The sequence below is a fragment of the Ornithorhynchus anatinus genome, chromosome 2, assembly GCF_004115215.2.
Source record: "Ornithorhynchus anatinus isolate Pmale09 chromosome 2, mOrnAna1.pri.v4, whole genome shotgun sequence".
Taxonomy (NCBI): Eukaryota; Metazoa; Chordata; class Mammalia; order Monotremata; family Ornithorhynchidae; genus Ornithorhynchus; species Ornithorhynchus anatinus.
The window spans coordinates 68,641,925-68,714,013 of NC_041729.1; the positions used below are offsets into that span (position 1 = coordinate 68,641,925).

Here is a 72,089-nt window from a genome sequence, read left to right on the forward strand (position 1 = left end):
AAGGGTAAGTCAAGTGACATGCCCAATGTCACACAGCAGACAAGTGGCAGAGCCAGAATTAGAACCTAGCTCCTCCTGACTCCCAGGCCAGTGCCCTATCCATTAGGCCATGCTGCTTCTATGTCTCTTTTCCTTGTACTTTCTTCCTTCACTGTTGTCAACCACTTTCTCCTTATGAGGTACCTGACTCTTCTCTGTCCGGATATACTTTCTTTCAGTGTTTTTATTTCAGTAGCTGCATTATCTCATGAGCACTGCCTAATTTTATCAAATGTCTGTTGATCAGGGATCTGGCATGTGTCAATTCAATTCAGAGAAGACATTTCCAGTAAATACTGTTTACTTTACACTTATGAATAGATGTCAAGATGACTTGAAAAACATCATGGTAAATTGCTCGTGAACTTTGCATATTGGATTTGGCAAGGACATGGCAGATTCAGAGAAGACGTCCCCTACTCCATGCCCGAGTCAGCAATTGGAAATGATTAAAGGAAGAAAATGTCAGGGAATAGAGAGCTCCTTATATTAATAATAATAATGTTGGTATTTATTAAGCGCTTCCTATGTGCAGAGCACTGTTTTAAGCACTGGGGTAGATACAGGGTAATCAGGTTGTCCCACATGAGGCTCAGTCTTAATTCCCATTTTACAGATGAGGTAACTAAAGCACAAAGAAGTTAAGTGACTTGCCCACAGTCACACAACTGACAAGTTAATGTCTTGGTACAGCGTGGTATAGAATGTGTTGGATCTAATAGAGGATGTCTTTTCATTTTTACCGTAGGAGAAAAAAACCCACAGTAATAGGAACCTCAGGGCACTGTTATGTCATTTGTTAAGCACTTACTATGTGCCAAGAACTATACTAAGAGCTATGGTAGATAAGAACTAATTGAGTTGGATACAGTCACTGCCCGACATGGGACTCACAGTCTTAATCCCAATTTTACAGATGAGGTAACTGAGGCACAGTGAAGTTGAGTGACTTGCCTAAGGTTACACAGCAGACAAGTGGCAGAGCTAGAATTTGAACCCAGGACCTTCTGACTCCTGGGCCAATACTTTTTCCACTAGGCTATGCTACTCTTCTAAATTAAAATTGCATTGATTAACTTATATCTACCACAGTGCTTACAACAGTGCTAGTGGAATGTGTCTTCCATGACTGTCACCAAGTGAGAAGAATGATTCCCTAAGGATCTTGAGAGACTCATCACAGCACAACTTAGAAATTTCATTGCACATTTGGCAGCGATGGAGAGATGTGGAGAATAATCAATGACCAACATGAGACATGAAATACAAGAAAATACATGTAAAATCATTGGTCTGCTTCTGCTCCATGAATATTCTAAGCATCCAATCCTAATCAGAATTTTTCAGTTACTAAATATCAGAATGACATCAATCGTATATATTGAGCACTTACTTGTTTAAAGTAATGTGAGCTGCATGTGGCCAGGGACTGTGTCCAACCTGGCTATCTTCTATCTACTCCAGTGCTTAGTACAGTGCCTGGCACATATTAAGCACTTAACAAATACATACAAAAAAACCCTGTTGATTGATTGATTTGTGAAGCAGCATAGCCCAGTGGATAAAGCACGAGTCCGGGAGTCAGAGGATCTGGGTTCTAATTGCAGCTCTGCCACTTGTCTGCTGTGTGACCTTAAGCAAATCACTCAACATCTCTGTGCCTCAGTTACCTCATCTGTGAAAGGGGAATTAAGACTCTGAGCCCAATGTGGGACTGAACTGTGCCCAACCCAATGAGCTTATGTCTACCCCAGTGCTTAGTACAGTGCCTGGCACATAGTAAGCTCTTAACAGATATCACAGTTGCCCCTGGATTTGCTCCCTTTATTGATCCCTACCTCAGCCCCACAACACTTATGTACATACCCATCATTTATTTATATTATTATCTCCCTCTCTAGACCTTAAGCTCATTGTGTGCAAGGAATATGTCTACCATCTTTGCTGCACTGTGTTCTCCCAAGTGCTTAGTACAATACCCTGCACAAAGTAAGCACTCAATAATTATGATTTATTAATTTATAGTGTAATTTTTACTTCCCTAAAGGACCCAGTCATCATGATGGGGTTGGTCCCAGAGCAGAACCTAAGAAATCACATGTAAATCTATGGGAAAATGTACTCCATGATACTCCATTCAGTGTAGGGAAGCAGCATGGCTTAGTGAATCAAGCATGGACTTGGGAGTCGAAAGGACCTGGGTTCTAACCCTGGCTCCGCCTCTTGCCTGTTGTGTGACTGGGCAAGTCACTTAACTCTCTGTGCCTCAGTTATCTCATCTGTAAAATGGGGATTAAAACTGTGAGCCCCATCTCGGACAGAGACTGTTTCCAACCCAGTTACCTTGTATCTACCCCAGCAGTTAGTATAGGTACATGCACATAGTAAGCACTTAACAAATATCACAGTTAGTTATCATTATTATTATTATTTTTATACATCAACTCACCATGCATCCAGGAATAATACATTTCTCACGCTACATCTCTCCTTGACTCATCCACATTTTCAAGGTATACACCATGGCTGCATTTGGGGGGAAGCCTGTAGTTGGGGGTGCTCATTTAGAGTTCATTTAGCATTCTCTTGTAGCAAAAATAATTCCTTTTGTGACTCATCTCCAGGCGACAGGAGAGGAGTGTCTTTTAAGAACATGCAACTCCCAATCTCCCAAAGGGTTCGTAGCTGTGATATGGTACATTCTGTTGTCTGCTGAGAAGAAAGAGAGAAACCAAACAAGATTATAAAACAAATCTTCTGGGTCACATATGGTTCTACTGACATTGGGATCCATTTTTTTTTTCAATCTAGATAAGAGAGGGTTTGGGTAGAAAGAGAGAATTTTTGTGAATCGTGACTAAGTCTCTAACTAGCAGAATTACTTTACTTGCAATTACCTGTTCTGGCTTTCTTTGTGCCAAAAGACCTGGTTTCTAATTCTGGCTCCACACCTTGTCTTCTGGGTGACCCTGGGCAAGTCACTTCACTTTTCTAGGGCTCAGTTCCTCATCTGTAAAACATGGATTAAGACTATGAGTTCATGCGGGACAGGGATTGCATCCAACTTGATTAACTCGTATCTAAGCTGGTGCTTAGAACAGTTCTTGACACTTTACAAGTGTAAGGTAAGCACTTTACAAATACCATCATTATTATTATATTACTGGGACAACCTGCATTTGCTGCAACGAAAAAAAAGTCTCTGTCATTGCAAGGGAGAAAAGTGACCACCAAGATAGACGTATATGTTTGCCACCGGCTCTGTTGTATTGTATTCTCCCAAGTGCTTAGTACAGTGCTCTGCACTTAATAAAAACCACTGATTGGTTGATTGAATGATCCTAGGCCTGAAATGGGCCAAGGCACTGGGTTTCCTCTGGGAACATCAGAGCATTAAAACATAACTGCCCCTCAGATTTCATAGAATCAGGAAAAGAGTAGGTAAGGGACAGGAAAATTGGACTTGAAATAGTTTCTGGCAGACTATTTCAACAAAGTGACATTTTTGATAAAATTGGGAGAGTCAAAATTTTTAAGACAGGTCTAAATGAAATGGGCCTATTAATCTAGACTAGGCCTAGACTGAACAACACAGTTGTTGTGACTGGTGCTGGGGGGAAGGGGATCTGCTAATGTTACAACCATTCATCAATCCTGCCTGATTTGTTTGGAAATAAAAGCTCTATTTTCACTTCTTCCCATTGATTTGGTTAGGTCACTTTCAGGAATCAGAGGGACGTATATACAGTGAAGTGGTATTCTAGAAAATATTCTTGATCCCATTGTAATGTCTCCACAAATCTGCCACAAGAAGTTTTGAATTAGTCTCCCAGAAATTGTATAGAATAGCAGGACATAATATATGGTCCTAATGGAGTTTTGGCAAAATTTGATTTTTTGAAGAAAATGAAATAAGCCTCTACTTTTTTTTTCAGGAATAAAGGATAAGAGGAATTGCCTTTACCAGTTGCCAAACCATGATAGCTGTTAGATCTGGCTCCATTTATTCTTTCAGCCCCTATTTGAGTCTGTGGTTTCTCATCCCTGAAGTTAGAGGCTGTCACAATACGACAAATCTTTTAAAAAGGAAAATCTTCTGTTTGTTTTCTTCACTCTGTCAGGAGTGACAAATCTTCAGGGCCCTGTTGGCTAAGATCTTCCAAAACAACAGCGCAGGAAAGATCACCCTCTAGTGTACAGACTGGTGTCTGGCAAATTGCTAGCCAGCCTATGTCACACTTTGAACTAGGTAGGTTTTTTTCCTGTAATATATATGATATTTGCTAATAATAATAATGTTGGCATTTGCTAAGTGCTTACTATGTGCCAAGCACTGTTCTAAGCACTGGGGTAGATACAAGGTAATCAGGTTGTCCCACACGGGGCTCATAGTCTTCATCCACAATTTACAGATGAGGTAACTGAGTTCCCAGAGAAGTTAAGTGAGTTGCTCAAGGTGACACAGCTGACAAGTGGAGGATCCAGGATTAGAACCCACGACCTCTGACTCCCAAGCCCGTGCTCCTTCCACTAAGCCCCCCGCTTAAATGCTTATTATATGCCAAGCACAGTATTAAGTACTGGGGTAGATTCAAGATAATCATGTCCCACATGAGGCTTACATTCTAAGTAGGAGGAGCACAGGTATTGAATCCCCATTCTGCAGAGGAGAGGTGAGGTCCAGAAAAGTTAAGTGCCTTTTCCAAGATCACAGAGCAGATAGGTGGCAGAACCAGAATTAGAACCCATTTCCTCTGTATTCCAGGCCTGTGCCCTTTCCACTAGGCCATGCTATTTCTCTATGAAATTGCAGTGATCTGAGATAGTATTATATTATACCCTCCTAAGCGCTTAGTGCAGAACTTTGCATGTAGTAAGTACTCAATAAATATGAATGAATGGTTAAATGAATGCTTAAAATATCCATTTTTCCTTTGAGTATATTTTCGGACACCCACGTCTTAGAAGCCTACTATATTCGAGTCCTACATAAGAAGTCCAAATAATGATTTCAAGACTCTACAGCTATTCTTTGTAGAAGACAGCACTGACAGTGAAGTTATGTCATGAGTGCATGTTTGGCTGAAAGGCCAATGTGGCATCCACAATCCAGGCTACAAAGTGCAAACAAAACTGCCCTTCCTTGTTGTCTGGTTGTGTTTAATGTTTTCACTTGCTGGCACTCTTTTTTATTTTCTTTTAATGGCATTTGTTCATTCATTCAATTATATTTATTGAGCGCTTACTGTGTGCACAGCACTGTAGTAAGCACTTGGAACTTACTATGTGCCAGGCAGTATACTAAGTACTAGGATAGATATAACTTAATCAGGTTATATACTATATACTATATAACTTAATCAGTATATATACTATACTAAGCACGACGGAGGCTGCAAGCAAATGGAGTTGGACACAGTCCCTGTCCCACATAGGGTTCACAGTCTTAATCCCCATTTTACACTTGAGGGAACTGAGGCACAGAGAAGTGAAGTGACTTACCCAAGGTCACCCAGGAAACAAGTGGTGGAGGTGGGACTAGAACCCAGGTCCTTCTGACTCCCAGTTCTGTACTCTGTACACTAGGCTACACTGCTTCTCAAGCTTCCTTGTCTCTCTTTCTCAGAGATCCACTCCCTTCTATGTGCTCTGCACATAGTAAGCACTCAGTAAATACCATTGAATGAATGGCGGCAGGGGGCCATACAGGTTCAGTCTCAGCAACTGATTTCTGGTTTGCAGCTGGGGTGCAGCTCATCTGAGGCTTTATTTCACTATGTCCTTAAAAAGTTTCCTTTGCCCTCCTTGCTTTTTGTTTTCCAATTTCGGATCTCCATATAGCAGCTTTCTCGTTCTTCTCACAACTGGCATTGGTATGCCAAGGTGAGCATAGCTTTGATGTTAGAAGACTGTGTTCCAGAGCTAGAGAAGCCAGGGTGGCCTTGTGGATAGCATATGGCCTGGAAGTCAGAAGGACCTGTGTTCTAATCCTGACTCTGTCACTTGTTTGCTGGGTGACCTTGGGAAAGTCACTTCACTTCTCTGTGCATTAGTTATCTCATTTGTAAAATGGGGATTAAGGCTTGTGAGCCATTTGGGACAGAAACTGTGTCCAACCTGCTTGGCTTGTATCTACCTCAGTGCTTAATACAGTGTCTGGCACATCGTCAGTGCTTAATACAAACAAAAAGCTTTGTTTAATTTCATTTCTCAGCAATTGATCTCAAATAAATATCATATCAAGACAGGGTTTTAAAAATTATTTTTATATTGAAAAGTGTGTTCAAACTGAAATACTATTCAAGAGCAAAGCAGTTCTCCTTCATTATCTAACGCTGAACTCATGAAAATACTGAGATTTCATATGCAGTAAAACAACATTCTGCCTTTCACCGCTTTTCAGTTCACGGCCTTTGGTTCTTTCATTCAATTCTTTCAGTTGTATTTATTGAGCACTTACTATGTGCAGAGCACTGTACTAAGCACTGAATCATGGGAAACTTTCAATCAATCAAGCAATCAATGATATTTTAGAGAACTTACTGTGTGCAGAGCACTTAACTAAGTGCTTGGGAGAGTAAAATACAACAGAGTTGATAGATACATTCCCTGCGCACAATAAACTTACAGTCCAGAGGGGGAGATAAACTTTAATATAGATAATTGCTAAATATGGACATAAGTGCTGTGGGGCTGAAAGTGGGGTGCTGCATGGCCAAGTAGACCCCTGGCCTGGGAGTCAGAAGGTCATGGATTCTAATTTTAGGAAACAATTGATGCTTACTTCCTTGTTCAAAAGAAAGTGTTTTTTACCAAATATGAACAGTAATAATGGGTGTAACTATGGATTTTGCTATTCTTTCAACCTCTAGATTTCTGTACAGATCAAATAAACTGGGGCTTTTTAAAAGCTGAAAATGAAGGCAATCAGAATCGCTAAAATATATTTTCTTAAAACTTTCATTCATTCATTCAATCATATTTATTGAGGGCTTACTTTGTGCAGAGCTCTGTACTAATCATTTGGAAAATACAATTTGGCAACAAATAGAGACAATCCCTACCCAGTGGGCTCACAGTCTAGAAACGGGGCAACAACAACAAAATAAAACAAACTAAGTGGACAGGCATCAACTTCATCATTGTAAATAAACAGAATTAAAGATATATACACATCATTAATAAAATAAATAGAATAATAAATATGTACATATATACACAAGTGCTGTGGGGCGGGGAGCGGAGTGGAGCAGAGGGAGGGAGTAGGGGCGAGGGGGAGGGAAGGAGGAGCAGAGGAAAAGGGGGCCTCAGTCTGGGAAAGCCTCCTGAAGGAGGTGAGCTTTCAGTACGGCTTCCCGATTGCCAACATTTCAGATTAAATGAAAATGAATATGTTGCTTTTTTTTTCTAATTTTGGTGTTCTGTAATTCAGTGATTAACACAGAAAACATTTATATCAAATCGCTACATACTATCCCTAAAGGGAAAGTTGCATCCTGTAGATGGCACTCTGATTCCACTTAGAAGTCCAGGTTTAACTTCACCGGGGCTCAGCAAACAGTGATTCTTTAGTCTACCTCAAAGTTGTGTAGCTTCGTCTAGATAGAAATGATATGGAATTTCTTCACTTTTTCTTCATTCTAGCTTTATCATTTGATATATGTTATATATTATTTGATATGTATGTGTATATATGTCTGCTCCTCCTCCCCCGGCATTGTCCCTACTCCTTCCGTCTGCTCTACCCCCTTCCCCTCCCCACATCACTTGTACATATTTGTACATATTTATTGCTCTATTTATTTTATTAATGATGTGCATTTATCTATGGTTCTACTTATCTATTTTGATGGTAGTGATGCCTGTCTACTTGTTTTGTTTTGTTGTCTGTCTCCCTCTTCTAGACTGTGAGCCCGCTGTTGTGTAGGGATTGTCTCTATTGCAGAATTGTACTTCCCAAGCTCTTAGTACAGTGCTGTGCACACAGTAAGCGCTCAATAAATACGATTGAATGAATGAATGAATGGATGAATGAATGATCAACATAAGGTTATATTGAATCAGCACATTTACCCCTAAAAATCTTTAAGGTACATTTTTTTCCTTTCTTTCAATTATTTTAGCCTTGTCTCATCCTTCCATTTTATCTGGAGGCCAGCAATTGTGAACCAACTAAAATCTAACATTGACTTTTCATAAATAAATCCATTTCCCTAAATGTCGGCTGGTGAATAGATAATTACCAGACAACCATCCGATGAGAAGTACTTTGTAGTAAAGTAAAACATGTTTCCTGGAATGAGGCCACCACAGGAACTCTGGTTTGAGTCAGAGCTGTCAACTGGGAAACAAATTTCCAGACATTTTGAAATTTAATTCACTTAATTTTTCGTGCAATTCGATCAGACAAATGTGATTAAGAATGGCAGAATATTCCCTGCTGGCCTTAGAATGCTAGGGACAGAAGAAATAGAAGATAACTTCATAGCCATCTTTCAGGCATATACAAGCTAGATGTGGAGAGATGCAATTAGAAGAAATCACTATTATAGGTGGAAAATCAAAGTTGACTTAACTGGGCAAAAAGCTATAGCTGGATGTATTTTTATGTAAACTTAGACTAGGGTTGATACAACAGAAAGTAGTTTTCAAAACCTCATTCTAATAGCCTTCTTTTGCATTCATTCAATAGTATTTATTGAGTGCTTACTATGTGCAGAACACTGTACCAAGCGCTTGGAATGTACAAATCGGTAACAGATAGAGACAGTCCCTGCCCTGTGTCAGGCTTACAGTCTAATCGGGGGAGATGGACAGACAAGAAAATAGAAAAAAATAGATCCCACAGCCATGGCTCAATTTGTTCTATAGGTTTCAAAGCCCTTTCTCACGACCATCATCATGAGACAAGGAGTTTAACGGTCAATTAAAATCTAAGGATCAGCCATATACAAAAATCACATTTTTTTCCATTTAAAATGAATGGCAAGATTTTAGAAATCCACCTTATGGTGTTTGTCAATAAGAAATAATATTTAAATGAAAGTTTTAGGAAAAAATGGAACTAAATAAACCACACCCTCTACACAACTGCCAGACCTAAGAGTGACTGTGTGTGCAATTTGTTACACTAGAGAAACAGATGGCCTCAGAACATGTTTGCTTGCTGTAACCATAATCCCCTCAGACATACCTGTGGTTATGTTGTCCTGGGAAGATGTAATAACCCATTCCTGGGATTTGGAGATGAAATAGTGAACAAAAGAGATATAACTAGACAGTAGGAAAATTCAGTCTAAGAAGCTTTAAAGATAACAACAGGGTTTAAATCAAGTAGAAAAAAATGACCAAATTCTTGTGTGTCACACGGACTTGGAAAGTTAGAGAATTGTATATGTTTGTAAATATATCTACATATTTATATATGCCAATATACATGCACACATTCTGCCTGACCCCAAAATGGCACTGCTACTTTTATTCATAGAGATGTCCTACTTCCTATTCCTAGGAGAGAATTTTAGATAAAAGCTCTACTGAGAAAGAGTTCTGGGCAACTAGGCAAGTCAACATAGTAACCATTCTATTATTTCATTCCCATTCAATTGAAGAATGAAAGACTTTCCGTAAAGTGCAGGATGACTGGCTTTTTAAGGAAGTCCAGTTTGGCCCTGCGTTCCTTGGACCTTGAAATTACTCATCGTAAGTTAATATAAATCAACAATAATAAAAGCATTGCATCTCCTAGAAGATTACATAGGAACTTCCACATGACGAGGCAATGAAGTCTTTCATTCATCCCTGTGGGAGTACTACTGTGACGTCTCAAACAGATAGCAACGTGATTGCTTTTTCTGGCCCATAAACTTGGTCCTATGTATTAGCCCTATAAAATGAGCCAGTTTGAAGAGCTGGTCAGAGTATACTGAAAGAGAGGGAAGGAGTCAGCTCCAGAAGGAGAAGCCGTAGCAATCCCAGTAACCAACCTCCAAGAACTGAATTAGCACCAAGGACAGAGAACAAGTGTAGGTCTTTGTGACTACACAGGAATCCAGTTCCTAGGACAGCTGGAGGCATCCACCCGAACCTGCCTCAATCGCTAGGAGCAGCTCAACCGCTGTGCAACAGAAAGAACATTTCTTGGCTGGGTGAGTTGAAACTCTACTCATCTTTTTCCTTTCCCAGGAACTTTTCACCGACTATGATAAATTCCCTCTCTCTGGCAAGCAGTCTCTTTGTATCCTTCTCTGGATAGCTAGATGATTAAACTAAGTTGCTCTGGGTTTGCTTGAGAATGAAGTATAGAGATGCATGTACAATCTGGTATTATTTTCTTTTCCATAATCCTTCTAAAGTATAGATAGTTCAGGCTGCCTGCTACTGAATGTCCTTTCTTTTTCCACTGATTACAAATGAACATAACTGCATGTCGCATGTTAGAATGCTGATTTTCTACTTATGCGATAGAAATTCTCATTTTTGTCTCTGAAATTTTCAAATTTGTCTTTTTTAATCAAGAAATTCCCTTTTCCATTTCGTTCATTGATTTGTTGATTCACCAAAACAAACCAATATCTATTTTCCCTATTTACTTGCAGATTTTTTAAAAACTTTGTGGAATAGAGGAGAAACTCATTTTTCCATTTAGAAAGCTTTACATAAGTGAACATTTTTCATTAATGAATACAACCCATTAAAAAGAAAATATCTAGATCTAAATCTAGTTTGAAATGAAATGGCAGGATTGTTTTTGATACAGAAAATCTGCTTTAATACCTTGCTTTTAAATCAGTATCATTTATATATTTCAGAAAAGTGCATGAAACATCCTTTTTTAATCATAATACCACTTGCTGGAGCTCGAAAGCAATTGCTTGCAAAATGTTTGATCATCTAATAACATTTTGGTTTATGTCAAATATTGAAAATTCCAATTTTTAATTTATATGGGTTGTTTACTCATCTGCTAGAAAGGATCCTAAGTTTTACACATTGATTTGTCTAAAACTATAGAAGACAGCCTTTTCAGAATTCAGCGGACTAACCAATTGCAGCTTTAAAACTGAACACACATAAATCATCTGTTCTATCCAGAGGCTACTAGTTCTTCCTGAAAGTATCAAAGAAGATGTCTTATTAAGGTTATGCTTTGGGCTTCAGAAATTGCTTTCATTTGCCTCTTCTTCACAATTTTAGGTCCAGAGAGATGGAACACAGAGGCAGCTTCCAGCTCCTGATGACCCTGACCCTCTTAGGGGTTCTTTACTCACAAACCTTGGCATTGCCTCTCCTGGGGACATATTCCACTATGAGGTAAATTCTCTTCTGTTTGGGGAAGGGAGATCTTCCCTTTTATATCAGCTAAGGGCATTTTGCAATTTCTTCAACATAACTTTCCATTCAATACCCTCCCTACCTCTATTCCTAAATTGTATTCTGACATTGGTAGAAGTCTATGCTATTATGACACCAGTGCTGGAATACAATTTGGGAATAGATATAGGGAAGGTATTGGATAATAGTATAGATTGTGAGCCCCATGTGGGACAGGGACTCTGTCCAGTCAGATTATTTTGTACCCACCGCAGCGCTTAGTACATAGTAAGTGCTTAACAAATACCATTGTTATTATTATCATTATTACCATTATCATTTAATTACATTTGTTACCTAGATTCATTTACAGGGCTCCAAGTAAGGTAAAAGTAATTTAAACTTTTGCATATATTAAATTTTATAAAATTTGGGACTAGAGAAGGTTTTACATTTCAAACCCCTCTTCTTTAGGACCTTAATGAGAACTGAAATACAGCAGCAATGAAGCAGTTTAAAATATTGTCAGATTAAGCCCTCGTTGATGAGACCCATTTAGCTAGGAGTTGTTCTTTATTTCAAAGACCATACTGCAGTGATGAGCCTGCATCCATGAAGGTGAGGTTTTTGGGGTTTTTTTTTGGAGAAAGTCACTTGGACAGTAGTTTACCTTGTCATTTGGTGATTATTTCTCAAGCACCAAAGGTTAAGAGCAGGAAGGTATGTCCTATTATCAGTATGAAATATGCTTGCCCTGTTTTTGCAGTTGGGGTGGTGGTTTGTGCTGTTATCCAAATTCTTTTATCCAGTAACATATCAGGAGATGGTTGGTAGGGTGAAAGTGTGCAGCCAATTGTCATAGAATAGAACATTTCTGAGAGTTCAAAAGCAACAGAACCAGTATGCTAACACCCATTTTGTAAACCACCATTGAGTACAATACTCAGTGGCTTAGTAAGGATTGAGGGGTGAGGGGAAAATAGAGGGTGTTTTCCACTTTCTTGAGAAAACAAGGGGAAAAGAAGTTTGACTAGGAGTTAATGTTGTAGGGTACGATACCATTTTCGTTCCAGCTACTTACTTTGAGGAAGAGGGTGTTTTTTTTTTAAATGCATTTCATGAAAGAGATATTTGAGTAATCAAAAATGTATGAGAAACTAAATTTAATGTTCAGAGGAAAATTCGTACTTCATATTAGTACTGTTAAATTTATTTCAGTTTTGCCTATTTTAATGGTAATAACTTGAGTTTTAAAGTCTTTTAATTGCCTAGATTAAAGGAAGATCAAACACATAAAATGAACTATTCACACTTACCTTAAATAATTTTATTTGAAAAGAAAAAAAGAAAATATATCCTTCCAGAAAAATCTATTCTTTGCCATTTATTTTAAACAGATTAATCTATCCTACATAGTCTGATTTCACCTACTGGCTTCTCAACTCAACCTTAGAAAATGGCTATGTAAAATAGTATATGATACCATTTACTGCTTAACTACTTCAGACAAGGCACTGTATAAGGTGCTGAGGAGAATTACAAAATGGAGAATTCATGAAGACTTTACACTTTAATGGGTGAAGTCAGATAAAAAGCCTGAGCATAAAATTACAGGAAAAGTGAGGCAACTCATTTCAGAACTGAATACATAAATTTATAGATGTGTGTATGGTATGATTAGGGCAGGGCCGAAATGGTATAGTATATATACTAAATACATGTTCAAAATCATGTATTTAAGGGACAATTACTTGTATTATCTCTTGCCTACTTTGTTATTGTATAACAACGTAAGAAAGCTAACACTGAGTAATCCAAGAGTAACAAACTCCAAGATTTCTATAAAATGGAGTGGCTACTAAAATGACTTTTTAAATGACTTTAAATATATTTCCTTTATTCCAGTAACTCATGTCCCCATGTAGGTTGATGCCTTTTTTGTGGACTGTATATGCATAAAATTTAATTCATGAGTTTATATAAATTAATGGGATGATACTTATATAAATGTAAATATGTATAGCTAACATATACACAGTCCTAATTCCAAGATAAATCTGTAAGTATTTAGTTGGTAAACCGATGAAAAAAGAATGTTCCTGACTCATCTTTGAATTGATTTTGAGTAAAATGAATAAAATATATTTTCATATGGAAGGCAAATGTTCTCCTTACAGAACTAAAATATCTTCCTGGTAGCTAAAAAGTGTACCTGAAGAGAAAAATTACTTCATACTAGAGATGTTTTACTTCCAAGTGAAGATTTTTACTCACTTCTTCCCAAGATAAGATTAGATTTCTTAGGTGTTTTTTTTCATCCAAACATGACAAGATTAGCAGCCTGGTTTCCAGTCTCAAAATTTCTGTGATATTTGTATTATAAACCACAAAGCATCTAGTCTCTATCTCAGGAAAAGTGCATTAAAAAGGCCAACTGGATTATAAACACCTTTCTCAAAAGTCTATTTCTCAGTATGTACATTTAGAGTGCTTAGCAGAGTCACATTTACAAAACATTGGAAAACCCATGTTTTTTATACTGCCGCACATAGTTATGAATCTCAAGAAGAGTGAAGGAATTATATTTTTGTCAAACAGGACTTGTCAATACTTTTAAAGTATTTTGTCCTCCTACAGGCTTGGCCACACACTGCCATTTGATGGGGCAAATGAGCCTGATCAAACTCAAGATTCTTTAAAGTCTGACACTGACATTTTGCAGAGCTCATTGCCAGAAAATGACAAATCCTATATCGATGCATCCAGAACGATGGACAGGTGGGTTCTTTTATATGTTTTCCAAGTAAGGAATGCTACTATATTAATGACTAACTGCCACAATGAAAAAACCATTTGAAATTGTCAATCAATCAATTAATTGTATTTATTGAGTGCTTACTATGTGCAGAGCACTGTACTAAGTGCTTGGAAGGGTACAATACAACAGAATTAGCAGACCTGTCCCCTGTCCATAATGAGTTTATAGTCTAGTGGGGAGATTAAAGGAATATATATGGAAGAATGGCATATGTTTGAATATTAAAAAGAGATGTTTTTTTTCCAGAACTTGGGTGAAATGAATTTTTGCTCTAGGGAAAAACCAGCAAAATGATATGTAAAGGAGCTATGAGTCCATCATTTCAAACATAGAAATTTTTGAATTTTTTAAATCAGTTGCAATAATCTATACATTTTATCATGAAATATTTTTTAGAAACACCAGGCATGCTGATGGACTTTTCACCAGTGGCTTTAGCAGACTCTTAGGTCAGCTTTCAGCAAAAAAGTATTTGGAATCCCTTATTGGAAAAAGAGTAAGGTAAATATAGTTTTCATTTTCATTAACTAGATCTACATGGTCTAGTAATTAAGTTATTTATGAATGTCACCAATCACTAAGTGAGTTGTGTGGATATGATCAGCTGCAAAAGGATAAAACCCTTTTACAAATCCAAATTTAATAGCATCAGACTATGCCTGAGCCTATGTATGATACCTGGATAATTCAAGCAAGCAGTGGTATTTACTGAGCACTTACTGTGTGCAGAGCACTGGTCTAAGCATTTGAGAGAGTACAGTGCAAGAGTTGGTCAGCAATATCAATGGTATTTCTTGAATGCTTAGTGTGTGCAGAGCATGGTACTAAAAAGCTTGGGAGAGTCTAATATAACAGAGTTTGTAGACCCGTTTGCTGTCCACAGCAAACTTCCAGTGTAGGGACAAGCTTACGCTCAAGGGACAAAGCAACATTCTAAGGGCCACAAAGCAGCACGGCTTAGTGGAAAGAGCATGGGCTTGGGAGTGAGAGGATATGGATTCTAATCCTAGATCCACCACTTGTCTGCCGTGTGACCTAGGGCAAGTCACTTAACTTCTGTGCCTCAGGTACCTCATATGTCAAATGTGGATTAAAAATGAGAGCACCACATGGGACAACCTGATTGCCCTGTATCTATGCCAGCACTTAGAACAGTGCTTGGAATATAGTAAGCACTTAACCAATACCATAATTATTATTCAAAATATCATTAAGTGACTCAGAGCCTACACCCAGGACTCTGTCATTACCCACCATCTCTCTCTATCCAAAACCACATCAACTCCTGGAGGCATTAGGGTAATTCTCAGAACCTAGAGAAGCAACGTGGCCTAGTGGTGAAAAGATCTGGGTTCTAATCCCAGCTCTCCCACTTGCCTGCTGTGTGAATCTTGGGCAAGTCATATCACTTCTCTGTGCGTCAGTTACCTCACTTTAAAGGGGATTAGGACTGTGAGCCCCATGTGGGACATAGACTGTGTCCAATCTGATTATCTTGCATCTACCCTGTACTTAGAAAAATAATAGTAATAATAATGTTGGTATTTGTTAAGCGCTTACTATGTGCAGACCACTGTTCTAAGCGCTGGGGTAGATACAGGGTAATCAGGTTGTCCCACGTGAGGCTCACAGTTAATCCCCATTTTACAGATGAGGTAACTGAGATACAGACAAGTTAAGTGACTTGCCCACAGTCACACAGCTGACAAGTGGCAGATCTGGGATTCAAACCCATGACCTCTGACTCTCAAGCTCGGGCTCTTGCCACTGAGCCACACTGCTCCTCGCCTGGCACATAGTAAGTGCTTAAGAAATACCATAAAAATACCACCTATAACATGTACCTGTTAGTGCACCAAGAAAATAACTGTACCAGGTCTCCACAAGAACAATTTAGGATTTTACAGCCCTATGTGGGGCAGACACATTCAGAGACCAATAGACTTTGTCTTCAATTTAAAGCACTTATACATGGCCCATTAAAAGTCAAATCTGTGGTACTTACAAAGGGAAATCATTTAGGTTAACAGCTCAATAATAATTATTATTATGACATTTGTTAAGCACTTACTAGGTGCAAGACACTATACTAAACACTGCGGTGAATACAAGCAAATTAGGTTGCATATAATCCCTTTTCCAAGTGGGACTCACATTCTCAATCCCCATTTTACAGATGAGGCAAAGAGAAGTGAAGTGACTTGCCCAAGGTTAAACAGCAGACAAGTGGTAGAGCTGGGATTAGAACCCATGACCTTCTGATTCCCAGGCCCCTGCTCTATGCAATACACCTTGCTTCTTCTAGGTAAACCTAAGAACTAGCACACTCCCCTCTTTGGTGATCAAAAATTTCAATCACATTTTTACTAGGTGGACCTGACTGTCCCAAATGAATCCTGATCCAAGACACAGGCTAAAACCCTCTGGTTTATTCCTAGCTAAAACAAGCAGTTTGCTGTAGATTGATGGATCTCAGAGATTGTTTCCTTTCTGTCTTCCTCACTTAAGCCAAATCCATCATGGCTTCAAGGTCGAAACTAGCCAGTGATTTCTAATGAACATTGTGTTCGTAAAACTGCTCTCTTTGGAACCTTTCACTTTAGTGAAATGTGAGAGCCATTCAAAGGAGGCTGGCTGATGGGGAAGTCAATGTAAATATCCCCTATACTGTAAGCTTATTATGGGCAGGGAACATGTCCACCAACTTGTTGTATGCTGCTCTCCTAAGCACTTAGTACAGTGCTCTGCACAAAGTAAATGCTCAGTAAAAACCATTGCTGACAATGACATGAAGATGATTTTCCCCCAAGGAAATGCAGTATCTCTAGATGCCTAAGCATCACCCAACTGTGCAGAAGTTACCAGACAGAGCAGAAATAGGTAGAGCCAGAGGAGGGTCTAACTAGAAATTCTCCATTCGTTCTGTGGCTGCCATGTGGCTCTGTTAATTCAGCTTTCAAGGTGCATTGTGGAAGTGACACCACAAGCTTCCTTGTGGGCCACTCTCATGACCAACGATTCCTAGAAGAATTTAGACAGGCAGCAGAGGAGATATTTTGTCTCCACTATGCCTGGAAAAATGGTTTGGTCATGCCTCCTGGATACAATGGTTCAAATCTGAAACAAGGAATATTGAAACACTCACTTCACTTACTACGGTGTTTGCTTCCTTTATCATAGTTTTCACATTAGGGATTACACTTGATATAATAATTCAGCAAATGCCATTTTCAGGCCATAAAATGAAATTTTATTGTTCTTGACTTGCTACCTATCAGAATACCCCAGCATATTTAACAGTTCTGTAGAATTCAGATTGTGTTTCCCCTTCCCTGTGTTCTTTAGCAATAACCTTCCTGAAGAACACGGACAAGCTAAACGCCACTCTGATGCAGTCTTCACTGACAACTACACCCGCTTTCGGAAGCAAATGGCTGTGAAGAAATATTTAAATTCCGTTTTGGCCGGAAAGAGAAGGTAAAGTAAGGCAGAAAAAATATAAAAGATCAAAGGGTTTCCGCATCACATACTTCCAACTCAGTTTCTAACATTGCAGAGTGTCTACTTAGGCTTCCTGTAGACTTTTGCTACATTGGTTACTGTAATATTAGGAGCAGTAGCCTGAGAAGGAGGTAGAGCTATTTGCCCCATAGGTCTGCACTAATAGCATGCTTCTGGCTTCAAGCTGGGGTGTTGGACCAGATGGCCGCTGGGATCACCCTTGTAGCCCATTGATTCTGCAAATCTCTTTGTGAAGCTAGAAAATGAGGGCTGCCGGCAAAAACACAGCTTTCAAGATGATTGTTCCCATTTTCAGGCATGTCCATTGGATCCCTTACAGTGCCTCTTCGGTACCAAGAGCCATACTTAGGGCTTTGTCTAAACCATTGTCAAATACAACACAATGAAACAGAAAACTGGCTCATTTACCCTTCAAGTAATGAACTTCCTTTTTCCTCTGGTCTGCAATAGCGAGGAAGACTCTGCCAACCTACCAGAAGAATCGGAGATGAATGAACCCAACCTCTCCGAGACTGATGAAGATGCACTTATAGCAGAGTTGCTGCATCACTTCCTAGTGGTAGGTCCAATGTGACAATAACAATGTCAAATGCTTCATGGCCAAGAAACGCAAAGGGAATATTATAGGAGTCACAGGGACGCCCAAGAACAGTACATGATGCCAAGTGACCCAACCACTTATCACAACACATTTTCTAGTTCTATTTGGACAAGGTTCACGATAATAGCCAACTAAATGGGATTAACGTCATGGCACCTTAATCAATCCTGATCCGACCTACTCTCCTAAACACTTAGCTCAGTGCTCTGCATGCATTCAGTGGTCACTAAATACCACTGATTGTTTGAATGATTTGACACTCTGGGTAGTGCTCATGGCTGATGTTGCTGTAAAGTCTGTTGATTTGAAGAATGAAACACAATGGTTGCATTCAAATCAGATAATTTATTTCAGAGAATGAAACACAGTAGTCTTATTCAAATCAGATAATTTCTTGGTTCAGAGAATGGGTTTAAAGGGCCCTGTTCTCCACTGCCGCTTGGGCAAGATAGGAAGGAGATTCAACCTTCGGCAACTCTGTAGGAAAATATTTATACTTGGCTCTCTCTGTGGTCCTCTGGAGGGTAAAGAATTTCGCATGTTCACTCCATCGAATCACTGTAAAGGGTGCACACATTGTGCACCCATCCAGTCAGTCAGTGTCAATCATATTTATTGGGCAGAACACTGTACTAAGCGCTTGGGAGAGTACAATATAACACTGTAACTGATACATTCCCTGCCCATGATGAGCTTAAAGTTTAGATGGTCCAGCGTCTCCATTAACCAATTCCCTCTGGGAGATAGTCCTGAGGACTTTAAGGTACCATGGCTGATAGTGGCACCATATTATGCAAACATCCAGCAACATTTCTTCCCCATGGTAAACACAATTTAGGATGCCCTGACTGCTCTTGGCATGCTACCCTGCTGAGCCATGATGATGGCTTTTCTATTAAGTATTTACATCCATTTTTAACTGAAATTCTCTTAAGTACTTGAAATGAAATAAATTCCGATAGTGTGCAGAAATGCAAAAAAACAAAAACAAAAGCATACAGCTTGCTCAGCAATGAACAGTTAGTTATAATCCTAATGCTTGGAAAAGTGAACAGCTCTTAGTAGATTTTGAAATATCCTATTGAGATCAAGTTCAAAGCTCTTCTAGCCTTGGGCTTGCCCTTGATTTGAGGAAATTGTGTGCAGTATCCCTCCCAACATCTCTGATTGGTAATTAGATGCTCCAAGTTTGTGTCAGACAACCTGCCATTTCTCTGGTTGGGTCGTTGGGTATTGCACTGCCACTCACATCCTCAGGATGGGGGAGCATTGCTTACCTCTTTGAACATCCCTGTGACCATCAGATACAATACCCTTTTAGGGTAATTCACAGAGCCTCATTCTATGTCCACTGAACTCCACATTTTTGGATGGCAAGAAGCTCTGTAGATGGCTGTTCACTGATTTTTTTTTAATAGCATTTGTTAAGCACTTACTATGTGCCAGGCACTGTACTTATTTAGCACTGGGGTGGATACAAGCAAATTGGGTTGAACACAGCCCCAGTCTGGCATGGGACTCACAGTCTTAATATCCGTTTTAGAGATGAGGTAACTGAGGCACAGAGAAGTGAAGAGGATTGCCCAAGATGACACAGCAGACAAGTGGCAGAGGCAGGATTAGAAAGCAGATCCTTCTGATTCCCAGGCCTGTGCTCTAGCCACAAGGTCATGCTGCTTCTCAACTGTTATTTCAAGGTTGTGTTTGTATGCAATAATATGGAAAAAATTCATCCTTTTCTAAACTTAAAATCAGGAGGGAGAGCATTTGATTATGGAAATGGAAATAATTGACTCCCTGGAAAAGAAAGTTAAACTCTAAGAAATTCAAGCAGGGTTACTCTGATCAAGAGCTCTCTTGAGAGAGATGGCATGAGAGACTGCAGGTGTGAAAATAGGTCAAACACCTAGTGACTGTTGTCTTCTAAGCACAAACTGAAATACATATTAACCTAAATTGATGGGAGGGTTTGAAATGGTACTATTATCACTAGTTAGTCATTTTTCACAAATACTTGAATGCAAGGATTTATATTCTTCATAAAGATCTGATTATACCTCCTTCTGGAATCAAGGGAGATACAAAAATAATAATAGTATTTATTAAGCACTTGTTATGTGTCAAACACTGTGGTAGATAGAAGCAGATCAAACATATATCCTGTCCCATATGAGACTTGCAGACTAAGGGTGTGGGAGGAAAGTTATTTAATCCCCATTTTACAGATGAGATACCTGAGGCACAGATAAGTGAAGTGACTTGTCCCAGGTCACACAACAGGCCAGTGACAGAATCAGGATTAGAACCCCAGTCTGGGCTCTTTTCACTGGTCCATGCTGCTTCCGAAAGCAGTAAATTCTTCTTTTTAGTGCACCGTTTCTATCAGTATTAGCAAATGATTCCAAACACTGAACTTACCGGAGAAACATGACTAGCTTTTCTCAAGGGAGAATCCTCCGTGGGTTCTGTTTGAGCAGTAAGGGAAAATTGACTAAGGATGTCAGTGAGATATCGCTTTCTGATCCCTTTTCTGTGCCTGTCCTGATTAACTCGAATCTGCCTCAGTGTTTAGAATTGTTTAACACATAGTATGTGCTTAAAAAATATTATTATTATTGTATGAAAGTACCAGGGCTGTAAAGTAGTAGATAGGTGCCCAGAAATGAGTTAGTCATCTTGGGCCATATACTCTAAACTTGATAGCTACTCTATGGAACTGTAATGATCTGTCATTCTAAAACTGTCCTTTTTTTCCTTTCTTTCAGAGTTCTTGAAGGAGATCTATGATGAACAGAAATTCCTATTTTTTGAGATCTACACAAGTAGTTCAGATAAATGACTTCAATATCAAAACCAAAACAAACATATAGTGTAGTGAAAATTGTGATTTATTTGATTCTAATGTAAAGTGATGTTTACAACTGTAAATATTATTTTAGAGATCTCTATCTAAAGCTAGCCTTGAATTCATGAAAATCCTGTAATTTCATATGCTGTGTATCCTCTCTTTCAATAAATGCATTTAAAAAGTGAAGAGCATAATGGGACAGTGTCCACGTATAACTGACTTATTAGAAGATGGTTATGTTGTGTGATGGATCCAGTAGCAGAAACTCATAGCTCTGTAGCCCATCCCATAGGAAAAAGTGCCACCTGTCATCAGTAAATCCAACTATTACAAAAATGTTGAAGATGAATTCTCTACCAAATTCTGAACAAATCCATCCAATAAAATACCACTCAAATGAAAAGAAGGCTTTGCCAGATGTGGATTTTTTATAGCACCATATGCATTTCCTTCTAATTCAATAGCAGAGAATTGAACATGCCTCCATGCATTAGAAACAGATTCCTGATATCTAGCTCTTGAAATGCCAGTACCTGGCTGAACAGAGAGGCTGACACTGCTAGAATTCTCTCATCTGACCCCACTGATTTCTGGATAGAAGGTTCTGGATAAGCACTGAGTACAGTGTTTTGCACACAGCAAGCACTAAGTAAATACAACTGAATGAAGGTTTGTACCAGCTCAATGAAATGGGTTGTTCTTCCACAATAATAGTAAAGCTTTTCTCAAGAAACAATCTTCAAAGCCCTTTGCTGGTATCAGCAGTCCTTACATAGAAAAGTAAACCTGAAGACAACTATTTTTACAATATGAATGTAACTAATGAAATATGTAGACAATAAAGACATTTGTTTATCACTGCAAACATTTTCTTTTGGTTTGATTCCCCATGCTGACTCAACAGTTAACCCAGACTAAGATGAAGCCAAGTTCTGGAAAATGCTATCTTTAAGAATAAATAAGTACTTAATTGACCAAGGAGGAATGAGCCAGGAACTGATCAACTGTAGATAGAAAAGGACTTCCTATAATCTTCTCCTGAACCCATATACCCTCCCATAAGACTGTCTAGATACAATGCAGGATGCACACACAGTTTACTTCTAAGATTAAGGCCAGTGTTAGGAGTTTGATATTAGAATCATAATTAGGAAACCCTATAGCAAGGCCACTACACCTTAAACAGTGAACTATCCAATGGCACTTTCCAACTGAGTTGGCTGTATGCATCTTTCATATGACTGTAAGCTCCTTGAGGGCAAGAATCACAACTACCAAATCTATTGTGTTGTTCTGTCCCCAGTTCCTCCAATTGTAGGCTGTGTGACTTGGGGTTAATCACATGACTTCTCTGTACCTCAGTTACCTCATCTGTAAAATGGGGATTAAGACTATGAGCCTAATGTGGGACAATGGCTGTGTCCAACCTGATCAGCTCGTACATAGCCCGGCACTTTAACCAGTGTTTCTGCTCTGTTAGGTGCACACAGTAAGTGTTTAACAAATACCATTTAAAAAAGTGCTTAGTATAGTTCTCTGCACATAGCAAGTGGTTAATAAATGCAATAGATTATATGATAAGGGGCATTTAAAGATTTTTATAGACTGCATTCTACTCAGAGTGCTCTCCCCTGGTCACAATTATTTCTTCTGATTGGTTTCTGGCAACTATCTAAGGCACTGGAAAACTTCTAAGAAGAATTCTGCATCAATCTCCATTTAAAATCTGGATTTTTATTCAATTTTATTTATTGAGCACTTACTGTGTGCAGAGCACTGCACTAAGAGCTTGGGAAAGTACAATAAAGCAGTAAAGAGAGACAATCCCTGCCCACAATGAACTCACAGTGAGTTTTTTTCAGGAACAAAAATTTGGCAAATATCCACCCAGATTCTCCTGAAATGAATAGAGTCTATATGACAATGTCCCCATGTCCCTGGCCCATTTTACTACAGTTATTGGTTAAGAAGAGAAAGTGTGAAAAATTCACTACATGTCAGAACAGAACAGGTGCAGGTTTGTTTCTGGCAGAGACCCAAGGAAGCAGCAGTAGAGCGGAGAGAGCCAGAAGAGAGCGATTTGGAATCTGAGCCTCACCAATAAAGGTGGGCATAGGTTACCACCTTGGACAATGGAGGCAGACTCTTCCCAGAAAGCTCCATTGGCTTTAGGGAAATGCAGACCTCCAGCACCTTAGCTTCCTGATACATGCAGCCTTTTTTTTTCTTCCCTGTAATTTTCTGGGGTAAGTCACTTCACCTCTCTGGTCACATATGATTAGAAAGTTTGAAAGCATCCGTTCTTAGTCAAAAGACTGACTGGCCCAGCTTCGGCCCAGCCTTCTCACTTATAATTATTATTATTTTTAAATTATGGTATTTGTTAGGAACTTTTTTGCTAGACACTGAGTGCTGGAGTAGATACAAGCTAACCAGTTTGGACACAGTCCATGTCCCACATGAAACTTAGTCTTAACCCCCATTTTACAGATGAGGTAACCGAGGCCCAGAGAAGTGAAGTGACTTGCCCAAGTCACTTCCTGAGAGCTGGTTGTTGGAGCTTGGAGAAACTGTCGGTAACTCCTTAGAGCTACGCAGTTGTAGAAGACCTCTGTTTCATGCAGATCTACTCACTCCAGCCACCCAAATATTTTGAGTGGAGATCCAAATTGGTACTTTCAATATAATAATAATAATAACGATAATGTTATAATGAGAACATTTATTATTAGGTGCCAGACACTGTACTGAGCACTGAGGTAGAGACCAGATAATCAGATCAGGCACAGCCCCATTCTCACAGGGTGCTCACAGTCTAAGAAGAAGGGGAAACTGCGATTTTATCCCAATTTTATAGATGAGGAAGCTAAGGCACAGAGAGGTTAAGTGACATACCCAAGGTCCCACAGTAAACAGGTGGTCGAGCTGGGACTAGAACCCAGGGCTCCTGACTCCCAACCCCAAGCTCTTTCCACTAGACCATACTGCCTCCATCATGTTAAGACATTTAGCACTGTTATATTAATTAGATGAGGTATAAACAAAGTCCAGTTTTAACCCATATCTTTCCAAACCTTTCCAAAAATACACCATCCCCAGTGGCAACATTCTCTCCAACCCCTTGCATTTCTTTACAACTGATTTTCTGTGGTCCACCATGTTTTAGAGATCTTGCTGGACCCCTCCTGAACCCAGTTTTCATGGAGAATTTCACCATCTCGTGGCTCAACCCTTAGTCCTTCTTGCAGGTTACCCAACTAGAGAGCGACCCCCGCACCCAGGCCAAGCTCCGAACCCATAGATACGAACTGTTCCAAAATGCTTATGGGGCTTCTTCCCACCTAGCTAGCCCTCTCTTTCCCAATCCTCTTCTGGGATAAACCACACCTTAGGCGGCAACTGAGCAATCTCTTTTAGGAGGGGGCTCCAAAGGAGTGAGCCGCCCTTCCCAAAACTAAATTTATCTCCCCATTCCCGAGCATGGGCTAGCTAACCTAGTTCGGCCGTCATATAGGGTATGCCTGTGTCTATCCATTAGAACTGTATATAACCTAACGCTGAGGATGGATTTATACATAAAGTGCTAGAGGGGGCTGTTAAGATAACTCAGATCTCAACTCTGTTTCCTCTCCACTCCTCTGCTGCCCACCTCCTCACTGTCCCCTGTTCTCGCCTATCCCGCCATCGACCCCTGGGCCACGTCCACCCGCGGTCCTAGAACGCCCTCTCTCCTCACCTCCGCCAAACTAATTCTCTTCTCCACTTCAAAACCTTACTTAAAGCTCACCTCCTCCAAGAGGCCTTCCCAGACTGAGCTCCCCTTTTCCCTCTGCTCCCTCTACCCCCCCCCTTCATCTCTCTGCAACTAAACCCTCTTCTCCCCCCTTTCCCTCTGCTCCTCCCTCTCTCCCGTCCCGTCCCCTCAGCACTGTACTCGTCCCCTCAACTGTATATATCTTCATTACCCTATTTATTTTGTTAATGAGATGTACATCACCTTGATTCTATTTATTTGCTATTGTTTTAATGAGATGTTCTTCCCCTTGATTCTATTTATTGTTATTGTTCTTGTCTGTCTGTCTCCCCTGATTAGACTGTAAGCCCGTCAAAGGGCAGGGACTGTCTCTATCTGTTACCGATTTGTACATTCCAAACGCTTAGTACAGTGCTCTGCACATAGTAAGTGCTCAATAAATACTATTAAATGAATGAATTAATTATGAAAGCTGCACTGACCCTTACTGATCAATAGGACCTCCTCTTTCTTAAACAGCTCTTGGAGTCGGAAGAACCTAGGTTTAAGTTCTGCTGAGTGCTATTGAGTAAGTCACTTAACTTCTCTGTTCCTCAGTTATCTTATCTATAAAACAGGGATTAAGACTATGAGTCCCCTGTGGGACATGGACAGTGTCTAACCTGATTAGTCTGTATCTACCCCAGAGTTTAGTTCAGTGCCCGGCATAGTAAGCACTTAATAAGTGCCATTAAAAAATCCACCCCCACACACATTCAAATCTTCCAGACCATGACTCTCCCCATCTTCAAAGCCTTTCTGAAATCCTATCTCCTTCAGAATCATCTCCAGATTAAAGTTCATATCCACCTGATAGCTGCCATTGGTATTTAGCACACATATTCTAGAATCAGCTTAATCTGCACTAGAGTATTGATCTATTGATTTTCCTGATTTTGCTATCAATGGCTTGGCCTTGTAAATAGCTTGTTCATTTATAAGCTTCTTAAAGGCAGACTCCATGTTTCTAACTCAGTTGTAATTTCCCAGGTGTTGAGCTCTCCACACACCAGATGTTCAATATGCTATTGATTGATTGATTGAAGAATCATCCAGTAGAGGCAATGGGGAAATCAAATTTGTGATGAATAGTTTTCCTTTGTTTCTGAAGATGACACCATTTTACCAGAGAGTAATAGTGTTTCTATCAAAAAAGGCATACAAATATATGAAAGGCAAATACAAGCTTGACAAGAACAGCAGGATTTCAGTCTCCTCCCAGGTTAGGTCAACAGATCCAAAAGTTAAAGTTGCGCTCATGGTGATCTTTCTCAATGTTCTCATAGCTGCTGAGGGTCGGGCCTTCCCCAGGCTGAAGCAAGGGGTTGATGGGAGCCCCTTGGTGTCCTTGGTGCCTGAGGAACACTTGCCTCAGATGGCAAGGGGCCAGAAAAGGTGAAATTCTGTATTTTCATGGGCACAGTGTACAAAAACCAGAGCTTCTCCCTTTGATGTTCCCACTCAGGTTTCAGCTTTACTGTCAAAAGAATACCCTTCAAATCAGAGGGCAGCCCTACTAACTTCTACTTTAAAATCTTTGTGAAACGTGTATCACCTTTAAAACACCAGCAGTGAGACAACTGTAGACCACGTACAAACTTGATTACAACCCTTGATATCCTTTTCTTGTGAGTGCACTCAGTACAAACTGTAGATATTTTAAATGAAAATGATTTCTTGTTTCAAGATTCAAGCACATTCTTCAGAATCCCAGGCTATATTTCCTAACTTGGCCCAAAATTGAGACTTCGGGTAGTCAGTGGGACATAAAAGGAGGAAAGGGCAGGGAAGATGAGCAGCAAGGAAAAAGCCATCTAGCACCTCTCCATCACTTTCCAAGATGTGTTGTCAGACTCTCAGCAGGGTCCATTTTAAGAAGGTGATCCTGAAAAGGCCCAGTTTCCTTTGGGGCAAAGTAACAGCTATTTGCCTGCTTCCACTTCTGCTCCAATTCTCCTTTTGCCTCCCTTCAGTCCACTGACACCTCATGCTGTAAAGTCACCAGTGACTTCCTCCTGCCCAAGAAAATGGCCTCCACTCCATTACTCTTCCTTGGGACCTCTTGGCCGTCTTTGACCTCCAGCAATTCCTTCAGGAAAACTATCTAACCTTTATTTTTCTGACATAATTCTAGGCTGGCTCTCCTTCTGCCTCTCTAGCCACTCCTTTCTAGTCTTTCACTTGTTTACCTCTTCCACTATGCGCCTAATGGTAAATGTTTTTCAAGGATCTGTTCTGTGTAGCGTACTCTCACATTACACGTGCTCCCTCAGGGAGTTCTCCTGGCTTCAGCTTCCACCTCTACGTGAATGACTCTGAAATCAATCTCACTAGCTTGAAGTTTCAGCTCCTGACGCCTTCCCTCCTAAATCAGGGGATCCCTGATTTCAACATGCCCCAAGAATGCCAGCCCAGGGATAAAAGCATCTACTGTGTGCTCTCAAATGCCCTGCACCATATCTGAGAAAAGCATTTGCCATAACTGCCACCTTCCCTCCTTCAATCCAAGGTCCCTGCTCCTGACATGCTCCTTGTACATGATTGGGGATAAAACCTGCTACTCCATGCTCTCTGACCTCTTGCACCATGGCTGAGCAAAGCATCCACAGTAACTTCTGCCTTCCCTCCTTCCATCCAAAGTCCCTGCTCCTGACATGCTTTGGGCATGCTGGGCCGAAGATTAAAGCTGCTGCCATATGCTCTCTTCTTCTCCACAGTCAGTCAGCCAGCCCCAGCAACTAACACCGGCTCTCCTCCTCCCATTCAAAGGCACTCCATCCCACCTTGCTTTCCACCCCACTGGTGACAAAGAGAAAAACACTCACAGCATGGAGCCTTCTACAGAAGCAGGGTAGACTGGTGCTGTCATAGTGGTTGCTGTGGCTATAAGGGTGTGCCTTGGACTCTGAGCCACCAGGAGCCACAGCACCCTATGGATTTTGTTTTTATTTTTTGTTTTTGTCTGTGTTGTGTTTCACTGTTTCACTATTTCTGTTATGCCTGTCTCTAGGCCTTTAACTGTAAGCTCATTATGGGCAGGAAACTTGTTGGCTAATTCTGTTTATATTGTATTATCCCAAGCACTCAGTACAGTGTTCTGCACACAGTAAGTGCTCAATAAACACCACTGATTGATTATACTCTTAGACTGTAAACTCCTCTCCTCCCCCCAAACTGAAGGAGAGGTATCATGTATCACTCCCATTTGTGTATTCTCTTCTGCACTTAGTACAGTGTTCCACACTCAGTAAATGTAATCAATATTATTACTATTATTCTGCAATCTTAAATTTTCTCTTTGCTCCAACATATCTTCATCCACATGGATGTCTCTCTCTGACATACTAAACTCAATGTCTAAAACAGCTAGGCAACTGTATCAGACTGTGAGCTCATTGTGGCAGGGAATATGATAATAATAATAATAATGTCGGTATTTGTTAAGCGCTTACTATGTGCAGAGCACTGTTCTAAGCGCTGGGGTAGACACAAGGGAATCAGGTTGTCCCACGTGGGGCTCACAGTCTTAATCCCCATTTTACAGATGAGGTAACTGAGGCACAGAGAAGTTAAGTGACTTGCCCAAAGTCACACAGCTGACAAGTGGCAGAGCCTGGATTCGAACCCATGATCTCTGACTCCAAAGCCCATGCTCTTTCCAGTGAGCCACACTGCTTCTCTGATTGTTTGCTATTATACTGTACTCACCCAAATGCTTAGTACAGTGCTTTGCACCTAGTAAGCATTCATTAAATGCTTGAATGAATGAATGAATCAGTCTCCTCACTGATCTTCCTTCTAGTATTGTCATCTTCAGTTCTTACAGGGCTGCATGCCCTCTATCTCCCTCCATATAAATGCACATATGCATAGATATACACCTGCAAGTTTCTGTAAATATATGCCTTGAATTTACTAAATCAATCATATTTATTAAGTTCTTTCTGTGTGGAGAGCACTGCACTGAGCACTTGGGAGAATAAAATATAACAGAGTTGGTAGAAATGTTCCCTGTCCACATCAAGCTTACAGTCTAGTGAGAGCATTTGTCAGGGTCAAAACAGTGTGGCCTAATGGAAATCGCATTGACCTGGGAGTTACAGCATCTGGGTTCTAATTCCAGCTCTGCCACTTCTCTGCTGGGTGACATTGGGTAAATCACTTCACTTCTCTCTGCCTCAGTTCCCTCATCTGTGGATCAGGATTGGGTCTGACCTGATTATTTTCTTTATACAATGCTTGGCACATAATAAATACTTAAATACCATTATTATTATGATGAGAATATCAGGGTTTCCTTTTAAGCACAGTTTAGAATTCAGGTTGTGAAATAGAAAAGTATTAATAAAATTTAGCAACTTGATTGGCTGCCAAGCATTTAATAAATAATCAAATATACTTTTCAGTGTGGATCTCTGATCTTTGAGCAGTTTTGTGCAACTATTAGTCATTGCTAGTCTAGTCTATAAGCTCTTCTGGGCAGTAAGTGCATTATGGGAAGGGAATGAGTCTACTAATTCTGTAATATTATACTCTCCCAAGCATTTGGTACAGTGCTCTGCACACAAAAAGTGCTCGATAAATACCACTGATTGATTTTTGATTGCAGCATAGGACATTTTTAGGTTCGTGACTATGTAGTGGAATCATTTCCAGCATTATCCGGTGTAATATTTTAACACATACTGTCCTTCCCTTCTGAAGATGTCAACAGCGTATTATTACTGATGATGAGATCCTATCCAGGCCAATGAGTGCATATGGTTCCCTCTTAGGGGCTTATAAGAGAAGTGTTGAATTCTGCCAGGAGGCTGAAACAATGCTCAGCATGCACTAAGTATTAGAGCTGTCCAGTGAATACTTAAATTACATGTGCGTGCACTCCACATGCATATTTTAGGCAGTAAGTAAAACTGCCCAAAACACCTTTATCTCTTGTTTTTATATGTTGGTATTTGTTAAGCACTTACTATGTGCAGAGCACTGTTTTAAGCACCAGGGGAGATACAGGTATCAGGTTGTCCCACAGGAGGCTCACAGTCTTCATCCCCATTTTACAGATGAGGGAACTGAGGCCCAGAGAAGTGAAGTGACTTGCCCACAGTCACACAGCTGACAAGGGGTAGAGCCAGGAATCAAATATATACATAGCAAAGAGAAGAGTACATATATACACACACACATATATGTACACATATGTAAATTATCTGCTATATATGAAGATATTTATTATTCAAATGTTTTATGTAGCTCTGTATAAGAAGGGAGATTAAGAGGAGGGAAGGGGAGAATCCCAGGATGACTTAGAAGTCAGAAGCATGACTTCTGAAGGAGTGGTTTTTAGAACTTACTGAATGACAGTAATAAATGGACAATCAAGACTCTTTCATTATCAGTTTATACCAACTTCTGTCTTACCCTCAATTTAAAATATTCAGAGGAAATATATGTAATTTGATGCAAACATCAGTAGAATCGAAGCTTATTTTTAAATATAAGAAGGATTTGTTTATAGAGGGGAGGGTTAAGAAAAACCTCCCAGGGGTCCTTTAGATTACAAACTAAATAATTTAAATCTTGGTCCCTCCTATTAGACTGTGAGCCCCATGTAGGTCAGAAATCGTATTCAACCTGACAGTGCTTAGAACAGCTCTTGGCAAAAGCAAGTGCTTAACAAGTATCATAATTATTTTAGGTCTAGATAAAAACAGACATGAATAGAACATTTAAGATACTCATATTTATATCAAATGGGATCTGTCAATGAATATTTCAAATTTGTTTTTACTGGATATTTATTATCAAAATATTCTTACCTGTAAACTTCATTTTGGAAGCAAGCTTTAAATCAGAAGATGGGAATTTAATATTTATTTTCAGAGGCATGAACTAGAAAATAAACTAATTTAATTAAAAACAAATGATGGAATAATCCATAAACCCTAAAAGCCTGAAGCAAGATAGAGTTATTGTCGAAGCGGAAATTCAGAGTGACAGTTAAATTCATTCAGAATAGTATGAAAATGAACCATCTTTCTCCCTCACAACCAAATGAAAATGTAAGTGGTATATGACCTATGCAAAGACACCATATTGTATATATATCAACTCAATCATATAATATAATTATATAAATTGGAATTCAGAGGTCAGAAAGAGTTTTAATCTAATGTAATGTAACCTAATCAGGTCCATATAATCTATTGCTGTAACTGAAAGATGAGACAGACAGCAAAGATGACTTCAGACAAACTTAAAATGGTGGCTTTGGTGATCTCTAGACTGTAAGCTCATTGTGAGCAAATAATGTGGCTACCAATTTCATCATATTTTACTCTTCCAAGCACCTAGTACAGTGTTGTGCACACAGTAAGAATTCAATTAAAATGATTTAGACAGGGTTTCCTCCCTTGGAGTTGGAGCAACTTCCATGATATTAGCCCTACTCCACTGGACTCAAGACAAGAGTTTTTCCATTTCTATTTTTAGGCTAAGAAATACATCCATCTCCAAATTAGGCCATTTGCAACTACCCACAAATACTCACCAGGAACTGTGTGGTGACAACTGAGGCACCTCATTACTAAATCCACTCCCTTTTCACTCAATCAACAGATGGTATTTATTGGGCACTTATTTCTGTACAGAGCACTGTATTGTTTGAGAGCAGTACAACAGAGTTGGGAGACACATTCCCTGACCACCATAAGCTTATGGTCTAGAGGTGAGAGACTGTCATTATATAAATAAATACAGATTTGTATGTACATGCAGTGGAATCTGACTTAGGGGCTGAAAGAAAGACTGAAGTCCAGCATGTGGAGACTGAATGTTTGAATGAGGATGTCCTCATTTTTACAAACACCTGCTGGGAGAAGGGACAGTAGGACTTGCTTCAGTGTAGGAGATAAAACGTTTTCTTAAAGTCAGGTGCTGTTTCAGAGCACCGAGGTAACTAGCTGCTCCTGGAGGATTGTTGAAAAGACATGAAATCCTAAAATAAAATCTCTTATTCAATAGTGAGTCATAGTGGTAGAACAATAAAGTGCGCCACTGCAGAAATAAATTAAATAAACTAAACTCTTACAGGAAGACTGGAGAATCATTTAGTAATTCACCTCTTCTAAAACACTAAGGCCATCTGGAGATTCTGGAAGAGATTATTGCTTGGAGGAAAAATAACTAAAAACAACTTTTTCTTTACTTATTTGGCTTCTCTCTGGGGTCAGAGCCATAACCTTAAAAAAAAAATCACTGACTTGTGTTACAGGCAATCTAGAGGTATAAATTGTCCTATAATAACATATACCACTATGACTACTGCAACAGCCTCCTCACTAACCTCCGTACCATCTGTCTCTCCCCACTCCACTCCAGTTCTTTCTTCACTCGGCTGCCCAGGTCATTTTTCTAAAAAGCCCCATCTCCCTGCTCCTCAAGAACTTCAGTGATTGTCACTGATGCTATTGATGCCTGTTAACTTGTTTTGATGTCTGTCTTCCCCCTTCCAGATTGTGAGCCCATTGTGGGCAATGATTGTCTCTCTTTGTTGCTGAATTGTACTTTCCAAGCGCTTAGTACAGTGCGCTGCACACAGTAAGTGATCAATAGATATGAATGAATGAATCTTCCTCATCAACAGAAATTCCTTACTAATGGCTTTAATGCCCTTAATAATAATGTTGGTATTTATTAAGTGCTTACAACATGCAGAGCACTGTTCTAAGCGCTGGGGTAGATACAGGGTAATCAGGTTGTCCCCCATGAGGCTCACAGTTAATCCCCATTTTACAGATGAGGTAACTGAGGCACAGAGAAGTTAAGTGACTTGCCCACAGTCACACAGCTGACAAGTGGCAGAGCCGGGATTTGAACTCATGACCTCTGACTCCCAAGCCCGGGCTCTTTCCACTGAGTCTCGCTGCTTCTCCAATCAGTTTGTCCCTTCCTACCTTAATTCTCTGATTTACTAGCTCTGCCACTTGTCAGCTGTGTGACTGTGGGCAAGTCACTTCACTTCTCTGTGCCTCAGTTACCTCATCTGTAAAATGGGGATCAACTGTGAGCCTCATGTGGGACAACTGATTACCCTGTACCTCCCCCAGCGCTTAGAACAGTGCTCTGCACATAGTAAGCGCTTAACAAATACCAACAATATAATATTACAACCCAGCCCTCACCATTCACTCCTCTCATAACCCACTCACTGAAACTGGATCTCATGTATCTCACCACTGATACCTTGTCCAAATCCTCCCTCTGGCTTGGAATAATAATAATAATAATGTTGGTATTTGTTAAGTGCTTACTATGTGCCAAGCACTGTTCTAAGCTCTGGGGTAGACACAGGGGAATCAGGTTGTCCCACGTGGGGCTCACAGTCTTAATCCCCATTTTACAGATGAGGGAACTGAGGCACCGAGAAGTTAAGTGACTTGCCCAAAGTCACACAGCTGGCAAGTGGCAGAGCTGGGGTTTGAACCCATGACCTCTGACTCCAAAGCCCGTGCTCTTTCCAGTGAGCCACGCTGCTTCTCAACTTACCCCTCCTTCATATACTACAAACAACCACTCTCCTTTCTTCAAGTCTCTGTTAAAATCAGATCTCCTCCAAGAGGCCTTCCTCAGCTAACCCTTCATTTTCCCTACTCCCCCTCCCTTCTGTGTTGCCTATGCACTTGGATTTGTACTCTAAAAGCATTAGATATTCACCCACACTCAGTTCATATACAAATCTGTCCTCTATTTCAATCTGTCTCACCTCTAGATGGCAAGTTCCTTGTGGGCAGGGAACAGCTTGTACTCTTCCAAGAACTTAGAATGGTAAATACCACTGAATGTTTGAGTGACCGGTAATTATCACCCCATTTCTTGCCCCATTCATTCATTCAATCATATTTATTGAGCACTTACTGTGTGCAAAGTGCTGTACTAAGACCTTGGAAAGTACAAGTCTAAAACTCTCCCATTTTTTGACAAAATCATTTTGAATCCATTAAAAGAAGAGCACTCAGAACCCCGACAGGAGTTGGAAAAATCAATTAAGCCAAACTCTGCCTGGAAGTCCAAAATTCTACAGGGCTGCCAATTTTCAGTTCTACCCATAAGTTTATGACATAGAGGAGTAGAGTTTTAATATCAAGTAGGCTGTAAGAAACAAGATCATTAAAATACATACTTTTTAGCCCCATACTAACCCACTCTCACCTACATTTCTATAGAGTATATATGTGTGGGGAAGGTAAGAATTATTTATCATTTCACACCTACTTTCAAAGCTCAGGTGGACTTCCAAAGCTTTTGTAAGGTCAGCCCACCTCTCCTTCAAGTGAACTCTTTGTGAAAGATCTGGAAACAGCAAGAAGCAGCATCAATTGTAGCAAATTTTATAAGATCAAAGGATTTTGGAAACTATTTTTTTTAAATCTCAAGAACTGGAACTGAGACCACTAGGTACCATTAGTTCTTTAAGGCTGAGCCCAGCATTTCAGGGAGTGCACAATGCTGAAATAAAATTGCCTGGCAGTAATTTCCAAGAGACATTTTACAAAGTGAGCTGACGACCTCATGGACATATCCCTAGCTCAGTTAAACCCATGTACACCCAGTTGGCTTATACTGTGGGAGTTATTCCTGATGCACCCCAAGTTAAGGAAAACTCACACTAAGCTACTCATGCTTTGACTGGGAACCCCATAAATAGACATAAATGTCAAAAGAATATTCCCTATTTTACTTCTGGCATCCTCTATCCAAAAGAGATGATAAAAAGATGTGTGATGGATATACGAGAAACAGTGTGGCCTAGTGGAAAAAGCAGTGGTCTGGAAATCAGAGAACTTGGGTTTTAAGGGCAGCTGTGTTTCCTTGGGCAAGTTGCCTTCTTTGTGCCTCAGTTTCCTCATTTGTAAAATGGGGATTAATCATCCCCCTTTTTACTTAAAATATGAGCCCCATATGAGATAAGGACTGTCTACAACCTGATAATCTGGTATCTACCCCAATTCTCAGTTCAGTGTTTGGCACATATTAATTATAGTATTTATTATGCACTCCCTTCTGTGAGCTCATCGTGGGCAGGTAATTTGTCAGTTTATTGTTGTATTATAGTCTCCCAAGTGCTTAGTACAGTGTTTTGCACTTAGTAAACACTCAGTAAATATGATTGAATGAATAATTAAGAAGCTGCCTTACCTCTCTCTTCCGTCTTTATTATCTGGCTCGGCCAACTTCGATCCAATTATCCATCACTAAATCCCATCAGTCTCACCTTCACAACATCACAAAATCTGCTCTTTACTGTCTATCCAAACTGCTACCATGTTAATATAATCAGTCACAATATCCCACCTGGATTACTGCATCAGCCTCCTTGCTGACCTCCCAGTCTCCTGTCTCTCCCGACCCCTGTCCATACTTCACTCTGCTGCCTGGATCATTTTTCTACAGAAACATTCAGGACATGTTATCCATTGCTCAAAAAGCTCCAGTGGTTGCCCATCCATTGCTGCATCAAACAACATCCCTCACCATTGGCTTCCAAATACTGCATCACCTTGCCCCCTCCTACCTCATCTCACTACTCTCCTACTACAACCCAGCCCACACACTTTGCTTCTCATTGTGCCTCGATCTCATCTATCTCACTGCTGACCCCTCTCCCACATCCTGCCTCTGGGCTGGAACACTCTCCCTCCCCAAATCTGACAGAGAATGACTCTCCCCACCTTGAAAGTCTTATTGAAGGCACCTGTCCTCCAAGAGACCTTCCCTAAGCACCAGCTTCCTCTTCTCCCACTCCCCTCTGCGTAGCCCTACCTTGCTCCCTTTATTCATCCCCATCTCCCAGCATCACAACACTTAATGCCCATATCTGTAATTTTATTTACTTATATAATGTCTGTCTCTTTCTCTAGACCGTAAAATCACTTGGGCAAGGAATGTGTCTGTTTATTTTCTATTGTATTGTCCCAAGTGCTTAGTACAGTGCTCTGCAAGCAGTAAGTGCTCAATAAATATGATTGAATGAATGAATGAAAAGGTGTTGATTTTCACATTAAGGCAATTAGCAGTGGTGACTTCTAGTACTCAGCAGAGACCTTTATAGTAGTGAAAAGGCTCTTTGCTGTGAGATGTGTGTGTGTTTGCACTTTTGCAATGGGTAGAGTGATTCAAACCCAACCTGCCCAGGCACCAGGTATGCGGGTACCTGTCACAAGTTATCTGGATGAACCCCCTCTCTTTCTAAGGCCAGCGAGAGGTGTCCATGGGCACCCAGCCCATTATAGGGCCGACATGTCTCTTTGGTCTCACTGCCAACTTCTCGTCCACATCCTCCCTCTGACCTGGAACTCCCACTTGTAACTCAACAGTCCAATAATAATAATAATAATGTTGGTATTTGTTAAGTGCTTACTATGTGCCGAGCACTGTTCTAAGTGCTGGGGGAGACACAAGGGAATCAGGTTGTCCCACGTGGGGCTCACAGTCTTAATCCCCATTTTACAGATGAGGTAACTGAGGCACAGAGAAGTTAAGTGACTTGCCCACAGTCACACAGCTGACAAGTGGCAGAGCCGAGATTCGAACCCATGACCTCTGACTCCAAAGCCCGTGCTCTTTCCAGTGAGCCACGCTGCTTCGTTAAGCTCCCCATCTTCAAAGGCATCGTAAAATCACCTCTCCAAGAACCCTTCTCTGACTAAACCCTTATTTCCTCTATTCACCCTCCCTTCTGTGCCACCTATGTACTTGGATCTGTACCCATTAACCATTTGCTAATCATCCTACCCGAAGGCCCACAGCAGACTCCCTGTGGGTGCAGCAGACACACACTTGCACTAATCTCAGTAGAATCATCACCGCTCAACCTATGGTCTGCCCTCCAGAGTAACCCTGCCAACTCAGGACGGCATTCCTAGAGAAAGTAGCAGCTCCTAGAGCCTTTGAGCCCTCAGGCAACTTGGAGTACCCTAGATTTGACAGGATTTAGTGAAGCAGTGTAGCCTAGTGGAAAGACCGAGGGCCTGCAAGTCAGAGAACCTGGTTTTTAATTCCAGCTCTGCCATTCTACCTGCTCTGTGACCTTGGGAAGGTCATTTAACTTCTCTGTGCCTCAGTTCCCTCATCTGCAAAATGACAATTCAATACTTTTTTTCTCTCCTACTTAGACTGTGAGTCTCTTGTAGGACCTAATTATCTTGTAAGCTCATTGTGGGCAGGGAATGTGTCAGTTATACTGGCTTGTTATTCTCTCTCAAGTGCTTAGTACCTGCTCTGCATACTATAAGCACTCAATAAATACAATTGACCGATTGTATGTAGTATAGTGCTTGGCAACTAGCAACCGCTAAACTACTGTTATTTTCATCAATATTAGGAGTTTGTGGGCCCCTTAAGATAAAGGAGTGTTTGAAGGCAAAGACTGTGCCTATTAACTCTATTATACTATCCTAAATATTTAATATAGGAGTGTTCTGAAAAGACTAAGCCCTTAATACATACCAGTGATTGTGCTGTAAACTGGCCTAGATCACTGAAGTGTATTAAACCCCTTGATTAGTCTGTGCATAAGTCTAGGTGCCACAAAGGCCAGGAGCTCTGGTTCCAGCCCATATCCAGAATTAATCCCTGAGGGATATGTTTCTTGGGATGCAGGTAAATAGCTTGGTAGCAAGAGCGTGGGTCTGGGAGTAAAAGGGCCTGAGTTGTAATCCCAACTCTGGCATTTTCCTGCTTTGTGACCTTTGGCGAGTTACTTAACTTCTCTGTCAGTTTCCTCACTGTAAAATGGGGCTTTGAATTCTGGTCTATCTTCTATTTAGACTGAGTCCATGGACCTACATTTTTTTACGGTATTTTTTAAGCACTTACTCTGTGCCAGCAACTGTGCTAAGCATTGGGGTAGATACAAGGTAATCAGGTTGGACACAGTCCATGTCCCACAGGGGGCTTATAATTTGAATTCCCATTTTATAGATGAGGTAACTGAGGCCCAGAAGAGTTAAGTGACTTGCTCAAGGTCACACAGCAGACAAGTGGCAGAGCTAAGACTAGAAACCAGATACTTCTGACCCCAAGACCTGTGCTCTGTCTACTAGGTCATGCTACCTCCTGTGGCTGTTTTTTCCTATCAAACCCCTAGTCCTGCCCTTCAGTGGCATTAAGGTGGACTCTGAGCAAGAAAATTGTGCAGCATACTTGCCCAAAGTGTAGGAGGAAAGCCTTCTATATTTTTTGTGGTCCCCTTATTCTTCTCTTAGGTAGGGAAAAGATGAGGATTCAATATTGTTACTGAGTATGCAATGTATGAAAACTGCCAAGAGCAACATCCAGACCTCTATATGGTGAATGTGGAGATGCAAATGAATAATAATAATAATATTGGCATTTGTTAAGCACTTACTATGTGTTAGACATTGTTCTAAGAGTTGGGGTACATACAGGTTAATCAGGCTGGACACAGAAATATGAACCACTGGGAAAGGTGAGCAGTCTTTTAGATGATTAAGACCTTAAGAAGCTGAAGTTATGTCCTAAACTGCCCTTAGGGATACTTCCACATAGCAAAAGCTTTTTATCAGTTAGAGAGAGCTAATCAATCAAACGTATTTATTGAGCACTTACTGTGTGCAGAGCACTCTATTAAGCACTTGAGAGAGTACCATATATCCAAGTTGGTAGACATATGGAGATTGTGAGCCCCACATGGGACAGGGTCTGTGTCTAACCTGATTTGCTTATATACACTCCAGTGTTTAGTAAAGTGCCTGGCACATGGTAAGGACTTAAGAAATACCACAATTATTATTATTATTATTATTACTCCCTGCACATAACAAGCTTACAATCCAGAGGGGGAGGACCAACATTAATATAAATTATGAATCTGTATGAAAATGTTGTCAGGCTGAGTGAGGGGTGAATAAAGAGACCAAATCCAATTGCAAGGGTGAACAGAAGGGAGTGGGACAAGAGGAAATGAGGGCTTAGTCAGGAAAGGCCTCTTGGAGGAGATATGTCTTCAGTGAGGTTTTGAAGTTGGGAAGAGTGATTGGCTGTCGGACATGAAGGCAGAGGGCATTCTAGGCCAGAGACAGGATGTGGGTGAGAGATTAGCAGTGAAATAAGTGACACTAAAGTATAATGAGTAGGTTGGCAATAGAGGAGTGAAGTGTAAGGGCTGGAGTGTAGTAGGATATCATTTATACATTGTTCCTGAATTCTCCTACCCAGGCAGTACATCAAGCAATCAGACAATGATACTTATTGAGTGCTTACTGTGTGCAGAGGACTATACTAAGCACTTGGGAAAATACATCGTAACTGAGTTGGCAGACATGTTCCCTAGCCACAAGGAGCTTTCAGTCTAGAGGGGGTACCATCAGTGAAAAGATATAAATTTTGCCATGTACTAGCTAAAGAAATAGCTTGTGAAAAAATCCTTCTGACCCAATACTAAGAAAAAGACCCCAAGAAATATAAATGGATGACAAAAAACTAGAGGATCAAAAATTTACACTATGAAAAAATAGAATTAGTATTTTTTTAGGTCTCCTTTATCCACTTCCCTAGCTTTAATTAATACAGTATACAAATGATCAGTCAGTTAACTATGGCATTATCTAGCCTTCTCACATTCCCTTTACGGTTGCAATTACGGTTGGCTTTTTTTCATAAGGAATATGCATACACCTGCTTCTACTGGAGGTGAATGACTCAGGAACCAGAGGAAAGGCAGGCATGATGATTGGCAGCATCCAACAGATCTGGATGCTATTTAATACATCTGTTTTGGACAATTAAGATGATAGAAACATATAATTCTGGAAGTCCCAGTGGGACAGCAATTACATAGAACAACTGCTGTATAATTACTCCATTATACTAGAAAAGAACCATTCTGTTTGAACTCTAAAATATTTCACTAGGACACTACCTGGGAATTTGGGAATTGATTCAGCAGAGGTCTTTCCTTGTTATTCTTCATTATTTCTTTCAGGAACATTTATCAGGATTTGAGAAGCAGCATGGTCTAGTAGATAGAGCAAGGGCCCGAGAGTCAGAAGGACATGGGTTCTAATCCTTAGTCTGCCACTTGTGACTTTACCTTGGGCAAATCACTTCACTTCTCTGTGCCTCAGTTACTTCATCTGTAAAATGGGGATTGAGACTGAGAGCCCCATGGGGGACAGGGACTGTGTCCAACCTGATTTGCATATATCCACCCCAGCACTTAGTACAGTGTCTGGCATATATTAAGTGTTTAAGAAATACTACAATTACTATTATCATTCTTTAATTGTATTCCTGCATCACCTGGGACACCTTGATGAGGTCTTGGTGAAGGTGCAGGGTGGGGCTGCCAGTGGAAAGAGAATGGAGAGCGAGCAGAGGCAGAGCTGTAAAGTCACCATCCCTGAGCCAATCAGAAAAACAAATTTAACAGCTGGGACTCCTGTCGTGAGATTCCAGTGTGTGGTGAATATGTCTGGGAAAGGTAGAAGCACAGAGAAATAAATCAGTCAGTCAGTCAATTGTATTTACTGATTACTTACTGTGTGCAGAGCACTGTACTAAGTGTATGGGAGAGTACAATAGAACAATAAACAGACATTTCCTGCCCACAATAAGCTTACAATCTAGATGCAGGCAGTACTGAGTGACAAAATCTCCTGCACCTCAAGAGTGACCTTAGGTGCCTGGAAAATGGGTCTCAAGCCAGGAAGACACTTGGGAAGGGAGAGTGACAAAATATGCTGCCTCAGACCACCTTGGTTTAATTGGCCTAAAGATAAATTTGCTCCTGAGAAAGCACAAGAGATATCTCGAAAGAAAAAGATGAAAATATTGAGGAAGAATCTTCTCACTCATCTCGAAAGACATAGAAAGCAGAACAGAAAGCAACCATAAAGCTTAACCTTCAAGAGAGCATGAAGCTCATTCAAGAGCAAAATCCACCTTTGGTTCCATTAAATTACTAGGTATTTAATGGCAGTATTGTATCTTTTTACTTGATTGTACTTGCTCTACAGATGGTGGAGGCTCAACAGTGTTTGACACACAGTAAGCACTTAACAAAAACCATCATCATTATTATTAAATATAATTGTTTGCTTTCCCCAGTTGAAAGCAAAACCTGGGCAAGGCTGGAATTGGGGAGAAGGAAGAATGAAGGAAAGTACCAGGAGCAAGGAACAGGAAGGGAAAAGGAGGGAAAAGGAAGGGCAGAGGTGGACAAGAGAGGGAGGGGAGAGAGCCATCATGACTTTGTGGATACAGCAAAGACCTGGGAGTTGGATGGACCTGAGTTCTAATTCTGACTCTGCCACTTGTCTGCTGTGTGACTCTGGGCAAGTCACTTAACTTCTCTGTGTCTCAGTAACCTCACCTGTAAGCCCCATGTGGGACATGGTCTGTGCTCAGTCTGATTAGCTCATATCTAACCCAGGGTTAGTACAAGTGCCTGGTACTTAATAAGTACTTAATATGATTTTTTTAATAAAAGAATCCAGGATTATTAGCAATATATTTCTTTCCTTCAGAGGAGAGTAGCAAGTTAAAAAAGGAGCTACTGAGAGTACAGGACAAGAAATCCATCAAAGGTATTTATTGAGTGCTTACTTCATTCATTCAATAGTATTTATTGAGCGCTTACTATGTGCAGAACACTGTACTAAGCGCTTGGAATGAACAAGTCGGCAACAGATAGAGACAGTCCCTGCCGTTTGACGGGCTTACAGTCTAATTCGGGGGGGGGGGGGGAGAGGCTTACAGTCTAATGTGGGGGGGGGGAGGAGAGGGGGGAGTACTAAGCACTTGGAATGTATAATTTGGCAACAGAAAGAGACAATCCCTGACCAGTGTGTACAGGCTCACAGTCTAAATGGGAGAGACAGACAGCAAAGCAAGACAGAACAAAACAAGACAATATCATCAAGATAAATAGAATCAAGGAGATATACACCTCATTAACAAAATAAATAGGGTAATAAATAATATATGCAAATGAGCACAGTGCTGATGGGAGGGGAAAAGGGAAGAGCAGAGGGTGTGGGGGGACAGGAGGGGAGAGGGAGCAGAGGGAAAGGGGGGGCTGAGCACTCTGTGCAGAGCACTGTTCTAAGTGCGTGGGAGAGTACAATACAGTAGAGTTGCTAATCAATCATATCTATTGAGCTTCCTGTGTGCACAGCACTATACTAAGTTCTTGGGAAAGCACAAAGAAACAGAGTTGGCAGACACATTCCCTGCCCACACTGAGTTTATAGTCTAGAGCAGGACACAGACATTAATATAAATGAATAAATTGTGGATATGTACATCAGTGCTGTGGGGCTGAGAGAGGGATGAATAAAGGGTACAAATCAAAATGCAAGTTGCTAGATGTCTTCCCTGCCCACGAGGAGCTTCAAGTGTACATGGGGTGACAATCATTAAAATAAATCACAGATAGGGGACATAGTAGAGTATAAGGATATGTACATAAATGCTATTGGGCTGGGGTATCAAAGTACTTAACAGCCAAGTACAAGGCACAGAGGGGAGGGTGCATAGTGGAAATGCAGATATTGTCAGCGAAATGCACACTAAGAGTTGGAAATAATACAGTAGATGGAGATAGAATCTGGACAAACTAGATGCAACAAAGGTAATTCGTAATGAGAATTTTGATAATCATCTCTTTGGGAATCAAGTCAAAGGATCTTAAAGAGGTTATCTACGAGACAAGGTCCAAGGAATTTGAAATAAAGTTTTTGTCAGCTATCACTTGTAATGAACTCTTGACAGGTGGCAAAGAGGTAGCAGAAAGGAATATTGGAAAAAAATCATAGACATTGGATTAGGCCAATTTTGGCTGAAATGCCTGTTTGTTCAGTAATTAAACCACCCCAGCCAAACAAAAACCTAGAATAATAGAGCTGTTAAGATACTGTTTTAACTAGATAATGTGGGCAGCAGATACAGGTATGGAAAAGGTAGAAAAGGAAGTAGAGCTGAAAGAAGGAAGTAAAATTTTAGGGAGTAGTGCTAAATAATAATTATTATTATTATGGTATTTGTGAAGAGCTTACTATGTGCCAAGCACTATTGTAAGCACTGGGGTAGATACAGAGTAATCAGGTTGTCCCATGTGGTGCTCACACTTTTAATACCCATTTGACAGATGAGGTAACTGAGGCTCAGAGAAGTGAAGTGACTGGCCCAAGGTCACAGAGTAGACAAGTGGCAACCTGTTACGAACATAGCTGGTAAAAACCTGTAACATTGAAGTTTCTCTCCCTCTAGACAGAAAGTTCGTGGTGGGCAGGGAATGTATCTGTTATTTTGTACTCTCCCAAGCACTTAGTACAGTGCTCTGTATTTAGTACAGTAAGCACTCAGTAAATATGATTGATTCTTCCATGTCTGAAGAACAGGGTCATAAGAATTCAGAAGGTCAGACCAGATGCAATTTTAATGAGGAAGAAGGAAATTTGAGAATTGGAAAATAGAGAAACAAAGGAGGAGGCAGTGTTGGAAGGACAGAAGGGAAGGAGCACAGGCCTGGGAGTCAGAAGAAACTGAGTTCTAATCCCAGCTCTGCCAGTTATCTCCTGTGTGATTTTGGGTAATCACTTAACTTGTCTGTGCTTCAGTTCCCTTATCTGCAAAACTGGGATCCAATACTTGTTGTTCCTCCTATTTTCGACTGTGAGCCCCATGTGGGACCTATCTTGTATCTACCCCAATGCTTAGTACAGTGTTTGACTCCCAGTAAGAGGTTAACAAATACCAGAGTTGTTAATATCAGGTTAGGGGCAGCTAAAGAGGCACCCTACAATTTTTCCTCAGGGTTTGCTTGATAAAGGAAAGGAGGGAAAGGGACCAAAGGAATTTAAACTGAGGTGGGAGGTAGACAATGAAGGGAGGCAGAATGAAACAGTACAAAAGAATTCGAAGTGGCTAGTAGTGTGGCTTAGTGGAAAGAGCACAGACTTGGGACTTAAGAAGTCATGGGTTCTAATCCCTGCTCTGCCATTTGTCAGCTGTGTGACTGTGGGCAAGTCCCTTAACTTCTCTATGCTTCAGTTACCTCATCTGTAAAATGGGGACTAAGACTGTGAGCCCCTCATGGGACAACCAAATTACATTGTACCTACCCTACTGCTTAGAACAGTGCTTGGCAAATAGTGAGTGCTTAACAAGTACCATCATTATTATTAATATTATTATTTTAAGAAGAATAACAGGGGACAAAAAAATCTGGGTTAAACGGGGGTGAGAGTAGCAGGAAGGAGCAAATAAAGAGGGGTATAGTAGGAAGGAAAATTTGGGGAAAAGGAAATAGGAAAAATGGGGTTTGATAAAACTTCCCAACCCAACCCCCCTGCCTGCCTATCATACTGCTCCAAACTACAGGAGGAAGAGTCGGGGAACTCCCTCATGTTGAAGATATAAAAAGCAGATGGCAGCAGTGGGAAAGAAGGAAAAGGAGAGTTCAATCAGTTTTTAGGGGAAAAAAAAGATGAAAAACAAAACAGAAAAAGGGAAGCAATATAAAACAAATATGTGCTAGCCAAACCTTGGAAAATAGTGAGACCAGTCAATGTAAGGAGAGTCAAAGCAATATGAGAAATGGTACTTAATGTAGAAAGTTGTAATAAAATTTATTAAGCAGTCACTGGGTCCAATGCAGAAATGGAAAATCAGTGTGGCATACTGGATGGCATAATGGATAGAACATGGGCTAGGGAGTCAGAAGCACCTGGCTTCTAATCCCAGCTCTGTCACTTGTCTGCTATGTGACTTTGGGAAAATCACTTCACTTCTCTGTGCCTCAGTTCCAACATCTGTAAAATGCAGATTAAGACTGACAGCCATATTAATTCATTCATTCAATCATATTGATTGAGCATTTACTTCATGCAGAGCACTGTACTAAGAAATTGTGACACTACAGTATAACAATAAACAATTTTCCTGCCCAAAGCAAGCTTACAGTCTAGAGAGGAAGACAGACATTAATAAAAATAAATAAAATTACAGACATGGACATAAATGCTATGGGACTGGGAGGTGGGAGATGAATGAAGGGACCAAGTCAGGGTGACCCAGAAGGGAGTGGGAGAAGATGAAAGGAGGGCTTAGTCAGGCAAGTCCTCTTGGAGGAGATGTATCTTCAGTAAAGATTTGAATGGAGGGGAGAGTAATTGTATGTCATATTTGAGGAGGGAGGGCATTCCAGGCCAGTGGCAAGATGTGGGCAAGGGGTCGGCAAGAGAGATGAGATCGAGGTACAGTGAGAAGGTTGACATTTGAGGAGCAAGGTGTACAGGCTGGGTCGTAGTTGCAGAGTAGTGAGGTGAGGTAGGATAGGGCAAGATGATTGAGTGTTTTAAGGTCAATGTTGAGGAGTTGTTGTTTGATGTGGAGGTGGATGGGAAACCACTGGAGTTTCTTGAGGAATAGGGAAACATGTCCTGAACATTTTTGTAGAAAAATGATCTGGGCAGCAGAGTGAAGTATCAGTGGAGTGGGGAGAGACAGGAGACAAGAGGGTCAGCAAGGAGGCTGATTCAGTAATCCAGGAGAGATCCTATTCCTTGGATTATTATTGCATCAGCCTCCTCTCTGATCTCCCATCCTTCTATCTCTCCCCGTTTCAGTCTATACTTCACTCCGCTGCCCCTATTATCTTTTCACAGAAATACTCTGTGCATGTCACTCCCCTCCTCAGAAACCTCCAGTGGTTGCCTATCAACCTTAACTTGAAGCAAAAACTCCTCACTCTTGGCTTCAGAGCTCTCCGTCACCTTGCCCCCTCCTACCTCACCTCCCTTCCCTCCTTCTACAGCCTACCCCATACACTCCACTCCTTCTCTGCCGCTAACCCCCTCACTGTGCCTCATTCTTGCCTGTCCTGCAGTCGACCCCTGGCCCATGTCCTAACTCTGTCCTGGAATGCCCTCCCTACTCACGTCTGCCAAACTTAACTCTGTTCCCCTCTTCAAAGCCCTACTGAGAGCTCACCTCCTTCCGGAGGCCTTCCCAGACTGAGCCCTTCCTTTCCCTCTGCCCCTCCTCCCCTCCCTATTCCCCCTACTCCCTCCCTCTGCTCTAACCCCTTCACCGCCCCACAAAACTTGTGTATTTTTGTATATGTTATTACTCTATTTTATTAATGATGTGTACATATCTATGATTATATTTATCTATTTTGATGGTATTGATGCCTGACTACTTGTTTTCTTTTGCTGTCTGTCTCCCCTCTTTTAGACTGTGAGCCTGTTGTTGGGCAGGAATTGTCTCTATCTGTTGCCAAATTGTACATTCCAAGTGCCTAGTACAGTGCTCTGCACACAGTAAACATTCAATAAATATCATTAAATCAATGAATGAATGATTGCATTAACATGGTAACAGTTTGGATGGAGAAAAAAGGGCAGATTTTAGCAATGTCGTGAAGGTGGAACCAACTGGATTTAGTGATGAATACGTGGGTCGAATGAGAACAAAGTGTCAAGAATAATGGGGCTCTCAAATTTAAGAACTTTTTGCAGATAGACCAGAAGTTAGGCCCAGAGAGGTTAAATGATCTACGCAAGGCCTCACAGCAAGCCAGTAGCAGAGCTAGAATGAGAATCCAGGTCTCTTGACTCAGTCACATAGTCTTTTCACCAGAATATGTTAGAATAGGATGACTGATGATGCAATTTTCCTCTATTAAGGGAGGGGTATAATAGAATGGATTTTTGTTGTTGTTTAGAAAAGAATGTAGATCAAGTCTTAAGGGTTTTACTGGGACAGTAGTAGAGGTGAATATTTTTCAAGTAGAGAAGATGACAAATAAGATCTAGTTCACACTGGAAACAATAGAGTAGTTTATGAGAAAACTTAATCCCCTTACATTGAAAGAGTGGGTTTAGATAAGAGTGAGGAAAATATAAGGAAGAAAACAGCAGTTGCAAATAAGAATGCAAATACTTCTAATAAATAAATACCTGTCTGTATGAACCTATAATAAAGAAAAATGGACTGTCATAACCATTCACTTTCTTGTGTTCTTTATATTATCTTCCCCTTTAAAAGTGAAAATGATACTAAAGAACTTGCATCTGGCTGGAAGGCATCTTTCTAGAATATAACATGAGAAAAGCAGGCTTGGACAGGTACATCCTTTAATTGATTTACTTACTGAATTGAAAAGTTTCCGGTACCAGCTCCATAAACCTATTTAAAATCTCCTTTGCAGTGAGAGCTGCAAAGAGCCTCTTCCAGATGAGATGGACTAAAGTGTAACATTTCCTGGCTAAGCTGCTTCTTAACTTTCCCAGAGGAGTGACTTCCTTGGCACTATACGGGTCCTTTTGGGAATCTCAACTATAGCAATGGAAAGGCGACATTAGCAGAGTCCAACCGGATGCAACTATTAATTCTCTGTCTGTTCTCTGGTCCAGGCACCAGTTGACAGATGCGAGTTAGCCAAATGTAATCTAGTCTGTCTGAACAAACCTAGACTTACAGGAGCCTATGCCCTGCACCGTTTGTTCAAAATATTGGTTGAAAATGGGGAAAACCTTTGACTCAGTTCTACATGAAAAATCTTGTATTCAATACAAATGGTGTCTACCCCTTCTCAAACTCCATTTGAAGGTTGGGTATTTGAATTTCAATGAAATTTTTCCCCATGAAATGTTTCTCTTCATCTTCTTGCACAATGCAATCTGAATGACCAACTCATTTGTCCATGATTTTCTGTGGGAAATATATTGGGCATTTCACATACTTGCATACATCTTGTTTTGCTGACAGGAGGAATACTCAATTAATCTGAATGAACCTGAGTCTTATATTGAGTGATAAGGAAATGACTAAACTGTAAGTGTATAGATACTTCTAGCTGGAAAATAGAGGATTACTTTGGTACATATATCTAAATATCCATCACCTGTAAAAATCAATTTCAAGAACTTCAGGGAAGGATGAGAACATGAGGTTATCTCATTTTGATTTATCTAGGCCTGTTAGAATCCTACAGCTTCTATCCTTTACCCCTAGCAGGAAGTGACCTCAGAAACCGATGGGTCAGAAAAATATTGAAAAAGAATCAGAATTATTATACATCTAATTAAAGTCAATTCTTGACAGGAAAAATAATTCTCAGCGGCATTAACCAGCAATCAATTGAATGCTTATTGTGTGCAGTGATCTATATTAAGTGCTTGGTAGAGTACAATTCAGCAACAGTGGTGGGCAAATTCCCTGTTTACAAGGAACTTACAGCCTAGATGGGGTATTAAAATTAATAAATTACAGATATGTACATGAGTGCTGTGGGACTGAGGGAGGGGTGACTATCAAATGCTTAAATGGCACAGATCCAAGTGCATAGGCGACATCAAAGGAAGAAAGAGAAAGGGTAAAAAGGACTTAATCAGTGAATGCTTCTTTGGAGAAGATATTTTAGTGAAGCTTTGAAGTCAGGGATAGTAGTGGTCTGTCATATATGAAGGGGGAGGAAATTCCAGACCAGAGGGAGGATGTGGGCAAGGGGTCAGAGGTGAGATAGACAAGATCGAGGTAGAGAGACTTGGGTGGCATTAGGTAATGTAAAGCATGGGCTAGGTTGTCATAGGAAATCACTGCGGGGTAAGGTAAGGAGGGGGTAAGCTGAGTGTTTTAAGGAGGTTTTGTTCAATTTGGAAGATTTTTATGGTATTTGTAAAGTATTTACTAAATGCCAGGCACCGTTCTAAGCACTGGGGTAAGTTGAAGGTAATCATATTGAACATAGTCCCTGTGCCACATGGGGCTCACAGTCTTAATCCTCTTTTTAAAAATGAGGTAACTGAGGTACAGAGAAGTTAAGTGATTTGTGCAAGATCACACAGTGCACAAGTGGTGAAGCCAGGATTAGAACCCAGGTCCTTCTGACTCCCAGGCCCGTGCTCTATCCCCTAGAACATGCTGGTAGGAGGTAGATGAGAAGCCACTCAAAGATCTTGAGGAGTAGAAAGACATGAACTGAACTTTTTTTAGAAAGATGATCTGGGAAGCAGAGTGAAGTAAGGAGTGGATTGGGGAGAGACAGGAGGCAGGGAAGTCAGCGAGGTCAAGACAGGATATGATAAGTGCTTAAATCAACATGGAAGCAGTTTGGATAGAGAAGAAAGAGCATATTCTAGAGATGCTGTGAAGGTGAAAATGAAAGAATTTATTGAAGATTGAACATGTGTGTTGAAAGAAAATGCCAAAGTTACAGGCTGATGAGACAGGGAGGACAGCTGGTGTTTTCTACAGTGATGGCAAAGGCAGGGGAGAACGGCATTTGGGTAGGAAGTAGAGTATTTCTGTTTTGGACATGTTAGGTTTGAGATATTGGTGGGATAACAGAGCAGAGATGTCTTGAAGGTAAGAGGAAATACAAGACTGCAGAGAAGGAGAGAGGTGAGAGTTGGAGGAGTAGATTTGGAAATCATCAGAGTCGGCCCGCCACCTAAAACTCAACATGAGCAAGACTGAGCTCCTCATCTTCCCTCCCAAACCCAGTCCTCTCCCAGACTTCTCTATCACCATGGATGGCACGACCATCCTGCCAGTCTCTCAGGCCCGCAATCTCGGTGTCATCCTTGACTCGTCTCTCTCGTTCACCCCACACATCCTATCCGTTACCAAGACCTGCCGGTTTCACCTTTACAATATCGCCAAGATCCGCCCTTTCCTCTCCACCCAAACGGCTACCTTACTGCTACAGGCTCTCATTATATTCCGGCTAGACTACTGGGTCAGCCTTCTCTCTGACCTCCCTTCCTTCTCTCTCGCCCCGCTCCAGTCTATTCTTCACTCCACTGCCCGGCTCATCTTCCTGCAGAAACGATCTGGGCATGTCACTCCCCTTCTTAAACAACTCCAGTGGTTGCCTATCAACCTCCGCTCCAAACAAAAACTCCTCACTCTAGGCTTCAAGGCTCTACATCACCTTGCCCCTTCCTACCTCTCCTCCCTTCTCTCTTTCTACTGCCCACCCCGCATGCTCCGCTCCTCTTCTGCCCACCTCCTCACTGTCCCTCGGTCTTGCCTATCCCCCCGTCGACCCCTGGGCCACGTCCTCCCGCGGTCCTGGAATGCCCTCCCTCCTCACCTCCACCAAACTGATTCTCTTCCCCTCTTCAAAACCCTACTTAAAACTCACCTCCTCCAAGAGGCCTTCCCAGACTGAGCTCCTCTTCTCCCTCTACTCCCTCTGCCACCCCCCCCTTACCTCTCCGCAGCTAAACCCTCTTTTCCCCCTTTCCCTCTGCTCCTCGCCCTCTCCCTTCCCATCCCCACAGCACTGTACTCGTCCGCTCAACTGTATATATTTCCATTACCCTATTTATTTTGTTAATGAATTGTACATCGCCTTGATTCTATTTAGTTGCCATTGTTTTTACGAGATGTTCTTCCCCTTGACTCTATTTATTGCCATTGTTCTTGTCTGTCCGTCTCCCCCGATTAGACTGTAAGCCCGTCAAACGGCAGGGACTGTCTCTATCTGTTGCCGACTTGTTCATTCCAAGCGCTTAGTACAGTGCTCTGCACATAGTAAGCGCTCAATAAATACTATTGAATGAATGAATGAGATGGTAACTGAAGCCATGGGAGTGAATGATTTTTCCAAGGGAGTGAGAAAACATGGATAGTAGAAGGGGATCCAGAATTGAGCCTTGAAGGACTCTATATTAGAGAATGGCAGGCAGAAGAGGAGTCAGAGAAAGGCAGCCAGAGAGACAGGAGGAGAACCAGAAGAGGGCAGTGCCGGTGTGATGCCAAGATTAGATAATGGTTCAAGGAGAAGGAGGTGGTCCATAGTGTCAATGGAACTGAGCAGCAAAGAAAGACTGAGTTGGAGATGAGGTGATTGGATATGGCAAGGCGGAGGTCATTTGTGATCTTAGAGAGGCTAGTTTCTTGATCTTAATGCCACTGCCCTAATTATGGAATTAGTCACCATTATTTTGGGTATCATCTATCTTTGAGAATTCCAGTTAACCTACTTTAAACCCAGTATGCTACTCCATGAATATAAACATAAGGAACATTAGGGGAACAGGCAACATTCTTTGCCTGTGTGTGTTCTTCATCGTACTTGTCCCTCGAAAGTATATTTTACTTCAGTCCTCAGATGAGAATAAAATGCTTTTCCTTTTCTATCATCTCACTGAGAGTTGCCCCTTCTGATTAGCTGTGTCTCATCTCTATCATCTTTGACCCCTTAATCCCATGCTCCCTCTGGCCTGTCACTCCCTCATCCTTCATTACTGACAAACCACGACTCTTCCCACTCTCAAAGCCCTACTAAAATCACATCTCCACCATGTAGCCTTCCCTGGCTAACCTTTCATTTTCCCGCCCAATTCTCCCTCCTTTCTACATCATCTACTCATTTGACTGTGAACCCCTTTAGACTGTGAGCCCCTTGTGGGCAGAGATTGTTTCCCCTTATTGCTGTATTGTACTTTCCAAGCACTCAGTAATGTACTCTGCACACAGTAAGTGCTCAATAAATACAATTGAATGAATGAATACCCTTTAAGCACTTTGTTACTTATCCCAGCCCCAAGGTATTTGTGAACACGTCCTTACACTCTGCTGCTTCCCCCATCTGTAATTTATTTTAATTCCTTTCACACTCTGTAAACTGTAAACTCTGTGAGGAATTATGTCTACCAACTCTACTGTATTGTACTCTCCCAAGCACTTAGTACAGTGTTCTGCACACAGAAAGCACATAATAAATACCATTTATTGGTTGATTATACACTTTCCCTCCAACCATCTGAAATAGCATTATTTTATCCTCTTTTCTTCCTGACTACAAGAATTCACCATAACTGACCATAACCTGGCCCACATCCTACCTCTGACCTGGAATACCCTCCCACCTTATATCCGCCGAACAAACACTATTCCCCCCTTCAAAACCCTAATGAAAGCTTACTTCCTCCAGAAGGCCTTACCAGACTAAGCCCCCCTTTTACTCTCCCCACAACCCCAACACCCCAACTCCCTCCCTCAGCTCTACCCCCGTCTGTGCCCCACAGCACTGGTGTATATATGTGCATATTTATTATTCTATTTATTTTATTAATATGTATATATCTATAATTCAATTTATTTATATTGATGCCTATCTACTTGTTTTGTTTTGTTGTCTGTCTCCCCACTTCTAGACTGTGAGCCCTTTGTTGGATAAGTATTGTCTCTATGTTGCTGAAATGTACTTTCCAAGCGCTTAATACAGTGCTCTGCACCCAGTAAGCATGATTGAATGAATGAATGAATTGGCAAAGCACATGTAGAGACTTAATGAATACAAGTTATTTTAAATATGTATTCTTTATGTTAAAATAAACATTAAAAAAACTACCCTTTACAGTTGGATACAATACCTCCCTATTTAATTAGTCTTGTTTTTATCACTTAATAATATTTATTGAGCTTCGATTGTTTGCATAGTACTGTATTAACTACTTTGGGGAGCTCTCCAGAAATAAAATAAATATTTTCTTCCTTTGAGGAGCTTATTATCAATCAGGCATGTTTATTGAACATTTACTGTGTGTAGAGCACTCTGCTAAGCACTTGGGAAGGTACAAAACAGAGGTGGTAGATACAATCCCTTCCACAAGGAGTTTATAGTCTAGAGGGAGAAACAGACATTATAATACATTACAAATAAGTACATATGAGGTGTGGGGCTGAAGGTAGAATGAGGGAAATATATTTAGTATTTATTGAGCTCTTACTATGTGCAGAGCACTATACTAAGCGCTTGGAATGAACAAGTCGGCAACAGATAGAGACAGTCCCTGCCGTTTGACGGGCTTACAGTCTAATTGGGGGAGACAGACAGAAACAATAGCAATAAATAGAATCAAGGGGATGTACATCTCATTAATAAAATAAATAGGGTAATTTATGGAGTAAACTCTATCATGCTCTCCTAAGTGCTCAGTTGAGTGTTCTCTACAGATTACGCATGCAAGAAATATTACTAATTAACAATAGTGTACCAAGATTATGAGTTTCATAGACTTTATTTCTTACAAAAATAGAATCATACTGACTTATTAAAAGTGATTTGCCTTCTTAAAAGTACAACTCCTCCAAAAGGCCTTCTTTGACTAAGCCCTCATTTCCTCTATCCCATTCACTTCTGTGTCACCCTTGCCCTTGGATTTACACCCTTTATTCATCCTTCCCTCCTCCCTACAGCATTTATGTACACACCTGTAATGAATTTATTTATATTAATGCCTGTCTCTCCCCCTAATTTGTAAGCTCACTATGGGCAGGGAACTCTGTTACATTGCCCCTGTCCCAAGCACTTAGTACAGTGTTCTGCACCATAACAAACATTCAATAAATACAACTGATTGATTTATTTGTCTACAGTCACTGCTTTGCAGATCATTTCATGGACAGTTCCTTTCCATTATTTGAACAATTTCAAACAAATAAACTGTTCATTATTTAGGTGCAGTCATTGTGCATGTTTCCTATTAACAGAACTCCTGGCTCAATCCCTATTTCCAATTGGAAATGATTGAATTAGTATCTTTGAGAGCATTAAGGGAAGAAAAAGTGAATAAATGATAGCCCCAGTGTTATTAACTCAAGGTAAGGACTCATTATCCTTTTGTCTGGCGAGTACTTTGCAAAGGTACATTTGGCTAAGTGTGGAATTATATTTTATCTTTGGGGAAGAAAGAATTAAAACTAATCACAATATGTACCCATAAGTTTCATCACTCTGAATCAAATGGGGAAAGAACAATGGATGTAAAGTGCAGTCATAATTGCTGCTCAGACTGAAGTTGCCAAATTCCTTTTGGCAAATAGCCTAACTTTCTCTGTCATGGGTTTCTATGATTTAGCTATTAACTAGTGAAATAGCAGCACAGGTTTTTTTGAGTTAGAAATCCCCAGTCCCATTCATTTTAAAATGCTACCTGCTTCCCTTCAAATCAAAATTATATTTTTATAAAAATCTGAGCAAGCAGCTGTATTGAGTTTGCCTGTTTGTGACCAAAAATCCACACATTCCACTAATTCAGACTAATTCAGACTGGGTCATTCCTTCTGTTAGTCCAAATAAGAAAGGTGTTGTTGTAGGAAACAAAAGATCAGGTAAAGGAGAAGCAAGAAAGATGAAGATATATAACATGCACCTGGAAGTGAGAAGATGGATTAAAATTCCCAAAAACTGACTCATTCTTGGACAGGCACTAATTGCCACGTGTACTTGGTCTGCAGCTTCTCTAAATGAAAAAAACAACACTCTCAGAGCTAATATATGACTTGTTAAGGAAAACTGATATTTTAGACACAGTTCTTAAGAGGACTATTAAGTAGGAACTCAAACAAAGATTCAGCACACACTCTGGGAGAAGTAGTGTGGCCTCATGGATAGAGCACAGACCTAGGAGTCAGAAGAATCTGGGTTCTAGTCCTGGCTCCACCAATTGTCTTCTGCGTGACCTTGGGCAAATCACTTAACTTCCTTGTGCCTCAGTTACCTCATCTATTAAGACTGTGAGCCACATGTGAGACATGGACTGTATCCAAACTGATGAGCTTATACCTATCCCAGTGCTCAGTAGCATCTGGCACATAGTAAGCTCTTAACAAATACCATAAAAAATAGACAAAAATTTAACAAAAAAAATCCCTCTACTTGTGACCTAGGGCAAGTTATTTAACGAATCTACAACTCAATTTCCCCAACTATAAAATGTAGATTCAATATCTGTTCTCCCTCTTACTTGGATTGTGAGTCCCAAGTGGGGCAGAGACTGTGTCCAGGCCAATTTACTTGCATCTATCCCAGAGCTTAGAACAGTACTTGTTACACAGTAAGTGCTTAACAAATGCCATTTAAAAAAGGAAAAAAAATGATGCAAAACTGTAATCACTTGAACTGTTAACTGCAAAAAACCTGGAAAAAAATAATCCTGATGTTAATCATTCAAAAAAGTGTAATCAGCTTCCATTGATCTTTCTTTTATGGTATCTGTTAAGAGCTTACTACCTGTAAAACAATGTTCTAAGCCCTGGGTTAGGTATAAGTTAATTAGGTAGGACCCGGTCTTGTCCCACATGGGATTCACAGTCTAAATAGGAGACATTAATCCCCATTTTATATTGAGGAAACTGAGGCACAGAGAAGTTAAGTGATTTGCCCAAAATTCTCACAGCAAGCAATTAGCAGAGCTGGGATTAAAACATTTCCATTCTTCTTACACCAAAATTAAAACTAAATTTCTTTAGGGTAAAGGTGAGTTTGAAAGGGTTTTTAAATTAAATCAGATCAGAAAAAAAGGATTCTCTAATACTAACTGAAGTGTTTGTTAAACACTTACTATGTGCCAAGAGTTTTAAGCAAATGGTACCCAAATCTACATATCTTCCCCTGATCCCTCTCTCGGGTCTCTCATTTCTTCATGCCGTCAAGACATCTCTATTTGGATGTCCTTCCATCACCTCAAACTTAACATGTCCAAAACAGAACTCCTTATCTTCCCACCCAAACTGTATCCTCCCCCTGACTTTCCCATCTCTGTAGATGGCACCACCATCCTTCTTGTCTCACAAGCCCGTAACCTTGGCGGTATCCTTGACTCCTCTCTCTCATTCAACCCACATATTCAATCCATCAATAAAAGCCTGTTGGTCCCACCTTCACATCATCAGCTAAAATCCATCCTTTCCTCTCCAAACTGCTACCACATTAATACAATCACTTACCCAATCCTGCCTGGATTACTGCATCAGCCTCCTAGCTGACCTTCCAGCGTCCTATCTCTCCCCACTTCAGTCCATACTTCATTCTGCTGCCTGGATCATTTTTCTGCAAAAACCCTCAGGACATGTCACCCCACTCCTCAAAAAACTCCAGTGGCTGTCCACCCACCTCTGCCGGAAATAACTCTTCACCATTGGCTTTAAAGCACTCCATCACCTTGCCCCCTACTGCTTCACCTCACTTCTCTCCTTGTACAACCCAGCCCACTCACTTGGCTCCTCTAGTGCTACCCTTCTAATGTGCCTAGATCTTGCTTATCTCACCATCAAACCCTAGCCCATATCCTGCCTTTGGCCTGGAATGCCCTCACTCCTCAAATCTGACAGACACTCCCCTGCTTCAAAGCCTTATTGAAGGCACATCTCATCCTACAGGCCTTCCCAAACTAAGCCCCACTTTTCCTTATCTCCTACTTCCTTCTGCATCACCCTGACTTGCTCCTTTTGCTCTTCCACCCTCCCAGCCACTCAGCACTTAGGTATATATTGATAATTTTATTTATTTGTATTGATGTCTGCCTCCCTGTTGTAGACTTTAAGCCCATTGTAGGCAGGGAATGTGACCGTTAAATGCAGTACTGCATTCCCCCAAGCACTTAGTACTGTAAGCGCTGGATAAATATGACTGAATGAATGATAATTAGGTTGGACACAGTCCCTGTCCCAAGGGGCTCACAGTCTAAGTAGACCCAGGGGAGAGGGATGACAGGTATTGAATTCCTATTTTACAGATGAGGAAAGTGAGGCCCAGAGAAATGAATTGACTTGCCTAAGGTCATGCCAGACAGGTGGCAGAGTCAGGATTAGCTGGGTAGAGTGGAGGTCTGTCAGACATGAAGGAGGAGATAGTCTCAGGCCAGAGGGAGAAGGTGAACAAGGGGAAAACAGCAAGAAAGACAAGATCAGGGTACAGAAAGTAGGTTAGCATGAAAGGAGCAATGTGTGTGGCCTGGGTTGTAATAGGAGAGGATTGAAGTTAGGTAGAAAGGGAAGAGCTGACAGTGATTTATAGCCTGTACTAAGAAGTTGCCACTTACTGTGTGCCAAGCACTGTCTAAGCATAGATGGCGATACAAGATCATGAGTACCTGCAGTTTTTCTGGTTCCCAGTGTTCCCAGGATAAGAGGGTGGAAGAGTAAGTATTTTATCTCCATCTTACCAATGAGAAAACTGAGGCACAGAGAAGTGAAGCTACTTGTCCAGGGTTGCACATGAGGTTAGTGGCAGAGCTGGCACTAGAACTCAGCTCTTGAGTTCCTCCTATAGTCAGTCATTCAGTTGTATTTATTGAGCACTTGCTGTGTGCAGAGCATGGTACTGAGCACTTAAGAGAGTACAGTATAACAATACCCTGCCCACAACAAGCTTGCAGTCTAAATTCTAGTGCTTCCCCTAGAATGCTGCTTTCTAGCTGGGGCTCAGACCTCATGGAACCTCCTCGGGGGTCAGTAGGGAATCACGAAGAAAAATCACCAATCTCCATGTCATCTTAAATTTGATAAGTTGATATTAGAGAAATAGTTGGCCTAGTGGAAATAATATTAGATCAGTAGATCAATCAGTCAAACAATGGTATTGAGTGCTTACTGTGCAGAGTATATACTAAAGGCTTGGGAGAGTACAATACAATGGAGCTGATAGATACATTCCCTGCCCACAACGAGCTGGATAATAAGGTTGGACACAATCCCTGCCCCACATCAGGCTCACAGTTTAAGCGGGGTCAGAACAGGTATCGAATCCCCATTTTACAGATCAGGAACTGTAAATGTTAAGTGTTACGCCTAACCTAAGGTCACCTGTCAGACAAGTGGAGGAATCAAGATTAGAACTTGAGCCTTGGATTCTTTCCACAAAGCTATGCTGATTTGTACAACAAAAGAAATATTTAAAAATGAATATTTGGGAGGACATGTTGTGGCAGATTTCCGCTCATATATCCGTATTATTTGTGGTCACGTAAACACATGTTCAGGGAGTTTTATTCATAAATTCTGAGAAATATTTGTCTATTCAATAAGATTTCATCCTAATACATTTGTCATATTATTTATGCCTGTGTTCACCATTTATGTACATATACTCATTCAATTGTATATTCAATTATTTCATTACTCTGTTTGTAAAAACTTTATGTCTGTCTCTCCCATAGTGTGCAAGCTCCTTGTATATATTCTTATACTCTGTCATTTCCTTTAACTATCAATTCTATTGTATTGTTCTCTCCCATGTGCTTACTACAATGCTTTGTGCACAGCAAGCTTGCAATAAATACTCTTGATTGATTCAAGATTGATTGTGAGCAGAGAATATGCCACTTGCTTTTACTTTCCAATAATTATCAGCACAATCATTACCAGCGGTATTTACGGAACACATTATCAGAACACTGTGTTAAGCACTTGGAAGAGTGCAATATTACATAGCTGGCAGACTCACTTCTAGTTACTTAAAATATGATTCCACTTGAAGGTCAGGAACCTGTTTAATTCTCACACGTGTACTCTTTCCTAGAACTTACTATAGTGCTTTGCACACAGTAAGTACTTAATAAATACTAGTACTACTACAGTGCACTGCAATCCAATGGGCGTTCAGTATTCACTTTATTATTAATATTATAATATTATTAATTATTCACTATTATTAATATTACTATTTTTGTTTCATTCTCTTTCTTCCTCATGATCCCACTATTTGTAAATTGTTTTTGTCTGTCTCTCCCATCAGAATGGGAACATGTGTCTAGTTCCCACTGTATTCTCCCATTGGATAGAACAGCAGGTAATACGACGAACAGGTACTCTGCCCTATGATGAAATTATTAAAAGCATCATAGTTAAGCACAATCAATTTTACGTTTCCATTTTAGTGGAAATGTTAATTTCTCTTAGCAAAAAAAGGGGCAGAAATATGTTCATTATGATTTATATGTGAAAGTACAGAGTGCAAAAGTTATACTACATAGTTTATTCACTATAAAATGCAAATATTTATCAAAGTAGGCTTAGCATCACAGTTTGTTTCCATTTAGATTATCTTGAACTACTAATTTACAAAGATAAACCCAGGTTTACACCAACCCCAAAGACAATTTAGCATAGAAGCATTTTAGGATCTCTTATTACATTTTATTTGTCTGACTGACCTGGAAAATGCAATTCGCCTCTTAAGTGGGTTAAATATTTAAAGATCTCCTCTGACCTAAATGTCACTGAAATAATTTGGCATCCACTTGCTTCCTCTTAAGATGAATAGTATTTCCTGGTTCCTGTTCAATCAGACGTATTGGGCATAAAAATACCTTTTGTTATGATACTTCCTCCTAATCAGGATGAAATCACAGCCTGCAAAGATTCTTGAAATGAAGAGGAGGTAGAATTGATTCCAAGCTTTTTTCAATGTATTTAGCTGAATTCTTGTCTTCTCTGTGCCCACTCCCTCCTACAATTAATAATACAGACATGACATTTGAGCTCTAGCCTGGAATAAATTAGTAGACTCAGTTTGAATTTTGAAAGCTTTCCTCTGGTAACACTATTTTATTGCTTTGCAAAACCCAGAAATACTGATTTTGTGGCCTGTCAGAGTAGGGACTGGCTCCTCGATCCTGTTAGCCATGGGTCTCTACTCTTTTTGTTCTTTAATGGTATTTGTTAAGTGCTTACTGTGTGCCAGGCACTCTTCTAAATGCAGGGTAGATACAAATAATCAGGTTGGACACAGTCCCTGCCCCACATGGGACTCACATTCTTAACCCCCAATTTACAGATGAGGTAACTGAGGCACAGAGAAGTGAAGTAACTTGCCCAAGGTCACCCAGCAGACAAGTGGCCGAGCCAGGATGAGAATCCAAGTCCTTCTGACTTCCAGTCCCATACTCTATCCACTATCCTTTAGTTATTTCTTCCTAACTTGGGTGTTTGCTCCAATGCCATCCTTTTGTTTGTCTTTCATCCAAGGAAACACCAACTTGGAAAAAGACCACTCATTCACCTTCAGAGAGAATTTGACTGGTTCAAGTCTACACTGTAATTATTCAACAGCAAACCCTCTTGGCACATGACCTTTTCAGTAAGAAAGGAGTAGTTTAATTGATTGATAACAGGAAAAAGTTAAAGATTTAAGTATTCATACCAATTCCCTTAACTCTACATCTACAAACTCTAACTTGTACATGTTAGGGATTATTTTTGGACCATTCAGGTGCTCTTCTTTGGTTCAAATGTGTGAGGGAACAAATAGGAAATGTCTTCTTAATGTAGAAATAAGGGGGAGGGAGGGAGGAGGGAACAAAGAGGAGTTACCAATTCATTATGATTTCTTTCTTTTTTTTAATTCTTATATAAGCCACTCAGAGCTAAAACTACTAGTCATATAATTTCATTGATTTATTTTATTTATTTTGGTGGTTTTGTGCTAACTTTCTATACTATTAAATTGTGAATCCTCACTTTCCATTTTACAATTTTTATATTTTGGGAAACCATATATCTATCATTTCAGATGAATAAGATATGCCTATTTTTAAAGATTTATCTTGTTTTTATTGCCACCCTCACCATCTTCATCAATTATTTAATGGAACTGTAAAAGGCAACTGGGGAGCATATTGCCTTTTACATAGTCTCTACATTAAAAAATTTTAAAAACAAATGGGGAGACAAGATGGATTAATAAAATATCCACTACATATACATACTTCACAAGAATGAATTGAGTGTGGGCTGTTTTGCAAAGGTATATATTATGTACATAAATCAACATTGTTGCTTGAAATAAGAGATATGTGGAAATATTATTTCATGACTTTGTCCTCATCTGAGATCTTCGTTAAGATCTTCACATGGATTTCTGACCTCTGAGCAGTTAGTATTCACCCGACTCTCAACCTCAAGGCGCTCATCTACATATTTATGAATAATATATTTATATTAATATCTTTCTCCCCTTCTAGACTGTAAGATCATTGTGAAGGGAATGTGTCCACCAGCTCTGTTGCATTATACTCTCCCAAGTATTTAATACAGTGCCCTGCACACAGAAAGTTTGATTGATTAAGTATTTTCATTTGACTGTGACCTTGCAGATAGGTGAGAAACTTGTGCAAGCCAATTAACTTTGGGATTAGGACTTTTGGAATTTTCTATACTCCTGGAAGACTTTCCCAGTGATTTCAGGGAGTAGTAATGATTTTTCTTAAGTGCTTAACCCCGGGGAAGACCACTTGTTGGAGCTAAAACAATTTGGCTCTGAATATAGGTTAAATAATCTACTGTTTTATGAATGTTTCAGGTACCACTGGCTCCTGACAGAAAAATCAGTTGTCATTTTTGCTGTCTATTCATGCAACATGTTTTAAGGGTAGAAATAATGCAACAAGAGTCCAGAATAGGCTCAGAGACATGCAAGTCTTTCTTATTATGATCTACTGTTGGATTCAGATACAGTACAATGACATGATCTTTCTATTTATCTTGTATCACATAGAGTTCTTTGTGCATGAAAGAGGGGTGATAAGAAGATCTCTAGTTAAAAAAAATCACATGGAGGCAATTTGGAAGTGGAAATCACTTATTATGTGTGATCCTTCCAAATGACAGAACAACTCTGTCACAGAGAAGCAGTATGGTTTAGTGCATAGAGCTCAGGCCTGGGAATCAGAAGGACCTGGGTTCCGATCCTAGCTCTACCACATGCCTGTGTGTGACCTTGGACAAGTCGTTTAACTTCTCTGTGCCTCAGTTACCTCATCTGTAAAACTGGAATTCAGAGACCATGTCCAACCTGATTAACTTTTATTTATCCCAGCACTTAGAACAGTGCTTGGCACATAGTAAGTGCTTAACAAGTGCCATAATTATTATTATTATTAACTTTGTTCAGTAACAGCTCCACTCTTCCCAGTTTGGATAAAAGAGAAGAAAGGGAATTATAAAGGTAGCTTGCCTCTGAATTTGGATTACCACATATATCTGTTTAGCCAAGTTTTCAGTCAAAAAGGAAGATTTCTAAATATAATAAAATTGCAGATTCATCAAGAAAGGTTTGTCCCATCTGGAGAGTGTTTCAGTAGAGTTAAGCAGCATACCACAGTCAGGGGATTCAACGACTGACATTGACACTGTTACATTTAGCTAGTCCCATTTTACTGATTAATCCCAACTTCAAGTCAGCACTAGCTGACCGCATATTCAATGATATCCAGTCTGCTGCACAGAGTTTTGAAACAGCAGCAAAACACCTCAATCCTTTCAAAGAGGTTAAAATAGTTATTCTCTATTTGAACCGTAGCATTTGACATGCCACTAATAGACACCCCATTGGCAAGCAGGACAGTGACAACACTGCTCCTTTAAAATATGTAGGTGCTATCTCAAGATGTTTCTAATGATGGAAAAAGGCTGCAGAGGATTTATAAAACCAATGAGGTTTTTGGACAATTTAAGCATTGGCCATTGAGTCACAGGGTCATGGAAGTTAATATACACTATGGTCATTATTTTTCATTATCTCTCTCTAGGACTCTTATGTCTTACATGGGGCTCACAGTCTTAATCCCCATTTTGCAGATGAGGTAACAGACACAGAGAAGTTACATGACTTGCTCAAGGGCACATAGCAGACAAGTGGTGGAGTCAGCATCAAAACCCAGGTGGATCTCACCCCCAGGCCTGTGTTCTATCCACCAGACCACACTGCTTCCCAATGTGACAAACTTGGAATCAATTTGACTAAATTGCACTGGTGAACCAAATGATGATAGTGTGCCTAAACATGTGCACTGGTAGAATACTTCTGCTCCAGCTTAATAATGATGGATGAGCCTCATTTCTCATCCATTTCATTTCTCCAGCCACGCTGGAGAAGCAGCGTGGCTCAGTGGAAAGAGCACGGGCTTTGGAGTCAGGGCTCATGAGTTCGAATCCCAGCTCTGCCACTTGTCGGCTGTGTGACTGTGGGCAAGTCACTTAACTTCTCTGTGCCTCAGTTCCCTCATCTGTAAAATGGGGATTAAGACTGTGAGCCCCAAGTGGGACAACCTGATTCCCCTATGTCTACCCCAGAGCTTAGAACAGTGCTCGACACATAGTAAGTGCTTAACAAATACCAACATTATCATTATTATTATTATTTCTGAGGCTTCAGGACAGAGAACCTGCACAGAAAATGGCTTATAGCACTAGTGGCTTGCACAGTGTCACTTCCATCCTCTCCTCCCTGTCAGTCATGAGTGAGTAGGCAGGCAGGAATTCCTCACGCTGTAAGTGAAGATGCAGGCTTTTGGCCTGAAAGACATGTGAGAAGCAGCATGGTGTAGTGAAAACACCACCAGTCTTGGAGTTAGAGGACTTGGGTTCTAAACCCAGTTCTGTCACTTGTCTAATCTGTGATTTTGGGCAAGTCACCACCTTTTCTGTGCCTCCGTTACTGGATCTGTAAAATGAGGATTAAGACTGTGAGCCCCATGTGGGATATGAGCTGTGTTTAATCTGATTAGCTTGTACCTACCCAGCACTTAGAACAGTGCTGACACCTAGTAAATGCTTAACAGGTATTAGGAAAAAAAGGGACACATTGATTGTGACATTAGGGACAACTTATGACCTAGTTGAAAGAGCCTGGCCTGGGAATCAAAGAACCTGAGTTCTTATCCTGGCTCCATCACTTGTATACTTTTCTTTGCCTCAGTTCCCTCATCTGTGAAATAGGGATTAAATCCTCCTATCCCCAGTTTAGACTGAAAGCCCCATGTAGGGCAGGGACTGTGTCCAAACTGATTATCTCTTATCCTCACAGCACGTAGTACAATGTCTAGCACCTAATAAGTCCTTAACAAGTTCCATTAAAAAAAAAAAACAAGGACAAAATGTCAATGTTGTTGCTGGAGCATTATGACCCAGCTAGTCATTTGCCTTGGTAGGGGTGGTGAGGGACCACATTATTCAGCTATTTTTATGACTAGACAGGGACTAGAACCATGGTCTCCTAATGTCCAGAAGTAGCTTTATAGCTAAGTGTGAGGCAACATACATAAATCTGTGGCTAGTTATGCCATGGGCAAACCAGATATAGGATGCATCTGCAGGCCAATCAAGAGAAGCCACCATATGAAAATAGCATTCATTCATTCAGTCATATTTATTGAGCGCTTACTATGTGCACAGCACTGTACTAAGTGCTTGGAATGTACAATTCTGCAGCAGATAGAGACAATCCCTGCCCAACAACGGGCTTACAGTCTAAACAGGGACAGTGCTAGGTCTGTTTAAGGAGAGTTAAGAATGACCCTTGCTCTCTAATAGCTTAGAATTTAAGATAGATAAAACTGACAACCATTCTTATGAAGAACAAGTGAAGAACAGTTAGCAAATGCATTCACAGAATGGATAAGCCTGTAAGCTATGTGCAAGGAAAGGGATAAGCATTTTGTGGTTTGGAATATGGGGAGGAATCAAAGAACATGCATATTTCTGATAAAGTGGGGTAAGCTTCCACCAGGGATGCTAACAGCACAGTGGAAACTCAGGGCTGAATAAGGCTGGGGTGAGAGGAAGACTCAAGGAGTGAGGGGCTAAATTAGCAGAGATATCTGTCCTGAGGATGGGGACTGGATCTGGATCAAGTAGAATAGATCAGGAATCAGAGGTAGCTGGAACAACCAGAGGATGTTGTATCCCCTTCTAGACCATAAATTCATTTTGGGCAGGGAATATACCTACCAACTCTGTTGTATTGAACTCTCCTATGTGCTAATATAGTGCTTTGTATACAGTAAGCACTCAGTAAATGTGAAAAAGCATGGGCCTGGGAGCCAGAAGGACCTGGGTTCTAATTGTGACTTTGCCACTTGTCTGCAGTGTAACCGTGGACAAGTCACTTGACTTCTCTGGGTCTCAGTTATTTCATCTATAAAAATGGGGATTAAGACTGTGAGCCCCATGTGGGATAGGGACTGTATACAACCTGACTGACTTGTATCTACTCCAACATTTAGAACAGTGCTGGGCACTTAGTGCTTAACAAGTACCATAATATTTATTGAGAAGCAGCGTGGCTCAGTGGAAAGAGCCTGGGCTTCGGACTCAGAGGTCATGAGTTCGACTCCCGGCTCTGCCACTTGTCAGCTGTGTGACTGTGGGCAAGTCACTTAACTTCTCTGTGCCTCAGTTCCCTCATCTGTAAAATAGGGATTAAAAGTGTGTGAGCCCCACGTGGGACAACCTGATTACCCTGTATCTCCCCCAGCGCTTAGAACAGTGCTAGGCACCTAGTAAGCGCTTAACAAATACCAACATTATTATTATTATTAGTATTATTATTAATAATTGATTAACAAATAACAATGGGTGGAAAAGAGATACTCTTGGGGAAGGCAAATTAGAAGAATTTCAATGGACCTAATTTCCAGTTTCTCCTCTGACCCCACCATGGAGTCTTCACTCTCATAGAGAAGCAGTGCGGCTTGTGGAAAGAGCACAGGCTTGGGAGTCAGAGGTCATGAGTTCTAATCCTGGCTCCGCCACTTGTCTGCTGTGTGACCTTAGGCAAGTCACTTAACTTCTCTGTGCCTAAGTTTCCTCATCTGTAAAATGAGGATTAAGATTGTGAGCCCCACATGGGACAACTATATTACCTTGTATCTATCCCAGTGCTTAGAACAGTGCTTGGCACATAGTAAGCACTTAACAAATACCATCATTATTATTACTATAAGACCCATTGTCTAAAATGCCCCTGACAGGGCTAGGAAAAATTGAATAATTTCACTGGGGAATTCTGATTCCCATATTGTGAATTATATTCTAATGTTCCCCCCACCAACAAATAACAAAAAACAAAACAAGAACAAAAACAGTGCTGGTGAAATTATACTTTTGAGTCTGGCAGTTTACCCTTTTGACAGCCAAGATTACCTTCTGCTGAAAAGGTTGGCAGTGCAGCTGGTGCCAATGCTGACCTGAGTTGATGAGGGACTGATTATGAAGTAATGAAAGAAAAACAAAAAATTCCATACTCAGAAGCCACTTTTTTCATCCTTTTGAGCTGAAGATTTTAGAATTGGCAATTTTAACTTATTCAGTTTGAATGGCACCATCTTAAACCTTCTGTTGTTGGTCCCTCAGCCCCACAGCATTTTTGTACATTTATATAATTTATTTATATGTTTGTATCCCCTTTTAGACCATAAATTCATTGTGGGCAGGGATCATGTCTATCAACTCTGTTGTACCAAACTCTCCTATATGCTTAGTATAGTGGGAAGCAGCATGGCTTAGTGGAAGGAGCATGGACTAGGGAGTCAGAGGTAATGGGTTCTAATCCCTGCTCTGCCACTTGTCAGCTGGGTGACCAAATGCAAGTCACTTAACTTCTTTGTGTCTCAGTTACCTCAACTTTAAAATGGGGATTAAGACTGTGACCCCCACATGGGACAACCTGATGACCCTGTATCTACCCCAGCACTTAGAACAGTGTTTGGCACATAGTAAGCACCTAACAAATACCATCATTATCATTGTTATTACTATCAGTGTTTTGTACGCAATAAAAACTCAGTAAATGTGACTGATAAAGCACAGGCCTGGGAGTCAAAAGGACCTGGGTTCTAATCATGAATCTGCCACATATCTGCTGTGTGACCTTGAACAAGTCACTTAACTTCTCTGGGCTTCAGTTACCTCATCTGTAAAAATGGGGACTAAGAGTAGTAGCAGTGGAAGATTGACCATTTTCCTATTCAGATCAGCATTAATCAACACTAATTTGTATCATAAATACACCAACCTGAATTTCTTCCTTGTTATAAAATATATGAACTGCATAATAATAATAATAATGATGATGGTATTTGTTAAGCACTTACGATGTGCCAAACACTGTTCTAAGTGCTAATAATAATACTGATGGTATTCATTAATACAATACAACACAAGGTTATCAGGTTGTCCCACTCGGGGCTCACAGTCTTAATTCCCATTTTACAGTTGAGGTAACTGAGGCACAGAGAAGTGAAGTGACTTGCCCAAAGTCACATATCTGACAAGTGGTGGAGCAGGAATTCAAACCCACTACCCCTGACTCCCAAGCACATCCTCTTCCCACTAAGCCACGCATAGCAAACTGTTTTTGCTACAGATTCATTGAGAGTGGATTGTTTCTTAGCATGGGATTTGTGAACTTTTCCAGGATGTTTGGCTTCTACCTAGTGTGGGAATCAATCAGTCAATCAACAGTGGCACTTATTGAGCATTTACTGGGTGCGGAGCACTGCATTAAATGCTTGAGAGAGTAAAATATAATAATTGTATCATTTGTTAGGTGCTTACTAAGTCCAGATACTGTACTAAGCGCTAGGGTGGAAATAAGCAAATTGGGTTGGATGCAGTCTCTGTCCCACGTGGGGATCAATCTTAATCTCCACTTTATAGATAAGGGAACTAAAGCCCAAAGAAGTGAAGTGATTTGCCCAAGATCACACAGCAGAAAAGTGTGCAGCTGGGATTAGAACCAAGGTCCTTCTGACACCCAGGCCCGTGCTTATCCGCTAGGCAATGTTGCTTCTCTAGTAAGATAACAGACACATTCTCTGCCCACAACAAGCTTACAGCCTAGAGAACAACGAGCTTACAGTCTCATGGAGGGAAAAATACAGTGCATACAGTGCCTGGAAACAGTCCAACTCAGCCTGTGCACTCTGCTTCCTTACTCACTATGCCCCAATTTTGACTATCTCACCACAAAATCATTTCCCACAAACTCCCCCTAGGCTGGACCTCCCTTCCCCTCCATATACACCAGACCACCACTCTCAGCACCTTCAAAGCACTGTTAAGTTCACATCACCTTCAAGAGGCCTTCCCTGATTAAACCCTCTTTTCCCCAGCTCCCTCTCCCTACTGCAATCATCTATGCATTTGGATCTGTGACCTTAGGGCATTTGAAATTTGGCCCAACCCCGTAACACCTATGGATATTTCTTTAAATTATATATTATGAATTATTTGTTCATATTAATTTCTGTCTCTCCCTCTATACTGTAAGCTTGTTGTGGTCAGGGACTGTGTCTGCCAACTCTTTTGTGTTGTACTCTCCCAAGCACTTAGTACAGTGCTCTGAACACAGTAAGCACTCAGTAAATACCACTGATGATTATGATGATGGTGATGAAGTAAAAGGAAAAAGAGGGAGAGGTAGCCATCAAATAGACACTGAAAAGTTCTGTTGAAACAGAGAGAATAATCCTGTTCTTTGAAGAAAAATATTGCAGCTATTGTATGACTCAGAGTACCTTTGTTTAAAATCACAGCCTCCCATCTTAAAAATTGAAGCATCCAAAAGTATAACTGGAACAAAATTGGGAAAAATAGACTGTTTTATCCACAAGCCAGCCTTTCTTCTAAATATACCATAACCAGCAAATATATTGAGTGAAGGCTAACAAATTACTCTCTCACCCTTCCCTACCGTGGACATCTTCTCCCTAGTCAGTGAATCCTATTTATTGAGTGCTGTGTGCAGAGCACTGTACTAAGCACTTTAGAAAGAACAATACAATAATATAACAGGTTCATTCCCTGCTCACAATGAGGATTCCACCCACTCTGCTTCTTCAGTCCTTATCAAGTACTCTTGATTTCTGCTTAAGGACGTACCAGCAGACCTCGATTTAAGATGCTTTCAGGTTATGAGGGGCACTTATAATCTATAATTTATTTATTTATATTGTTTCCCCCTCTTGACTGTAAGTTCATCGTAGGCAGGAAACCTGTCTACCAAATTTGTTCTATTGTACTCTCCCAAGTGCTTAGTACAGTGCTCTGTACTTAGTAAGCACTTACTAAATAGGATTGATGATTGTTTCACTGTTTCTATATTTACACAGATTTGGCTTAACACATTAGCCTTTGACTTTATAATACTAAACCTCTTGCAGTTTATAAGCTCCAGATTCCAGGTAAGTGGCAAATGTTATTGGAAACTGAGCTTCTAGGTATCATGGCTTTTAGATAGTCACAACACCTTGTCTTGTCTAATGCTGTCGAGTCCAACCCATAGTGACGCCACAAACACATTTCTCCCAGAATTCATTCATTCATTTAATAGTATTTATTGAGCGCTTACTATGTGCAGAGCACTGTACTAAGCGCTTGGAATGAACAAGTCGGCAACAGAGACAGTCCCTGCCGTTTGACGGGCTTACAGTCTAATCGGGGGAGATGGACAGACAAGAACAATGGCAATAAATAGAGTCAAGGGGAAGAACATCTCGTAAAAAACAATGGCAACTAAATAGAATCAAGGCGATGTACAATTCATTAACAAAATAAATAGGGTAATGGAAATATATACAGTTGAGCGGACGAGTACAGTGCTGTGGGGATGGGAAGGGAGAGGGCGAGGAGCAGAGGGAAAGGGGGAAAAGAGGGTTTAGCTGCGGAGAGGTACAGGGGGGGGTGGCAGAGGGAGTAGAGGGAGAAGAGGAGCTCAGTCTGGGAAGGCCTCTTGGAGGAGGTGAGTTTTAAGTAGGGTTTTGAAGAGGGGAAGAGAATCAGTTTGGTGGAGGTGAGGAAGGAGGGCATTCCAGGACCGCGGGAGGACGTGGCCCAGGGGTCGACGGCAGGATAGACGAGACCGAGGGACGGTGAGGAGGTGGGCGGCAGAGGAGCGGAGCGTGTGGGGTGGGTGGTAGAAAGAGAGAAGGGAGGAGAGGTAGGAAGGGGCAAGGTGATGGAGAGCCTTGAAGCCTAGAGTGAGGAGTTTTTGTTTGGAGCGGAGGTTGATAGGCAACCACTGGAGTTGTTTAAGAAGGGGAGTGACATGCCCAGATCGTTTCTGCAGGAAGATGAGCCAGGCAGCGGAGTGAAGAATAGACTGGAGCAGGGCGAGAGAGGAGGAAGGGAGGTCAGAGAGAAGGCTGACACAGTAGTCTAGCCGGGATATAACGAGAGCCCGTAGCAGTAAGGTAGCCGTTTGGGTGGAGAGGAAAGGGTGGATCTTGGCGATATTGTAAAGGTGAAACCGGCAGGTCTCGGTAACGGATAGGATGTGTGGGGTGAACGAGAGAGACGAGTCAAGGATGACACCGAGATTGCGGGCCTGAGAGACGGGAAGGATGGTCGTGCCATCCACGGTGATAGAGAAGTCTGGGAGAGGACCAGGTTTGGGAGGGAAGATGAGGAGCTCAGTCTTGCTCATGTTGAGTTTTAGGTGGCGGGCTGACATCCAGGTGGAGACGTCCTGGAGGCAGGAGGAGATGCGAGCCTGAAGGGAGGGGGAGAGGACAGGGGCGGAGATGTAGATCTGCGTGTCATCTGCGTAGAGATGGTAGTCAAAGCCGTGAGAGCGAATGAGTTCACCGAGGGAGTGAGTGTAAATGGAGAACAGAAGAGGGCCAAGAACTGACCCACCCTACCTCCATCTGCAATCATTCTGATAGTGTATCCATAGAGTTTCTTGATAAAAACAAGGAAAAGGTTTACCATTGACTTCTTCCATGCAGTAAACCTGAGTCTCCACCCTCAATTCTCTCCCATGCCAAAGCTGCCCAGCACAGGTGAGTTTTGGCTTGTAACAGATTGCCTTCCACTCACTAGCCACTGCACAAACAAGGAATGGAATGGGTAGGCCTCTGCTTGACTCTCCCTACCTAAGTCGAAACTGGAGAGTACTGGAAACTATCCAGTAGCAATCCCATGAGGGGCACAACTCCTAGGAGCAGGGATTTCAGGTTTGGTGACATTCTCCTACAGGAGCTCACAATGAGGAGAAAAGGAGAACGTGAATTCTAAGCCCCATAGAAAAGTGCAAATTAATAGGCATGCCAGCAGATAAAGTCCAAATGTACACTGGGGGTAATTGTAGCCTGAGTATCACTAAAAAGACATAGCATCATCTGGTAGAAATAACTTAAAATGCAGAGATACTTCCTTTGTCTTAGCAATAGGATGCCTGAGTCAGAGGTGCCGACCTTGATGACGACAGGGAGATGCATTTTAAGAGAATTGTCAAGATTAGGGGACCTGTAGGGTTTCAAGATCAGATGATTTAGAGATGACAGCAAATCTTATATCTGTAATGCTTCAAAGCTCCAAGGGTTTGTAGAGGAACAGAAACCTGGATTTTTGATTCACTGGGGGCTTAGGGAGTCTTAGAGAGCTTTCTTACCTATAAAGTGTTTACCAAATCTGCTGTAATACTGGCACCACCACTAAAGATAAAGGGCCTGTTCTGTAATTCCTCAATTTCAGAAACCTCAATGTAGGACAGGTAAACCTTGACATTTGTCCACCGTTTGATAGTGAGAGAAAGATGGCATGCAAAATTCCTATTCAGCTTATTTCCCCCTTGAAGGCAAATTTACAAATGAACAATCATATTTATTGACTGCTTACTATGTGCCGACCACAAATAAATGCATATACCTTACACGTGTTCTTCTGGAAAATTGAAGATGAAAAATAGCTATTGGCTAATTAACAACATAGACAATTTTAATATAGACAATTGAATAGTGTTGCTGTATACTGCCTTTCTTTTCTATTTCTTTTTTTCTTTTCATGGATTTCAGGAAAAAAAAAATCTAGGCCTGGGAGGTACTGAGCACATCTCTAGAAGTAGAATTTAGGCTTAATGTTTGCAGAAGAGTAGAAGAGGGTGAGAATGGTTAGTGGGGAGAAAAATATAGGAAAATGTGGACAAACCAATGCAAATATTGGTAGGCTGAATAGAAATTGCAAAAGTTTAAATAATTTGAAAAACTAATGAAAGCTTATTCAAATTATTTATCATTATTTATTCAAATAATAAATGCAATTGAATAATTCAGAGCAAACATATCTGAACAATTCTGAAAAAGGCCATTCAGCCCACATAAGATGCTCAAGGTAGACTCCCAGTGCTTCCCTGGGAACTTACTGTCTTAGAAGAAATCTTGAGTTAATATTCAGCATCATTTTCTCCTTCCCTAATTTCCAGCAATCACTCTAATTGTGTACTCCATGTAACAGGCTGATCAAAACCCCTCAGATCATGAACCTTTACCTATTGCATATTCCTTTAATCTATCATAAGCCAATTCCCTTTATTACGTTTCTATTTTCTTCTCTATAGACATTTAATAATTATGGTATTCTTTAAGCGCTAGGTACTGTTCTAATCACTGGAGTAGATAAAGATCAATCAAGATGTCCCAGGTGGGGCTCATACTTTTAATCCCCATTTTACAGATGAGGTAACTGAGGCACAGAGAAGTTAAATGACTTGCCCAAGGTTACACAGCAGACAAGTGGCTTGTTTGAGGCTTTCTAATAGGGACCTATTCCT

At 40.7% G+C, this 72,089-nt stretch overlaps 1 protein-coding gene across 2 annotated transcripts; it reads left to right on the plus strand.

Moving 5' to 3' along the window:
- The first annotated feature begins 9,921 nt into the window (after nucleotides 1-9,921).
- Nucleotides 9,922-22,006, plus strand: LOC100079187 (vasoactive intestinal peptide). Of its 2 annotated transcripts, XM_007657780.3 has the most exons (7): nucleotides 9,925-10,187; nucleotides 11,236-11,352; nucleotides 13,990-14,130; nucleotides 14,567-14,671; nucleotides 17,516-17,647; nucleotides 18,143-18,251; nucleotides 21,059-22,006. In XM_007657780.3, exons 2-7 carry the CDS (start codon nucleotides 11,246-11,248, stop codon nucleotides 21,065-21,067), a joined length of 603 nt encoding a protein of 200 aa, XP_007655970.1. In that variant the 5' UTR covers nucleotides 9,925-10,187; nucleotides 11,236-11,245; the 3' UTR covers nucleotides 21,068-22,006. The 2 variants fall into 2 exon arrangements, with proteins under 2 accessions (XP_007655973.1, XP_007655970.1); XM_007657783.3 differs by lacking the exon at nucleotides 14,567-14,671 and having other exon boundaries at nucleotides 9,922-10,187.
- The last annotated feature ends 50,083 nt before the right edge of the window (nucleotides 22,007-72,089 follow it).

Coding starts and splice junctions, on each gene's coding strand:
- LOC100079187 (XM_007657780.3), top strand. CDS start 11,246: ATGGAACACAGAGGCAGCTTCCAGCTCCTGATGACCCTGACCCTCTTA. Junction 11,353..13,989: donor GGGACATATTCCACTATGAG/GTAAATTCTCTT, acceptor GTCCTCCTACAG/GCTTGGCCACACACTGCCAT. Junction 14,672..17,515: donor CTTATTGGAAAAAGAGTAAG/GTAAATATAGTT, acceptor TGTGTTCTTTAG/CAATAACCTTCCTGAAGAAC.